The sequence below is a fragment of the Carcharodon carcharias genome, chromosome 21, assembly GCF_017639515.1.
Source record: "Carcharodon carcharias isolate sCarCar2 chromosome 21, sCarCar2.pri, whole genome shotgun sequence".
NCBI classification, from domain to species: domain Eukaryota; kingdom Metazoa; phylum Chordata; class Chondrichthyes; order Lamniformes; family Lamnidae; genus Carcharodon; species Carcharodon carcharias.
The window spans coordinates 47,760,535-47,828,276 of NC_054487.1; the positions used below are offsets into that span (position 1 = coordinate 47,760,535).

The 67,742-nt window shown below is 42.6% G+C and overlaps 1 protein-coding gene across 3 annotated transcripts; it reads left to right on the forward strand.

The window, feature by feature from the left end:
* The first annotated feature begins 8,634 nt into the window (after positions 1-8,634).
* Positions 8,635-37,606, forward strand: LOC121292915 (mucin-2-like). 3 transcript variants are annotated; one of them, XM_041215399.1, is made up of 5 exons: positions 8,635-8,899; positions 9,510-9,689; positions 15,841-16,193; positions 25,259-25,399; positions 35,051-37,606. In XM_041215399.1, the coding sequence occupies exons 3-5, from the start codon at positions 15,971-15,973 to the stop codon at positions 36,748-36,750; spliced, it is 2,064 nt and encodes a 687-aa protein (XP_041071333.1). In that variant the 5' UTR covers positions 8,635-8,899; positions 9,510-9,689; positions 15,841-15,970; the 3' UTR covers positions 36,751-37,606. The 3 variants fall into 3 exon arrangements, with proteins under 3 accessions (XP_041071333.1, XP_041071332.1, XP_041071334.1); XM_041215398.1 differs by lacking the exon at positions 9,510-9,689; XM_041215400.1 differs by lacking the exons at positions 9,510-9,689; positions 25,259-25,399.
* Positions 37,607-67,742: the final 30,136 nt, after the last annotated feature.

The following is a 67,742-nucleotide window of genomic DNA, read 5'->3' on the forward strand; positions in this document are numbered from 1 at the left end:
ATCACTCACAGCATGGCTGTTTGATGGATGTTGCACTGCTGGACCCTCACTTGGTACAGCAGCGCTGACCTTACCATCAGCACAGGACTGGTCGAGATTCTTGCCAGCCAGCTGGTTGGCTGTTTTCAAAGTCCATGAGGACCTTAATTTCAGACATTCAGCCACTGGTCTGAAACCTCTCCCTCTTGTTGGGTGCCAGCTTGTCCTGCATGAATAGAGATGGAGAAAGTGTAAGCAGGACACCTGCCAGGCCAGATGATAAATGTGCCTGGCCTGTGTGGGGGATGAGTGATACCATGGACAGGATGAGGACAATGAAAGTGTGTGTGAGTGTGAATGGTGATGTCCCTTGAACTGCCAGTGAGTGAGGACCCTGTGAATGTGTGCTGGGTTTGTGAGTGTGTAAGTTGAGAGTGACGAAAAGAGTGACTTATCCTGGTGGAACAGAAGAGATCATTCATCCTCTTGCGACACTGACTGGCTGTCCTCTTCTGAAGGGCATTGGCACTGACCACCGCTGCCACTACCTCCAAGCCAGATTGGTCATGTTGCAGTCAGTATGTCAGCATGGTTTTGTTTTGTTAAGGGGAGGTCAATTTGATTGAATTTTTCGAAGAGCTGACCAGGTGTCTAGATGATGGTAATGAATTTGACGTAGTCTACTTGGACTTCAGCAAGGCTTTTGATAAGGTCCTGCATGGGAGACTGATAATGAAGTTAAGAGCCCATGGGATCCAATGCAATTTGGCAAATTGGATTAGAATTGGCTGAGTGGCAGGAAGCAGAGGGTGATAGTCAAGGGGTGTTTTTGTGACTGGATGCCTGTGTCCAGTGGGGTTCCATAGGGATCGATGTTGGGTCCCTTGCTGTTTGTGGTATATCTAAACGATTTAGATTTGAATGTAAGAGGGTTGATTAGTAAGTTCGCGGATGACACGAAAATTGATGGGGTGGTAAATAATGAGGAGGATAGCCTTGGATTACAGGAGGATATAGATGGGCTGGTCAGATGGGCTAATCAGTGGCAAATGGTATTTAATCCGGATAAGTGTGAGGTGATGCACTGGGGCAGGACAAACAAGGCACAGGAATACACAATGAATGGGAGGACCTTGGGAAGTACTGAGGTTCAGAGGGACCTTGGTGTGCATGTCCACCGGTCCCTTGAGGTAGCAGGACAAGTATATAAGGTGGTTAAGAAGGCATATGGGATACTTGCCTTTATTAGCTGAGGCATGGAATATAAGACAGGGAGGTTATGCTGGAACTGTATAAAATGCTGGTTAGGCCACAGCTAGAGTATTGCGTGCAGTTCTGGAATCAGCATTATAGGAAGGATGTGATTGCATTAGAGAGAGTGCAGAGGAGATTTAGCAGGATGTTGCCTGGGCTGGAGAGTTTTAGTAATGAGGAGAGATTGGATAGACTGGAGCAGAGAAGATTGAGGGGGGACATGATTGAGGTGTATAAAGTTATGAGGGGCATAGATGGGGTAGACAGGAAGGAACTCTTCCCCAAGGTGGAGGGATCAATAACCAAGGGGTATAGATTTAATGTAAGGGGCAGGAGGTTTAGAGGGGATGTGAGGAAGAGTTTTTTCATCCAGAGGGTGGTGGGAATCTGGAACTCTCTGCCTGAAAGGGCGGTAGAGGGTAGAAACCCTCTTAACATTTAAGAAGTATTTGGATGTGCACTTGCGATGCCATGGCATACAAGGCTATGGGCCTAGTGCTGGAAATTGGGATTAGAGTAGTTCGGTACTTGTTTGACCGGCGCAGACTCGATGGGCCGAAGGGCCTTTTTCTGAGCTGTAGACCTCTATGACTATGACTCTATGCTGCCCACCCTGTGGCCAGAGCGGGGATACAGGACATCCCAATGGGCCTCCCTGGCATCCAGCAGTCGCTCGAGGGACCCATCATTAAACAGGGGAGCTGTGGTCTTTTTTTCTTTGCTGGCTATGTCTCCTGGACAGCATTGGTAAGCTGGTAGCAATGAGCGGTGTGCTGGTGGCTGGCTTTTAAACATGGCAGCTGTCGTGATGCGCCGACGGGGTGATGGCGGGAGGGCGAATGAGAGCCCGCCCGCCATGTAAATGGTGTGTCTCTCGGGAATGCATAAATAATGAGGCGGGTTTGGGATGATACAGCATGAAAACCCGTCATCGCAGCTGGTGGGTAAAACGTTTTACCTGCCAGCTACTGCACTTAGTGCAAATCTGGGAAAATTCCACCCACTGTATTTAAAGTGATGGATGAGTCTGCCCACCTTCTGTCAGCTTTTGTAATGAAGCAGATTTGGTCACGGTAAGTTGGACAGTAGGTATTAGGAAAGTGTAGCAGAAAACATAAGTTGGAACAGTGAAGCATTCTTCGATCATGTCAAGAGTAAACAAAGAAGAGTTGACCCACTAAAAATAACAATGGAGAATTGGGACTCAAATTTAAGTCTATGGAAGTGGATGGGATTTGAATGGGTTAAAATCTCATTCTCAGCACTCGAAGATAAATAGTTGAAGAACTTTAACTCTTTCAACAGCAATTGATTAAGAAATGGATAAAGGAATGCCAGAATTGGGAGCAAGTGTTAAAGGTGAATGTAGACTGAAAAGTTTAAAATTCATAAGGCAGCACATATGGAGGAGGTTGATGCACAAGGTTGATAAGGTTCCTGGTTTTGAACATCTCACCCCAGAGTTTTGAAGGAATTGGTTCAAATGATTACAAGTCCTCTTTTTTTTTCAGAATTCACTGGGCTCAGGTCCAATTCCAAAGAGTCAAAAAATAGCAAATGTGACTCCCATCTTCAAAAAGAAGGACAAGGGATGCACCGTCAAATTATATATCTGTGTATAACTCATTTCTACTAGGAAAGTATTGAAAATACTGAGGGATAAGATAAGAAATACTGCATGAGCTAATTCAAACTACTCAATGTGGTTTTAAGAGTGGGAGGTCATGCATGATTTGTTTATTTGATTGACAGGCCTAGATGAATTCAAAAGGACCTTGACAAGCTGAATTAATGGGCGGAGAAAAGGCAGATATAATTTAATACAGCAAAATATAAGGTTATAAAATCTGGTAGAAAGGTTAATGTTAGTTATGTGCTAAATGGGGAATATATTTGAAGTATTGAAGCAGGAGATGAATTTTGAAATTCTAATGAACAGGTCACTAAATCTAGCAGACTAATGTTCCCAGTCTGTTAAAAAAGCAAACAGAATGTTGGAATGCATAGTGAGGGGTATAGCATATAAATCCAGTGATGTCAATTTAATGTAATCAAACATGGATTTGTGAAAAGGAAATCATGTTTGACAAATTTGTTGGAGTTCTTTAATGATACAGCAAGCAGAGTTGATAAAGGGGAACTGGTAGATATAGTATTTTTGGATTTCCAGAAGGCATTCAATAAGGTGCCACATAAAAGGTTATTGCACAAGTTAGAAGCTCCTGGTATTGGTGGTAATGTACTAGCATGGATTGAGGATTAGTTAACACACAGAAGACAGAGAGTCAGGATTAAAGGGTCTTTTTCGGGTTGGATAGACGTAACTAGTGGAGTCACAAGGATCAGTCCTAGGGCCTCAATTATTTACTATCTATTTAATGACTTGGAGGAGGGGGCAGAGTGTAATATATCCAAATTTGCTGACGATACATAAATAGGTGGGAGGGTATGTTGTGATGAGGACATAAGGAATCTTCAAAGGGATATAAATAGGTTGAGTGAGTAGGCAAAATCTTGGCAGATGGGGCTGAATCTTCAGCTTAGCAAGTGGGGGCAGGACCCACTCGCTGAGGCATAAAATTACATGGGGTGACATTGGGCATGCGTCCCAACGTCACCGCACGTCGTTTAGATTCTCAGTTTGGCGGGCACATAGCCGAGTCGGCTACGCACCCGCCAAACTGTCAAAGGCCCATTAAGGCCATTTAACCAACAATTAAAATAATTAACGGAGCTGCCCGTCTAACCTTAAGGTTGGCAGGATGGCGAGCAGCCCAGGCGGCCTTCGCATTTTTCATGGAACCTCATCCACAGGCGGGATAAGGTTTCATGAATGATTTTAAATTTTCTCAAAAATGTTTATTGAAATTAATTCACATGTCCCAGCTCATGTGACGGTTTCACATAAGGGGACATGACATAAACATTTTTTCAACACTATATTGAACTGTTAAAACTTCAAACTAATCTCCCTGAGGCGCAGCGGGTTCACACCCGCCTGCACCTGCCCCGGCACAACCCCACCAATGGGGGGAGGGGGGATACTTCCCCCCATGGAGTTTAATGTCAAAAAGTGTGAGGTCATGCACTTTGGTAGGAAGAATCAAAAGGCAGACTATTATATAAATGGAGAGATACTCCAAAAAAGTGCAGCACAGAGGGATCTGGGTATTCTTGTGCATAAAACACAAAAAGCTAGCAAGCAGGTGCAGCAAGTAATTAAGAAGACAAATGGAACTTTGGCCTGTATTGCTAGGGGATTGGAGTTTAAAAATAGGGAAATCTTGTTATAACTGTACAGTGTGTTGTTGAGGCCACACCTGGAGTACGGTGTACAGTTTTGGTCCCCCTATTTAAGAAAGGATATACTGGCGTTGGAGGCTGTTCGAAAGAGATTCACTAGTCTGATTCCTGGGATGAAGAGGTTGACTTATCAATAACGGCTAAACAGATTAGGCCTTTATTCATTAGAGTTTAGAAGAATGAGGGGCAATCTTATTGAAATGTATAAGATTCTGAGGGGGCTTGACAGGGTAGACATTGAGAAGATGTAGGTACAGGATAAGGGGACACTCATTTAAAACTGAGATGTGAAGGAATTTCTTCTCTCAGAAGGTAGTGAATGTCTGGAATTCTGTACCCCAGAAAGTTGTGGAGGCTAGATCACTGAAAGTATTTAAAGAGGAGATAGATAGATTTTTGAAATATCGGGGAGTTGAGGGCTTTGAGGAGCTGGCACGAAAGAGGAGTTGAGGCCTGGGGCAGATCAGCCATGGACTCATTGAATGGGGGGGGGGAGGGCAGGCTTGAGGGTCTGAATGGCCTACTCCTGCTTCTATTTATTATGTTCCTATGTTCTTGTTTTGAAACTGTATTTGGCCCTGGCAAGACCACATGTGGAATTCTGCACACAGTTTTGATCTTGCTATTTCAAAAAGAGTATTCGGTTATTGGAGGCATGGCTGATCCTGGAACATAAGGAAATGATGTGAGAAAGGAGTGACACAGGGACCTGGTCTTTACCTTTTGAAAAGTGAAGACTGAGAGGCAATTTGATACAAGTGAACTTTAGGTATATTACAAATTATGAAAGGGTTAAAAAATTGGATCCACTTAAGTTTTTCTGTCATATACAGAACTTAGGCAAGGGGCTCAAAATTACAAATTAAGGACAACAATAGAACATAAAACATACAGGAGGAATTTTGTTTGTAAAAGTATGGCACATAGATGGTACAGATTGCTGGCATGGGTAGTGAAACAAGAAACCTTAATGGATTTAAAGAAGGAAGCAAATAAGCTGTTGTCAATAAATGGGTTTCAAGTTTATTAGAAATGCACCAAGGGACAGGTGGACTGGGTGGACTCCTGTACCTTATGATTTAATGATTCTAATAACAATGTTTGATATGTATTCTATCCAGAGTATAAACACAAATTTCACTGACATTTTATACTATATTTGCAGACCACTAAAATCTTTAATATGTCTAAATTTCTTTCCCCCTATCAGTCTAGAAATAAAGGCAAAACAATCAAAAATGACAGGACAAACCTTTGTATAACAGCATTAACTGAAGGTACAGAACTAAGCAAAAATAGTACGCAGAAATATTTCTGTAGGGTGGAACTAAATGCTTTCTTCATACAAACAAAAAGTTCTCACAAATGAAGTAAAGGATGTTAAAATAAACAGGTGTCCATGTACAATTTTTTTTGGTTGATGCATGAGTAAACAGTATAGAAAATTAGAATTTTATGTTGCCACAAACAAAAAACAGCCAGGAACAACAACCCGCATTTCTGTAGTGCTCCTGACCTATTGAAAGATGTCCCAACGTGTTTACAGAACAATGCACTAAAAGTAGATACCATCTGAGAGGAGGAAAGGGAAAAAAGAGGAGAGAAAAGGGGAAGAGTTGGGAGGTGAAGGAATGGTTGAAGAGAAAGGTCTGAGGGAGGATTTTAAAGACAGTGTTGAGGAGAGTGTCAGCAAGTGAAGGCATAATGACTGAAGAAGTGGCTAGTGACAATGGCGTAGTGGTAACAGAGAACATGGAATAAGCTGGTGTTGAAGGTGTGTAGTGTGCATGCAAGATATACGGCTGGAGGAAGTCATTTAAGGTTGACTGAATGGAGACCCTAAAGAGATTTGAAGGTGCCAACAAAAATCTTTAAAGTCCATTAATTTGGCTCATTGAACCAATGAAGCTGGGTGAGGATGGAGTAATTGGGATGCAGCATTGAGCTGAGGACATGAGCTTTGGTATTATGCATAAACTGAGTTGTTTGTGGGTAAAGTTTCAGATCATGCAGATTATAGTGTTTGACAAGTTGTTGGAGAGAGTAGTAACAGCCTTGGAGTCAATTAAGGAAGGAGAGAGGTAGAATTGAATGTCATCAGCGTAATGTACAACTGGAAGTTGATCATGTTTCCAAAGGATATAGCCGTAAGGTAACACATTTATGATGAAGAGGAAGGGAACAATTGATCTCTGAGATATAAGAGGTGATCATGTAGACAAGGGAGAAGAAGAATTGAAGACAATATAATGTCTACAGGATCGGAACCATGAGAGAACAATGTCACTTGTCACCGTGGAAGTCTGTTGAAGAAGCACATTTGAAGAGACAAGTATGTTTTATCATGTTGATGGCATTGGAGAGCTTTAGGAGGATGAATGGGATAGTGAATGATTGTTACAATCATAAGCGATTTCTGATTTCGGCTAGCATAATCTCAGTGATGTGGGAAGAGTGGAAGCTTAATTGAAATTTGTTGAACATGGACTGGTGGAGATTTTGTTTTTTTCAATAGTGCCACAACACACAATTTGCATTGCTTTTTAGATGATAGAATTGCATACTTGTGGCTAACTTTAATATCAATGGGGAAGAGTGTATCATCAGTAGCACACACTTATAATAAATCTGGTTTTTAATGGGTGTAACTTTCAGAATTCCATTTGAAACAATCTCAAGAGAAAGACCTGACCTTCAACAACACAATCCAAACTCTTGGTTTATCAGTTCCACCTCTGTGCTCTCATCAAAGGTAGGTGATTCATTATGTCAAAGAGAACAAAGTGTTTGGATGATTAAGGATTTTTTTGTTTGACCATACCATTTTGTTATATTTTATTCTAAAAAAAGTTCCATATTTTAAATAACATAGAATCATAACATCATATAATGTTTGCAGCATTGGAGGAGACCACTTGGCCTGTCTAGTTCATGCTGTCTCTGTCAATTCACCTACTGCCACACCACCCACCTTTTCCCCATAGTCCAGTAAATATTTCCACTTTGGATAATGATCCAAGTCCCTTTAGAAGGCATCCATTTGAATCTGCCTCCACCACAATCTCAGGTAGTGCACTTCAGATACTGACCACTCGCTGTGTAAAAAAAAATGCGTTTCCTCAAGCCATGATTGCTTCTTTTGCCAATCACCCTAAATTGGCATCCTCTGATTTTTGATCCTTCCACCAATGAGAACAGTTTCTCCCTATATAATCTGTCCAGGCCTTTCATGATTTTTAATACATCTATTACATCCCCTCTCGACCTTCTGTTTTACAAAGAGAACAGCCCCAGCTTCTACAATCTACTTATGTAACTGAAGTTCCTCATCTCTAGAACCGTTCTCATGAATCTTTTCTGCAACCTCTATAATGCCTTAACATCCTTCCTAAAGTGTGGTGCCCAGAATTGGATGCAGTACTCCAGTTGAGGCTGAACTCATGTTTTGCACAGGTTTATCACACTTCCTTGCTTTTGTACTCTATTCCCCTATTTATAAAGCCCAAGATCATTAATTTTTTTTTCAACTCCTCTCTCAACCTTCAATGATTTGTGTACATATAACCCCAGGTCCCTCTGCCCTCTTTAGAACGGCAAATATGGCATTTATTTCATTTCCTGAGCATAAACTTAATTCCAAATATTTTCTAGTTTTGAAAGCCTTATATGCGTTATCCACATTATCCACCATCCTAGCATAGATACAATACGAAAATGGGAACTGTTTTCTCTCTACCATTGGTACTGAATGTGCAGCCCATGGGGCACATGCAGTCTCAATTTCTAGCGATCCTGCTTTTGTGAGCATGGATTATTGGAAAGGATGTAAAGATATGTTAGTAACAACAACTTGACATAGAAATGGAGCAGTGACGTTTGTGGCCTCCCAAGGCTTCATGACACAAAGCAAAAAAAAATCATTACTGTGTTTGCAAATGCTTTCAGTTCATTGCAGTGATCTTAAACTGTTAGTTTGGGTTTGCGGAAATATCCAAAAAAAATCACAATAATTTGCTCAGAATCAGGCTGAATGACAAGCATAAAATTCACTGCGACACACCCAAATCCTTCAGCAACAAGTACGTTCCACCCATATTTGCAGACACAGGATTGTTAGGCAAGTCACTCAGCCCGTGCCTGTCCGCACTCATTTGGGTTTGTGTGCTTTAGTGTTTGCTTTCTCTGTAAAGGGACTGCTTCACAAAATGGCATAACGTAACGCAAAACACGTTAATTGATAACCCTCGTATTTCATTTTAATGGCCTGAAATCTGTAAGTTTGCAGGGCGCCGACATCGGCTCGGTAACTTTCTTCCGAGTTGGATACTTTCGCTTATCGGCTCGGGGACTCCTGGATTGAAAGGTATGTTCCTTGAAATTATTTTACCTTAGAACGTGCTACTGTAGAATGAGTAGTTTACGCAGTAGTTTTGTTTATAAAAAGAAAGGATTTGAGTAGATTTTTGAGGCGATGCCCCCCCCCCCCCCAGAGGCGGAGACTAGGGTGGGATTGAGAGATTGAATGCAGAGTGGTGCTCAGTCTCTGTTATTTTCAGCAGCCCACACTGCACTGTCCGGCACTGCCACTACACTATGGTATTTTTTTGTGAAAAGCCATTATATTTTTGTTCCTAACTTCTTGTGGTAATCTTCTGACCATATTTCTGATTCCGGCTCAGGCTGGCCAAGCAGATTATGGGGACGTTCTTGTTTGAGCGAAGCTTCACACCACAAAATTGACCGACAGTCTTAAATCTAATGTTGCTTTGGCCCAGATTCTGCAGTTCGCAGTTTTGTTTCTTTGTAACCACAGAGATGTAAGAATTCCAAAGATGCCATGTCCAGTGAAGCACTGAATGTGGGTTTTTTCTTGACATTTTTCTCGAGTGAAGTTACAATCACGTCCTTTTTAGAATTGGCTACGTTAAGCGACCAGAGTAATTTTCATCCCAAACTTTCTTTGTATTGTGCAGGAATTACAAAATAGTTCCTCAGCCCGTTTTCTACTAGAGTGCCAAGTTGACTTTTCTGTAGCAGTTTGGGACAACTGAAGGGCTTGCCGACTATTTCATTGAATAACATTGCTATGGGCCTGGAGTCACATACAATCTTGGAGCAACTTATTGACGGGATGGATTTCTTGTGACAATCTGGTAGTTTCTTGATCATCATTACTGAAAGAAACTTTTTATTCTAGATTTATTAATGAGTTGAATTTAAATTCCCCCAATTATTGGGATCTGAATTGATATCTCCAGACCATTAGCCCAGGCTTCCGGATTACAGATGTCTGCGTGACATCAGTTATCTCAATTTCTCTGCTCCTCTCACCTACTCTAACCTGTCTCTCTCTGAACTTGCTGCACTTCGTTCTCTCAGGTCCAACCCTGACCTTGTCGTCAAACCCACTGACAAGGGTGGTGCTGTTGTTGTCTGGCGCACTGACCTCTACCTCGTAGAGGCTGGGCGTCAACTCGCAGACACTTCCTCCTACCTCTCCCTGGACCATGACCCCACCACTGAACATCAAGCCATTGTTTCCAGGACTGTCACTGACCTCATCTCCTCTGGAATCTTGCTTCCAACCTCAGTCTCCCAACCTTGGGCAGCCCGTTTCTACCTTCTCCCCAAAATCCACAAACAGGACTGTCCCGGCAGACCGATCATGTCAGCCTGTTCCTGCCCCACGGAACTCATTTCTTGCTATCTTGATGCCATTCTCTCTCCCCTTGTCCAGTCTCTTCCCACCTACATCCGTGGTTCCTCTCACGCCCCACATATCAGCAATTCCCAGTTCCCTGGCCCCAACTGCCTCCTCTTCACCATGAACGTCCAATCCCTCTACACCTCCATCCCCCACTGGGATGGTCTGAGGGCTCTCCACTTCTTTCTTGAACAGAGGCCCAAACAATCCCCATCCACCATTACTCTCCTCCGTCTGGCTGAACTTGTTCTCTCACTGAACAATTTCTCCTTAAACTCGTCTCTCTTCCTCCAAGTAAAAGGTGTGGCTATGGGTACCCACATGGGCCCGGGTTATGCCTCTCTCTTTATGGGGTATGTGGAACATTCCTTGTTCCAGTCCAACTCAGGCCCCCTTCCACAACTCTTGCTCCGGTACATCAATGACTGCTTCGGTGCCGCTTCATGCTCTCGTCTGGATCTGGAAAAAGTTTTTAATTTTGCTTCCAATTTCCACCCCTCCATCATTTTCACATGGTCTATCACTTCCCTTCCCTGACCTCCCTGTCTCAATTTCTGGTGATAGACTGTCCACCAATATTCATTACAAGCCTATAAAAACAAAAAACTGCAGATGCTGGAAATCCAAAACAAAAACAGAAATACCTGGAAAAACTCAGCATGTCTGGCAGCATTGGTGGAGAAGAACAAAGTTGACGTTTCGAGTCCTCATGACCCTTCAACATAACTAAGTAAAAATAGGAGAGGGGTGAAATATAAGCTGGTTTAAGGGGTTTAATATAAGCTTTGTTCTTCTCTGCCAAAGCTGCCAGACCTGCTGAGTTTTTCCATGTATTTCTGTTTTTGTTTTTCATTACAAGCCTACCGACTCCCACAGCTACCTCGAGTACAGCTCCTCACTCCGCTTCCTGTAAGGACTCCATCCGTACTCTCTCAGTTCCTTCGCCTCCGTCACATCTATTCTGACGATGCCACTTTCCAAAACAGTTCCTCTGACGTGTCTTCCTTCTTCCTTAACCGAGGTTTTCTACCCACGGTCGTTGACAGGGCCTTCAACCATGTCCAGCCCATCTCCCGCGCATCTGTCCCCACACCTTCCCCTCCCTCCCAGAACCATGGTAGGGTACCCCTTGTCCTCACTTATCATCCTACCAGCCTCCACATTCAAAGGATCATCCTCTGCCTTTTCTGCCAACTCCAGCATGATGCCACCACCAAACACATCTTCCCTTCGCCCCCCCCCGGTGGCATTCCGCAGCGATCATTCCCTCCGGGACACCCCTGGTCCACTCCTCCATCACCCCCTACACCTCAACCCCCTCCCATGGCACCTTCCCATGCAACCACAGAAGGTGCAACACCTGCCCCTTTACTTCCCCTCTCCTCACCGTCCAAGGACCCAAACACTCCTTTCAAGTGAAGCAGCATTTCACTTGCACTTCCCTCAGTTGAGTCTACTGCATTCGCCGCTCCCAATGTGGTTTCCTCTACATTGGAGAGACCAAACGCAGACTGGGTGACCGCTTTGTGGAACACCTTCGGTCTGTCTGCCAACGTGACCCAGAACTCTGTGTCGCTTGCCATTTCAACACTCCACCCTGCTCTCATGCCCACATGTCCGCCCTTGGTCTGTTACAGTATTCCAGTGAAGCTCATCGCAAACTGGAGGAACAGCACCTCATCTTCCGACTAGGCACTTTACAGCCTGCCGGACTTAACATTGAGTTCAACAACTTCAGATCATGAACTCCCTCCTCCATCCCCACCCCCTTTCTTCTAATTATTTATATTTTTAAAATATATTTTTCTTCTCCCACCTATTTCCATTATTTTCATCTCCACCTTTTAGCTTATTTCGATCCCCACCCCCGCTAGGGCTATCTGTCAGTTGCTCGACCTGCCTTCTACCCTTAATGTCACCATTAGCACATTTCTTAGCTAATATCACCACCGTCCTTTGTCCTTTCTTCTTTGTCTCCACCTATCACTGGCCCTCTATCCAGCTCTACCTGTCCCAACCCCTCAACCAGTTTATATTTCAACACACTTCTAATTTTTTTCAGTTCTGATGAGTCATATGGACTCGAAACATTAACTATATTCCTTTCTGTAGACGCTGTCAGACCTGCTGAGTTTTTCCAGCTATTTTTATTTTTGTTCCGGATTACTAGTCCAATGACATTATCACCAGGCTACCATCATCTAATAGGAACAGGAGTAGGCCATTCAGCCCTTCCAGCCTGTTGTACTATCCTATTAGGTCATGGCTGATCAGTATCTCAGCCCCATTTGTCCGCTCTACTTCATATCCATTGATTTCTTTGCTTAACAAATACCTATTACTCTTGGAATTATCCCAGTGTCCATGACGTTTTGGGGAGATGGTTCCATATTTCTAGCAACCATGAGGAAGTGATTCTTGATTTCACTCTAATGCTTGGCTCCAGTTTACCCCTATTCTGAATTCCTCATTGGAGAAAATAGTTTTTCTACCCTATCAAATCCTTTCATCTTTTTACACACCCTTCAATCTTTTATACTCAATGAGATAGAAGCCACTTCTTTGCAATTTGACCTCATAATTAAACCCTTTATGCCACCCCACTTCATTATCATCCTGCTGCATTGCCTCCAGGCAACTGTATCATTCAAAGATGTAGGAACATAGGAGCAGGAGTAGGCCATTCAGCCCATCAAGCCTGCTCTGCCATTCAATATGACCATGGCTAATCATCCACTTCACTGTCTTTTTCTCACATTATTCCCATATCCTTTTATATAATTGGCATTTTGAAATCTGTCACTCTCTGCTTTAAACATACTCAGTGACTGAGCTCGCACAGCCCTCTGGGGTAGAGAATTCCAAAGAATCACAACCTTCTGAGCAAAAAAATAATTCTGTTCATCTTGATCCTAAGTGGCTTCCCCCATAATTAGAAATTGTGTCCCCGGGTTCTAGACTCCCCAGCCAGGGGAAACATCTTACCTGCATCTACCCTGTCTATTCCTTTAAGTATTTTGTAGGTTTCAATGAGATCACCTCTGATTCTTCAAAACTCTTAAGAATACAGGCCCACTTTCCCCAATCTCTCTCCACAAGAAAGTCCCGCCATCCCATGTGCTGCCCACTACTGAATGGAGTATGTATATTTGCTCTTATAATGAATGGAATGGGGTCTAACCGAAGCTTTAAATAGCAGTATAACCTGTTTTCTCCACCCCCCCCCCAACTTTTATGATAGCTGTCTATGAAAAATGGCAACATTCCATTAGCCTACTGGAACACAAAAGCAAAAATACTGCAAATTTTGCTTTTTAAAAATTTGTTCTGGGATTTGAGTGTTGCTGGCAAAGTCAGCGTTTATTAGGGAGGGAGTCCCAGGACCCAGTGACAGTGAAGGAATGGCGTTATAGTTATAAGTCAGAAAAATATGGATGTGGAGGAGAAATTGCAGGTGGTGGTGTTCCCATGTATCTGCTTGCCTTGTTCATATAGCTGGCAAGGTTGTGGTTTTGGAAGGTGCTTCCAAGGAGCTTTGATGAGTTGCTACAGTGCATCATGAAGATGTTACACACTGCTGCCGTTGTGTGGTGCTTGTAGGGGGAGTGAATATTTAAGGTGGTGGATGGGGTATTGATCGAATGGCCTTGGATGGCTTTGTTTTGAATGGTATCAAGCTTCTTGAGTGTTGTTGGAGCTGCACCTATCCGGGCAAGTGCAGAGTATTGCATCACACTCCTGACTGGTGCCTTGTAGATGGTGGCAGGCTTGGGGAGTCAGGTGCCTTGTAGATGGTGGACAGGCTTTGGGGAGTCAAGAGGTGAGTTACTTAGCACAGAATTCACAGTCTCTGATCTGCTCTTGTAGCCCCAGTATTTATATGGCTGGTCCAGTTCAGTTTCTGGTCAGTGGTCACCCTTGTGACGTTAATAATGGATATTCAGTAATAGTAATGTCTTTGAAGGTCAAAGGGAGTGGTTGGGTTTTCTCTTGTTGGAATGGTCACTGCCTGGCACTGGTGTAGAATCAATGTATCTTGCTACTTATCAGCCCAAACCTGAATGTTGTTCAAGTTTAGCTGCATGCGGGCACTGACAGCTTCAGTACCTGAGAAATTGTGAATTATATCGAACGCTGTGCACACATCGGTGAACATCCCCACTTTTGACCTTCTGTTGAAGGGAACGTCATTGATAAAGTGGCTGTAGATGGATGGGTATAGCCTATCAACCAATATTCATTAAATGCTCACTGACTCCCACAACTACCTTGACTAAACTTCCTTCCACTCCACTTCTTCCAGATTTTCCATCTCCATCACATCAGTTCTGGCAATGCCACCTACCAAATGATTTACTAACATTAAGGACCATTAGATTCTTTCAAAAAATGCATGTGCTGAAGCAGTTCTCTTAATTCTGTTATTTTTTGTGTCTTGCTGTTTTATCATTGTTATGTCTGCAAGAAACATGTGATGGATAAAAAATGCTGGGGCAGGAAGAAATGTTATGAACTGCAGAAGTCTGATTAAGATGCATTTGTGTGTGGTCATTTTGCAGCCTTCATTTCAAGTGCTGCTCAGTTGTGTATATGCCATTTTAACACTCCACCCTGCTCTCTTGCCCACATGTCTGTCTTTGGCTTGCTGCATTGTTCCAGTGAAGCCCAACGCAAACTGGAGGAACAACATCTCATCTTCCGACTAGGCACTTTACAGCCTTCCGGACTGAATATTGAATTCAGCAACTTTAGGTCTTGAGCTCCCTCCTCCATCCCCACCCCCTTTCTGTTTCCCCCCTTCCTTTTGTTTTTTTCCAATAAATTATATAGATTTTTCTTTTCCCACCTATTTCCATTATTTTTAAATATTTTTAAATCTTTTATGCTCTCCCCACCCCCACTAGAGCTATACCTTGAGTGCCCTACCATCCATTCTTAATTAGCACATTCGTTTAGATAATATCACCAACTTTAACACCTATGTGTTCTTTTGTTCTGTTGTTTGTGACATCTTTTGATGATCTGCTTCTTTCACTGCTTGTTTGTCCCTACAACCACAGCAACCCCCTCCACTTGTCTCTCTCTCTCTCTCTCTCTCTCTCTCTCTCCCCCCCCCACACACCTTAAACCAGCTTATATTTCAAAACAAAAACAGAATTACCTGGAAAAACTCAGCAGGTCTGGCAGCAATATATATTTATATATATATATTAATGTGTATTTAACCATCCCACTTTTCTCCTTGCTGCTACTTGGTCAATGCACCACAAGGCATTACCAAGGGAAGGTTACCCAGTTCCCACTTGGTGAGGGGCATCCCTCAATGCAAATATCAGTCAAGAATAAGATTTAATCATTATTTTGGGCTCTGCAGGGGGTGGCCCAATGAAGTGGGTCACTTTTTTTTTAGGTGTCAGCTGTTTATCTTTTGTTTACAAATGTTTCAGTATTTCAGTCATTAAAGTGTATTGAAGAGTTTGAAATAAACTTTTCTAGATGATCTAGATTATACTGCAGCTTTTAGGTTATTTGAAATATGTATAATTGAACGTGGATTAATTGATAGCACTTTTAAATCTCTTTTATTTGCACTTTGACAGGACCTGGTTCCCACTGCTTGTATATTGAAGACACCACATTCTCAGAACTAACTTAAGACTTTTGTGTTACTCTGCTTCTAATGTGTGCATAGTCATTGTCAATTAAGTGCGTAAGAATTTGTAAGTCAAGATGGTTTGGCATCACAGTGAATCATTTCTGTTGCTGTTCTTGACAATACTTACAAACCACAAGAGTCTATTGCAAGAGTCCAAGTGCACTTTCTCAAATACCATGGATACCATAATTGACATAAAAGTTGCCCTAGCAAGAGGGCTGACGAGTTTGGCTCCTTTCCACACAGACAGTGTGGAGGAGTGCCAGAATAAGTGCTGTACTGATCCACCTTTAACAGGTAAGCAATCATTTGAAAAAGTAATTACCATCATTGTGTAATATATCAATTTCTACATGTGAAGCAAACTTTAAAAATTTACAAACATTTTGTGTTTGAAGAGTAGTAAGGTGACAAATAGTTCATTGACCCAAACAACTTCTGGATTGGATAAAAGTATTGCTAAAAAAAAGTTGAAAACTATCATTGGCGGCAGCTGTACTTCGATTCAAGAATGACATCTATTCAGGTTTGGTCAGAGTGATAGGCTTTACAGAGGAAAGAGAGGGATGGAGAGGTTTATGGAAGGAATTCCAGAGCTTAAGACCTGGATAGCTGAAGGCTATGACCACCAGTGGTGTAGCAAAGGAAATTGGAGATGGACAGGAGGTGAGTTTCATTGTACTGTTAGACGGAAGTTCATAACTTTAAGTTGGTCATTTGACAGTTTGTTTTTCCTCGTTATTTTTGAGTTTCTAGTTTCATTTGGAAATCTCTCTAGAGACAATTTCACGTTTGCATGTTCCTTTAAAATGAAGTAAAGGCTACACGTTTTTCTCCTTCACTGTAGGAGATCTTGATCAATCTTGTTATGTGTCATACAAACATATGAATTAGGAGCAGGAGTAGGCCATTCGGCCCCTCAAGTTTGCTCCGCCATTCAATAAGGTCATGGCTGATCTGATTGTAGTCTTTTGCCTACCCCCGATAACCTTTCACTCCCTTGTTTATCAAAAATCTATCGACCTCTACCTTAAAAATATTCAAAGACTCTGGGCAGAATCTTGCCCTTGGATGGCGGACAGGCCCCACCGGCTTGGCAGCAGGTGGGCAGCCGACCCCTGCCACTGAAACAGGGCTCGCCACCATTTTGAGTGGGTGGGCCAATTAAGGCCTGCCTAGAGGCATCCCCTACGGAAAACGCTATGCGCTTCCTGTACAAGGGGGGAGAGGGAATCCCCAGCTGTCAAAGTGCGCACTATCGCGCATGCGCGCAAAAGAGCGCACTTCTCTCTGAGGCAAAGTCCGGTCTCAGGGAGAATACTGATAGTGTCAAAAACATTAAAAATAGAAACATTAAAAAATTATTAACATGACCCCCTCATGTGAGCTGGGGCTCCTGGCCTGCCCGCCAGCCTTAAGGTTGGACGGGCAGGTCTTTAATTACTTTAAATAGCCTGTCAATGGTCTCAATTGGCCATTGACAGGTCGGCGGGTGGACAGCTGATTTCACTGTCTACCCGCCTTCCTAAAAATTTAAATGGACCAGGATGATGTCAGGGGATCCTCCCGCGTCAGTTTCCCCTCGGTGACCGGGCCCCGCCCCCAAATCGCCAAGGGGAAAATCCTGGCCTCTGCTTCCACTGACTTTTGAGGAAGAGAGCTCCAAAGACTCACTACCCTCTGAGAGAAAAAAATTCTCCTCATTTCTGTCTTAAATGGGTGACCCCTAGTTCTAGATTCTCCTGCAAGAGGAAATATCCTCTTCGCTTCCACCTTGTCAAGACCCTTCTGTCTGAATAGCCTCAGCAGATCATTTCTCAAATTAGTTGAGTTTATATAGTGCCTTTCACAACCACCAGACATCCCAAAGCATTTTATTGTCAATGGAGTATTTTTGAAGTGTAATCATTGTTGTAATGTAGGAAGTGCAGTAGCCAATTTGTGCACAACAAGCTCCCTCACATAGAAATGATAATGGCTGAATAATCTGTTTTTGCTGCGTTAATTGAGGGATACATGTTGGCCAGAACATCAGGGTTAACGCACTTGCTCTTCTTTGAAATAGCGACATAAAAGCTTTTACACCCACCTGAGAAGGTAGTCTCTTCCAAAGGCACATCCAGCAGTGCAGCGCCTCCCCAGTACTGCACAGGAGTGTCAGCATTGTCCTGGGGGAATTTTGTTTTATAGGACATCTACAGAATGCCCAGGAGCTTCCACTTATCGCAGGATGTTCAGAATTGTAGAGAAACCTTCTCTGATAGTGCTGCAAAAGTTAGCATTGGACTCTGCTACCATCCTTGCTATTTGCTGCATAGCTCTGGAGAGTCTTTGCAGTGTCTACAGGTTATTCCTGTTGGAACACTTGGCTTTTCAGGCAGAACCTGAAATTATTGTCTAAGTACTCAACAGTTAGTATCAACCATTTCCTGAGCTGCGGTTCAGGCACATGGTATAGGGGGTAACATATTAGCATGAATAAAGAATTGGTTTGCTAACAGGACATAGGGATTGGCAAGCTGTGACTGGTGGAGTGCCAGAGGAATCAGTGCCAGGGCCTTAACTATTTCCAATCTATATCAATGACTTGGATGTAGGGAGTGAATATATGGTAGCTAAACTCATTGATGATGCCAAGATAGGTAGGAAAGAAAGTTTTCAAGAGGAGGTAGAGAGCCTGGAAAGGATATAGACAGATTAAGTGAGTGGGCAAAAATTTGGCAGATGGAGTATAATGTCAAAAATTGTGAACTTTTTCACTTTGGCAGGAAGAATAGAAAACCAATATGTTATTTAAATGTAGAGAGATTGTAGAACTCTGGTACAGAGGGAACTGTGTGTCCTGTTATATGAATTACAAAAAGTTAGTACGCAAGTGATTAAGAAGACAAATGGAATGTTGGTCTTTATTGCAAGGGCAATGGAATATAAAAGTAGGGAAGTTTTATGACAGGGCCTTGGAGAGATCACATCTCAAATACTGTGTACAGTTTTGGTTTCCTTATTTGAAAATGGATTTAATTGTGTTAGAAGCAGTTCAGAGAAGGTTCACTTGGCTCATTCCTGGGATGAAGGGCTTATTTTATGAAGAAAAGTTAAACAGGTTGGGCCCATAACCCAATGGAGTTAAGAATGAACGGTGATCTTATTGAAATATATAAGATCCCAAGGTCACTTGGTAGGGTGGATGCTGAGAGGATGTTTCCTCATATGGGAGAGGCTAGAACTAGGGGGGACAGTTTCAGAATAAGAGGTCTCCCTTTTAAGATGGAGATGAGGAACTTTTTCTCCTGAGGGTCACTAGTCTGTGGAATTCTCTTCCCCAGAAAGCTGTGGAAGCTAGATAGTTAAATTTATTCAAGGCAGTTAGATTTTTGATAGACAAAGGAGTCAAGGGTTATGGGGAACAGTCAGGAAAGTAGAGTTCAGACCATAGCCAGGTCAGACATGATCTTATCATATGGTGGAGCAGGCTTGAAGGGCCAAATGTCCTACTCCTGTGCCTAGGTCATATGTTTCAATGTAACAGCACTTGTCCACACCCTCCCTCCTCTCCAGAAATATCAAAGCCAGACAGTATTCCATAGAAGCCTCAGGTGTTCCTGTAGGATGCTCTAATTTACAAAGACAAATTTAAGCTAACACAGGATTTGGACAGATTTAGTGAGTGGGCAAGAACATGGCAGATGGAATATAATGTGGAAAAATGTGAAGTTATCCACTTGGTAGACAGAATAGATGTGCAGATTATTTCCTAAACATTAAGAGATTACGAAGTGTAGATGTACAAAGGGACCGGGATGTCCTTGTCCATAAGTCACTGAAGGCTAAAATGCAGATGCAGCAAGCTGTTAGGTAGGCTAATGGAATGTTAGCCTTTATTGCAAGAGAATTTGAGTACAGGATAGTGAAGTCTTGCTTCAATTGTATAGAAGCTTGGTTAAACCGGACCTGGAGTACTGTGTGCAGTTTTGGTCCCGTTACCTCAGAAAGAATATTATTACCATAGAGGGAGTGCAGTGTAGGCTCACCAGACTTGTTCCAGGGATGGCAGGACTGTCTTATGAAGAGAGGTTGGACAAACTGGGCCTATATTCTCTAAAGTTTCAAAGAATAAGAGGTGATCTCATTAAAACATACAAAATACTTAAAGGAATAGACAGGATAGATGCAGGTAAAATGTTTCCCCTGGTTGGGGAGTCTAGAACCAGGGGACACAATTTCAAAATAAGAGGGAAGGCACTTAGGACCGAGATGAGGAGAAATGTCTTTACTCAGAGGGTTGTGAATCTTTGGAATTCTCTACTACAGAGGGCCATGGAAGCTCAGTCATTGAGTATGTTTAAGGTAGAGGTTGATCAATTTCTGATTAATAATAACATAAAGGGTTATGGGGATAGTGTGGGCAAAAGGAATTGAAGTGTTCAATCAGCCGTGATCGTATTGAATGGCAGAGCAGGCTCGTTGGGCTGAAGGCCTCCTCCTGTTCCCGTGATTCAATTTGCACTGATGTTTACAGAGCACATTGGAGACCTAGAATGAGTCATTTCAGGTGATTGAGATTCATTAACCAGCTGCTGAAAATTTGCCCAACCTGTTGGCAGTCTTTTCTGGTTTCTTGTGGTTGCTATGTTTTTAATTTGGAATTGCTAGCAGAAAAGAAGAACAACATGGAGCTGCTTCAGTGGACAGAAAGGCTTGGCCAGGATGGGATAAAAGAGAGAAAGTCCAGTTATATTTCTTTCAAAGGTTAAGTGGAGAAGGTGGAAATGTATTTATTTAGCAATAGGCACCAAGTGCCACTGAAGGTAGCTATGTTTGTAAGTGATTTTTGCTATAGTGTGACACATGGGATTGTGCTTTATTATGCTTTTGAGTTGTTTTACTGAAATATCAGCTGAGGTTCTGGTCACTGATCCTGCTATCTAACTTCTCTTGGATTGTAAATATTTTCTGCTGGGAGATTTGGAGCATACGCAGGAGCAGTGAATTTTTGTCCAGGCTTCAGTTTCCATCCTGAGTTGTAGAGCTGATTTGGGGGAGGTGAATATCGCCTTCTGGGTCACAGTCTCCCTTCTGTAGGCAGCAACATCTGCTTTTTGTGTGTGTTTTCTAGAGTGGGGTTTCTCAATCTTTTCTGCTACTGCCCGTCTCATGTTACAAAACTTCCACAGACCATCTATAACACAATACAAGTATTTTTTTCTGTAAAAAAATTAGTTACACAATTAAAAATACATTTTTCTTTAATTTTACTTACAATTTGACTGGTTTCCTCCAGTCTTTCTCTTCCTGGGCTCAGTTTCTCTCCTTTTTCCATACTCCCACTGACCAGACACATCTCAGGAAATTACCCTTCCAATGTGCATGTTATTTGTACTTTAAGCAAGCATTGTATTGGGAAAAAAAGCATATATTGTATAAATCTGTTATGGGGCACTTTTAAATCCCAATGGTACACTAGGCAGTAACTCAAATGCAGCTTTCCCACTTTTGTAAGTTAACTCATGGAATTACCTTGTTAATATCTGCATTAATGATTTAATTTAATATTCAGTGGCACAGCAATTGTAACAAACCTTGTCTTGATGTATTTTTCTGTTCAAATTGCATATGCACTGACTCCAAAAGGCATATAAATACTTTTCCAAAGTTTGGACTTTTGTGTAATGGCTGTAACCATCCACTACAGGCCTAGCCCTTGCCAGCTTCTGCTTTACCAACAACAATTTAAAAAACATTTTATAATCAAGGATAAGATTTGTTGAATGCCCTACTCCCCTCCATTGTGGGACCTTCCTTTCTGCACTGCATCCATAAACCTGTTGCTACTTCTGCTATGCACATGGACCTTGCTTTTAGTCTCTCTGTCTCTGTACACTTCAACCTAAAGTTGTGCAAACACAGAAAGACTCCAACCCTGACAAGACATCTTGACTACTGCATGTTCCAATTCCGATTCTGATTGGCCTGCTATCACATTTTGTTTAATTTTTGGTGGGTACCTTGAAAAGCTGCTTATGGACCCTCATTGAGAACCCCTGCTTTAGAGCATTGTATCTGGTTAGTTTGGCATTGATGCTCTTTTTACAATCATATAGTCACCTTTTCTAAGTTAAAGGCACCGTATTGACAAGAGCTGTTGGTGGCAGGAACCATGGTTGAAATTTCAGTAGCTTTGCAGATTGCACTTCATGAATCACTGGAAGACAAAACTATGCTGATAGATTCACAGATTTATTCACTATATAATCTCCAGATCTTTTTCCTGAGCAATACACTATACCGCTCTTCCATTTAATACATATTTCCTAGTTTGCTACTTTGATATTTGACTTTGAAGGTTTCCTTCGTAAATACAGACATGGAAATAACCTCTTAATAATTCTGCTTTTTCTTTTGTCCTTGGATTCTACCTTCCCACTATGGCTTTAATCAGAATAACTCGCTGAATCTTTATTAATTGTAGATATACAGGTTATTTAATAAAAACTCAAAAATGATACATTTTGAATTATATCCAGCTCAGATATTTAATGTTCAATTGTGCTGATGTGATGAGAAATTCCAAAAAGGTCAGATATACGTTAACTTAGCACAGACCAGGGATCAAAACTGGGTTATGACCTCCACCTATTTGGTTCAGTTTCAATGTATCTGCCATTTAGCAGTACTGAAGGAGTACTGCATCATTTGATGAGACATTAATCAGAGGCAGCCTCCTGTGAAATACAGTTTCTTGGACAACATTACTCCCTGACCAAAAACCACAAAGAATAAATTGAGTGTTATAATTTACTATTTGCATAACCTTGCTGGCTGCAAATTTGCCTACTTATTAATTACCTTTGACGTGTATTGTTTAGCTTTTGAAGGACTTTGGAATGTCCTGGAAGTGTGACAAGGCAAGTTTATTTCCTACATATTTACTTTTTGAGTTTGAAGGGATTTGATACTTGAATTATTAATCTTTGGCTGCATCATTATCGTAATCAAGGTTTCAGGAACAAAAGGCCAGTGAGTTGGACAACTCAGCCAACGAGTCAAAAGATAAAAACATGTGACAATGTGCTTGAGGACCACATCATCGATTGCATCCCTTTGTGGACTATGAATAATCACCTACTCCCTGTACCTAGCATTGTGGCCAGTGAAAATGTTCTGGATTGGCCTTGAATTTCCTTGATGGTGACAGTGTTGTTTCACCTTTTAAAATGAATGTTTTATCCACTGTTGGCCTTTAGAGGGAGATGCATAAGAGTTTCCTGACTGATCATTTGCACATCAATTGACAGAGGCACTGATATAAAACACCAAACTACCAAGTAGTTTTCATACAGACTACAAAGATAGAGCAAGAGAATGGAACTGACAGAATTGCTCTGTAGAGAGCCAGCATGGACTTGATGGGTCAAATGGCCTCCTTATATGCCGTAATGATTCTATGGATAGCTCTTAAAAAGATAAATCAGGCTGGAGGACAAGCAGGATGAAAAAGAACAGTGTTTCGCTCTTTCACTTCACTCTCAAGTAGCTGCATAGCTAAACAATATTTCTATTATACCAGTACAAAAATCAAAAACACTCAAACACCATCTGGATCCAGAGGGCAGCAGCACGTGGCACCAGGCCAGAGGAGAAGAACACACAACTTCACTCATTCAAACATTCCTGAGGGACATGGAAGGCAGGACAACCAGATTCATGGGTGTGGGTGCCACCAAGTTACTCAGAATTATCCTTTTTTGTAAGCTGACACATTTATCCGTCTGTCCTGTGAAAAGTAGTGCAGTTCTAAAAATGTAAATATACTGTCCTGGAATTTTTGCTTGGTTGCACTTTTTTGGTGTAATTTGGTCGAAATTGGTGTAATTGCTGCAAAGGCTTGTGGAATTTTAAGCACAAATTACATTCAGTGCAACTAGAGTCTGCATAATTTTTTTGCTTTATTTTTTAAAAAAACATTGTGTTAGAAGGCAGGTTACAGCACCAGAATAAATTAATCACCATTGGGAGTTTCTGCTAATTGTGCTGATTTGTGGGCCTTTGAGAAGGCCCTAAAAATTAAATTAATGTGCTAAGAAACTGACTACTGTACTCCAATGATTCTGTATATTTTTTTTAAAAGTGATTTTCAGTCATTTAAAATCAGATTACGCAGATGGTGGAATGACATTGATTAAAAATGCTTTTTTTTATGATTAAACCCATTTTCAGCTGGTTACCACCCTTAAATATATCAAGGAATATTCTCAAAGTATTTTTTTTAAAATAAAAGTTTTAAAATGCTGCCTGATCAAGCTGGTTCATGGTGATATGCAAATGAGTTCCTCAAAAACATCAGGGAAAAGACTTTTCAAAGCAGACACAGTTTGCACACAAAGTGGAGACTCCACCCCACTGTACATGTTCTCTAAATATACCTCCAAATAAACCACTGTCTGGCGTAACTCATTGATACAGTAAGTTGCTTTTAAGTTTCTTAAATTCATATATAAAATAAATTTCTATCGCTAAATTCATGAAAATATGTAAACAAGAAGGAAAGATTTTCACTAATTACATCCAAACCGATCTGTTAGTGGAGTTACTTTATGCAGTGAGTTAAACAGCAAATGCAGCAATAATTTCCAATTAACATGCACCCTAGGCATAACCTTGTGTGCCATTCTAATGGAGGAGGAGAAGCACCACAGAATGGAGCAAAGGATGCGCTCATTGAACAACTGAGATCTTGGAAGAGTACTGGCTGGAATGTGTGTCCTGCCTGCTCTGCTCAGGATCAGCTGGCATCCAACCAAAGAAGATCCCACAAATAAATCAATGTTTCTTTTTGGAGGACTGAGAGTGGCAGGAGTGCTCCCACAAATGATCCCATAAATGATGGGTTGCTGCCAGCTCAGACATGCCATCCCCCATCCCACCATAGGACCTACCTGAAGCTAATGCCGGTGTTCCAGCTGGTCACCACATTATGCCCAACAGTGTCAAACTACACTGGGATTCACCTAGCTCGTTGATCTGATTCAAATGATACCTAGGATTCAAAAGCTACCCAGACTCTTTGCTGATGCCCTCTGCTGGTTGCTTGCCGAACAGTCAAAATCTGTCCTTATAATTCCAATGCCTCCTGCCTAATTTTCATATCTGCTGCTTAGAATGACAGATAATGCTTTGATATAATCTCTGTTAGAAAAGTTAACCTCAGAAAATATAAGTTCTTCACAACCTCAGTTGGTTTGATATTCTACCACAGGTCTTATTTGTTCCACTTGCCTTTATCAAGCAGATCTACAGTAATCTGTTTTATTATGTGGATGTCTGGTGAACTAAATATTGCTCTTTCTGTTTTTGTTTGGAAGGAGAAAACCTGTGCAACTTTATGACATTTAATCCTAGAAAGAAGTCTTCATTTCTGAATTGCTACCTTTTCTACTGTCCAAACAAAGATGCTTGTCCATTTATGCCTTCAAAAGATTATATAAGCCACTTTATACAAAGAGGTAATGTTGACATTTTTATAGGCTACGATTTGATTTTAAGTTTTTATCTAAATTTGAAGATAAATTTGTTTATTGGATCTGAATGTTATATGTCTGAATGCAAGCCAGAATAAAAATAATTAATTGGGGAAGGGCCAACTACAATGGAGTGAGAGCAGATCTTGTTCAGATGAGGCAACAAATCCAGACCTCCCTGAATAAAGAAAGTGATAGTACAATAAAGTAGAAGAAAGGTGCATATGAACTAGGGTTAATATGAAAGGTTCAGAAGGGAAGTTTTAAAAAAAGGAGTATGAGAAGACACTGGCAGCTAACATAAAAGGGCATCCAAAATTCTTCTTTGGTAATACCTATAGTAAAAAGGTAATAAAAGAAAGAGTCAGGCTGATTAGGGACCTAAAAGTTGATTTACACATGGAAGCAGGTGGCATGGCTGAGGTTCCAAATGTGTACTTCGCATCTGTCTTTACCTAAGAAGAGGAAGCTGTCCAAGTTATTGTGAAAAAGGTGATAGTTGAGAAACTGGACGGGCTAAAAGTTGATAAAGTGGAGTTATTTGGATAGCCTGGTTGTACTTAAAAGTTGATAAGTCACCAGGACCGGATGAGATGCATCCAAGATTACAGAGGGAAGTAAGGGTGCGGACACTGGCCATAATTTTTCAATCCTCTTTAGATACAGGGGTGGTGCCAGAGGACTGGAGAATTCCAAATGTTACACTGTTGTTCAAAAAAGAGTCTAAAAAGCCTAGCAACAACAAGCCTGTCGGTTTAACTTCAGTGGTAGGGAAGCTTTAAATGATAACTCTGGAAAAAATTAACACTCACTTGGGCAAATGTGGATTAATTAAGGAGAGCCAGCACTTTTTTTTTACAGAGCAAATTGTGTTTAACAAACTTGCTTGAGTTTTTTGTTGAAGGAGCAGAGTGTTAATGTGGATGTTGTGATGTGTATGGACTACCAAAGGACATTTGATAAAGTGCTACATAGCATGCTTGCCAACACATTTAGAGCTCATGGATAAAAGGAACAGTGGCAGCATGGACATGAAGTTGGCTGAGTGATAGGACACAGAGTAGCGGTGAACAGTTGTTTTTCAGACTGGTGAAAGCCATATATTAAAGTTCCCCAGGGGTTGGTGTTAGGGCCACTGTGTTTCTTGATATGAATTAATGACCTAGACTTGGGTGTGCCAGGCACAATTTCAAAATTTGCAGATGACATACAACCTGGAAGTATTTTGAACTGAGACGGATAATGTTGAACTTCAAAAGGACATAGAAAGCTGATGGAATAGGCGGACAAGTGGCAGAATTTATTGCAGAGAAGTGTGATGTGATCCATTTTGAAAAACAAGGAGAGGCAATATAAAAAGAGTACAATTCTAAAGGGGTGTGCAAGAGCTGAGGGACCAAATCATTGATTGGAGTTGGTAAGACAGGTTGAGAAAGCAGTTAATAAAGCATACGGGAACCTGGGTTTTATAAATTGGGACATAAAGTACAAAAACAAGGAAGTTATGATAAACCTGTGCAAAACACTGGTTTGACCTCAACTGGAGTATTATGTCCACTTCTAGGCACCACACTTTAGGAAGGATGTCAAGGCATTAGAGGGGGTCCAGATTCACGAGAATGGTTTCAGGGATGAGGAACTTCTGTTATGTGGATAGATTGGAGAAGTTGGGGCTGTTGTCCTTGGAGAAGAGAAGATTAAAAGGAGATTTGATAGAGATGCTCAAAATTATGAGGGGTCTGGACAGAGTAAATAGGGAGAAAATGTTCTTGTTGGCTGAAGTAAAGGACACAAATTTAAGGTGATTGGCAAATGAAGCAATAGCGATATGAGAAAAGACTTTTTAGACGCCTAGTGGTTAGGATCTGGAAAGCACCGCTTGAGAGCGTGGTGAAGGCAGATTCAATTGAGGCCTTCAAAAGAGAATTAGATAAGCGTGCAGAGGGATAGGGAAAAGGAGTGGGAATGGGACTAGGTGAGTTGCTCTTGCTGAGAACCAGCACAGACATGATGGTTCTATGATATCTGCAGCATAAAATATTAAGTGGTGCAAATAGGCTTTCCCCTGTAATACTAAATTTGATACTAATTTACAGGAACTCAAATGTCATTACGATGAACATGAAAGTTTATTATGCGTGTTCCCTCATATCTTTTAATTAGTTCTCGCACTCATGACTTCAATTAGATTTTTCAAATAATAAGGAATGTCTTTGGTTTTCTGGTTAGCAACATTGTAAAGTTATTTGTGCATCTTTTGCTTACATCTAGCAAAATAATAAGGTTGTTCTTTCTCCCAGTAATCTTTGCTCCTGCAATAGACAGCTTCCATCTGTAGGTTCATTACCATTATGAATTGAAATGTAACCTTTTTATAGGTAGTGAATGGGATGTGTGTTTCAACTGCAACAACAATGACTTCTATTTATATAAAACCTTTAACATAGCAAAATGTCCCAAGGCACTTACCAAGAGTGTTATTAATTTTTAAAAAAAGGACTATTGAATTACCCTTTTTGGGCAAAGAAGTGGCAGATGGAATACAACGTGGGGAAGTGTGAGGTCATGCACTTTGGTAGGAAGAATAGAGGCATAGACCATTTTATAAATGGGGAGAGAATTCAGAAATCTGGATTGCAAAGGGACTTGGGAGTCCTAGTCCAGGATTCTCTTAAGGTTAACTTGCAGGTTGAGTCGATAGTTAGGAAGGCAAGTGCAATGTTGGCATTTATCTCGAGAGGCCTAGAATATAAAAGCAGGGATGTGCAGCTGAGGCTTTATAAGGCTCTGTTCAGACCACATTTAGAATATTGTGAGCAATTTTGGGCCCCGTATCTCAGGAAGGATGTGCTGGCCCTGGAGAGGGTCCAGAGGAGGTTCACGAGAATGATCCCAGGAATGAAAGGCTTAACATATGAGGAACGTTTGAGGACTCTGGGTCTATACTCGATGGAGTTTAGAAGGATGAGGGGGGATCTGATTGAAACTTACAGAATACTGAAAGGCCTGTATAGAGTGGACGTGGGGAAGATGTTTCCATTAGTAGGAGAGACTAGGACTCGAGGGCACAGCTTCAGAGTAAAGGAAAGACCTTTTAAAACAGAGATGAGAAGAAACTTCTTTAGCCAGAGGGTGGTGAATCTATGGAATTCATTGCCACAGAAGGCTGTGGAGGCCAGGACATTGAGTGTATTTAAAACTGAGATAGGTAGGTTCTTAATTGGTAAGGGGATCAAAGGTTATGGGGAGAAGGCGGGAGAATGGGGTTGAGAAACTTATCAGCCATGATTGAATTGCGGAGCAGACTCGATGGGCTGAATGGCCTAATTTCTGCTCCTATGTCTTATGGTCTTTTATCACTGGGATTTCCATGAACAACATTGATGCCCACCATATACTCCTGAGAATAAATTTTGTGCTTGGCTCTGCAGATGTAGTGTATGTGCAGGGAATCCGAAGATTGAGTGAGCAGGCCCTGCGCATGTTTTGGATCAAGTTTCTTCTGCCCAAAGTTTTCTGGCTGGCTACATTTCATGTACTACAGTGCTTGCAAACATTTTGTGCTATGGCCTCATTAAGATCCGGTATTTAAACTAAAATCTGAACACAATTTCTTAGGATTTGTGCCAGGCTTGTGTTCCTTGGCCTTCAAAACCCATTTTGAATGGCTGTAAAAGATAATATAAGGGCAATGAAGTCCTTAAAATGAGAAGAGTTTTGGCTGTTTCAATGTTTACAATACCCTTTTAGTACTTTTTTCAGTATTTATGAAATTTTTATTGCAGAGGTACTGTCAATAATCTTCCTTAGATACATGGGTGGCGCCAGAGGACTAAATAAACCCAGCAATTACAGGCCAATCCATTTAACCTTAATGGTGGGAAAGCTTTCATAAATGATAATCTGAGGCAAAATTAACAATTTTTTGGACTAGTGTGGAAATCCAGCATGGGTTTGTTAAGCGGAAATCATGTCTAACTAATTTGATTGAGTTTTTTGATACGGTAACAGAATGTGCTAATGGCATTAATACGGGTTCATATGGTGTCGTGGATTTCCAAAAGGCATTTGATTTCAGACCATTGCTTTTCTTGATCCATATTAATGACCTAGACTTGGATGTTCAAGGTACAATTTCAAAATTTGCAGATGACAGTGATGGTCTTTTAGAGGATTTGGACAGCTTGGTGGAATGGGAGGACAGGAGGCAAATGGAATTTAATACAGAGAAGTGTAAAGTGATTCATTTTTGGTAGGAAGAACAAGGAGAGACAATATAAAATAAAGGATACAATTCTAAAGTGGGTGGAGGAGCACAGGGACTTGGGAGTATATGTGTGCAAATTGTTGAAGGTGACAGGGCAGGTTGAAAAAGTGATTAAGAAAGCATATGGGATCCTGGGTTTCATAAACAGTAGCATTGAGTGCAAAAGCAAGGAAGTTATGGTGAACTTTTATAAAACACTGGTTCAGCCTAAACCGGAGTTTTGTGTCCAATTCTAAGCACCGCACTTCAGGAAGAATGTGAAGGCATTAAAAGGATGCAGGAAAGATTCAAGGGTTCCAGGGATGAGGAACTGGGGCTGTTCTCCTTGGAGCAAGTTGAGAGGAGATTTGATAGAGGTGTTCAATATTATGAGGGTTCTGGATTGTGTGGATCAGGATAAATTGTTCCCCTTGGTAGAAGGGGCAAGAACCAGAGGACACAGATTTAAGGTGATTGGCAAAAAAAGCCAAAGGTGGCATGATTAAAAACTTTTTTATGCAGCATGTGGTTAGAGTCTGGAATGCGCTGCCTGAGAGTGTGGTGGAGGCAGATTCAATTAAAGCTTTCTAAAGAGAATTGAATAATTATCTGAAGGAAAAAAAAATGTTTGCTGGGCTGCAGGGAAATGGGCAGGGAAGTGAGACTAACTGAGTTGCACTTGTAGAGAACATGTATGGACTTGACGGGCTGAGTGGCACCCTTTTTAATGCTGCAACCATTTTCTGATTCTGGACCTGTTTGTATCCTTTGAAATTGTTGACTTTGCAATCCTTCTCTCGTCCTCTGTACAAATAATTCAACTGCCCTCACTTTGTTCTACTTTTACCTATCCAATCATAGTCAGAGAATCTCCTGTAATGCCTTCTTTGCTTTCCTGGTCCTTGTGCATCTGTTCTTTTCTCTTTCCTGTTTCTCATCTACATACTTGGCTTTGCAAAATCATCCAAGGCCATGATGTCAGATTCCATAGGTAAACTGATGGCACCTACCCAGCTCTACCTCATCTCTTGGACCCTGCATTTCCTCAATGTTTTCAACCTGTTTAAGCTGCAATTTCCTCCCAGTAATCTTCAGGGAGCTATTGTCTTCAGTCCCCACTACAAACTCCATGCCATTATCACTGATTGCACACCCTCTCCATAGCCACTGTCTCAGGCTCCCCTCCTCTCCTGCTGACGCTGACTCTGGCCGAGGCAGTGCTGTGTGCACTGCCCAGCCTCCAATTCAGATAAGTCTAATCTATGAGTGTTGTTAGGTTATACAAACCAAATCTACATCGTGTTCAAGAGCAGGAGCCTTAGTTGACTGCATTGCTGCCCAAAGTCCTCGACTATGAATTAAACTCAGCGCCTTTTGATAGCATAAATCAATACTGTATTGGGCAGTGTCCTTCTGACTTTGGATCAGATATCGTTCTTGGATTAGGCACATTGTCTGAGCCCTTGCAATGTGTGGTGTAGAAAGCTGGGCACAGAATGGGAGCTTCTATTCCTGAGGGAGAAGTAATCAGGTCTTAGATCTACACCACACCTCCTTACCAAATCTGTAACCAATTTCTCAGGTATTTCTGAGACTAAATAACTAGGCCTTCTCAGCCAATATCAGGCTTCCCACATGGTGCTCACCAAAGATGGGGGATTGGAAATTGCACAATTCAGCAGTTGAGTGGCTAAACAATGGGGAAAAATATTGTGTCAGTCAGTCTTAATGATTACAGAGAAGCCTTGAAGCTTTATTGCACGTGGCACTCTTAAGCACGTCAGAAAAAATACATTATATCCCCTCAGTCTTGCATGGATTTGAACCCAGACCCCAGAGCAACACGTGAACCTATTGCATCAGACCCTCAAACGTGTCTCAGCAAAATGCATCTCTGCCGATGCTGCCAGACCTGCTGAGTTTTTCCAGGTAATTCTGTTTTTGTTTTGGATTTCCAGCATCCGCAGTTTTTTTGTTTTTATCTCTGTGTTTAATTGACTGCCACTGCTCTTCAAGAAATGCCTACCTCCTTGAAAAAGTTCTGTTCTTTTTTGCGACAAGACTTCCGTTCCTCTCTTTTGCCTTGCTCACCTTCATTGCTTTCCATTTCCCTCCTGGTGTTTGACAAGGTGTTTACTAAAACCCGCTTTCACAGCCATATCTCCTTTCTCAGTGACTGTCTCCGTCTCCGACTTACCCCACGTGGATTTCAACTGAAATTCCACCCCTCATGTTTCGAACCCACCCAGGATTACAGGTATCTCCGGGACATAAAACGTTTCTCGGACTGCTGTTCCCGTCACATTCTGAAATCCACACTCAGTGCCATGCGCCGCCATATGAACACACTCGACCTCTCCCTCCAGCAGCACTGCCGTACCCTTTTTCAAAGCTGCACGTGCCCCCAGTTTCATTTTATTCTTCGGCTCATCCGACGACTCAACAAGAAACTTTTTTTCTCTTTCTCTCAAGTGCTAAGGAACGCAAGCTCCAACAACTCATCGACACCAACACCCATCTAGGACCCTCCACCCCTGCCCGTCCCTCCGTCCCCACCCCATCTTCCAATCCCAACCCCAGCCGTGTATTCACTTTACCCCCTGACCTTCCCCTCTCTGATGCTGAACGTTCAGTGCTCAGCAAAGGACTTAGTTTCATACTCTTACGCCCTCACCTCAATGAATTTCGGGCTCGGCATGATGCTGAACTCTTCTTCCGCCGTCTTCGTCTCCGGGCTCACTTCTTTGGGCAGGAGTCCTCTCCCAGTTCAACGGATCCTTTTACCCATCTCCAATATTCTCCCTCCACCTGGACCCCTCCCTCTGGATTCTTACCTTCTCTTGATCTTTTCATTGAGAACTGTCGGCGCGACATTAGTCGTCTCAATTTCTCTGCTCCTCTCACCCATTCTAACCTGTCTCTCTCTGAACTTACTGCACTCCATTCTCTCAGGTCCAACCCTGACATTGTCATCAAACCCGCTGACAAGGGTTGTTGTCTGGCGCACTGACCTCTACCTCGCGGAGGCTGAGCATCAACTCGCAGACACTTCCTCCTACCTCTCCCTGGACCATGACCCCACCACTGAACATCAAGCCATTGTTTCCCGAACTGTCACTGACCTCATCTCCTCTGGGGATCCTCCTCCCACAGCTTCCAACCTGATAGTCGCCCAACCTCGGACGGCCCGCTTCTATCTCCTACCCAAAATCCACAAACAGAACTCCCCGGTAGACCGATCGTCTCAGCTTGCTCCTGCCCCACAGAACTCATTTCTCGTTATCTTGACTCCCTTCTCTCTCCCCTTGTCCAGTCCCTTCCCACCTACATCCGTGATTCCTCTGACACCTTACGTCACATCAACAATTTCCAGTTCCCTGGCCCCAACCGCTTCCTCTTCACCATGGACGTCCAATCCCTTTACACCTCCGTCCCCCACCAGGATGGTCTGAAGGCCCTTAGCTTCTTCCTCAAACAGAGGCCCGAACAATCCCCATCCACCACTACTCTCCTCCATCTGGCTGAACTTGTTCTCATGCTGAACAATTTCTCCTTCAACTCCTCTCACTTCCTCCAAACAAAAGGTGTGGCTATGGGTACCCGCATGGGCCCCAGCTATGCCTGTCTCTTTATGGGGTATGTGGAACATTCCTTGTTGCAGTCCTACTCCGGCCCCCTTCCACAACTCTTTCTCCGGCACATCGATGATTACTTTGGTGCCGCTTCATGCTCTCGTCGGGACTTGGAAAAATTTATTATTTTGCTTCCAATCTCCACCCCTCCATCATTTTCACGTGGTCTATCTCTGACACTTCCCTTCCCTTCCTTGACCTCTCTGTCTCAATCTCTGGTGATAGACTGTCCACCAATATCCATTACAAACCCACCGACTCCCACAGCTACCTCGACTACAGCTCCTCACACCCCGCTTCCTGTAAGGACTCCATCCCATTCTCTCATTTCCTTTGCCTCCGTCGCATCTGTTCCAATGATGCCACCTTCAAAAACAGTTCCTCTGACACGTCCCCCTTCTTCCTTAACCGAGGTTTTCCACCCACGGTCGTTGACAGGGCTCTCAACCGTGTCCGGCCCATTTCCCGCGCATCCGCCCTCACGCCTTCTCCTCCCTCCCAGAAACATGATAGGGTCCCCCTTGTCCTCACTTATCACCCCACCAGCCTCCGCATTCAAAGGATCATCCTCCGCCATTTCCACCAACTCCAGCATGATGCCACCACCAAACACATCTTCCCTTCACCCCCCCCATCGGCATTCCGTAGGGATCGCTCCCTCCGGGACACCCTGGTCCACTCCTCCATCACCCCCTACTCCTCAACCCCTTCCTATGGCATCACCCCATGCCCACGCAAAAGATGCAACACCTGCCCCTTCACTTCCTCTCTCCTCACCGTCCAAGGGCCCAAACACTCCTTTCAAGTAAAGCGGCATTTCACTTGCATTTCCCCCAACTTAGTCTACTGCATTCGTTGCTCCCAATGTGGTCTCCTCTACATTGGAGAGACCAAACGTAAACTGGGCGACCGCTTTGCAGAACACCTGCGGTCTGTCCGCAAGAGTGACCCTAACCTCCCTGTCGCTTGCCATTTTAACACTCCACCCTGCTCTCTTGCCCACATGTCTGTCCTTGGCTTGCTGCATTGTTCAGTGAAGCCCAACGCAAACTGGAGGAACAACATCTCATCTTCCGACTAGGCACTTTACAGCCTTCCGGACTGAATATTGAATTCAACAACTTTAGGTCGTGAGCTCCCTCCCCCATCCCCACCCCCTTTCTGTTTCGCCCTTCCTTTTTTTTCCAATAAATTATATAGATTTTTCTTTTCCCACCTATTTCCATTATTTTTAAATATCTTAAAATCTTTTATGCTCTCCCCACCCCCACTAGAGCTATACCTTGAGTGCCCTACCATCCATTCTTAATTAGCACATTCGTTTAGATAATATCACCAACTTTAACACCTATGTGTTCTTTTGTTCTATTGTTGTTGACATCTTTTGATGATCTGCTTCTATCACTGCTTGTTTGTCCCTAAAACCACCCCCCCCCCCCCACTTCTCTCTCTCTCTCTCTCTCTCCCTCCGCGCCCCCCCCCCCCCCCACACACAACTTAAACCAGCTTATATTTCAACTCTTTCTTGGACTCAAACTCAAGTTCTGTCGAAGGGTCATGAGGACTCGAAACGTCAACTCTTTTCTTCTCTGCCGATGCTGCCAGACCTGCTGAGTTTTTCCAGGTAATTCTGTTTTTGTTTCAGCAAAATGCAATGTGGGGGTAATTCTATCTGAAAATCTCCAATTCGCAGAGTTACCATATTTCACTATCTTGTATTTCAGAAACACACAGACGTTTTATTCTTTTTTCACACAGATCTAACAAGTATGAAGGAGTTGGATGAGTCCATGAAAGAAACACATTCTCACAGAGGGAAAGAATCATCAGATAATGGAATTTCTCCAGAACTGCTCAAAAATCTTACATCTAATCTTGTTCCTACCCAAATAACCACCCGTCAGTCAACAGCAGTCATCGCTCTTCAAACAACCACAGTTCAGCCAACAACTTCTTTCACCCATACAAAATTTTCCACTTTCCCAGTGATCACCAAACAGTTAATGATGACTGGGACACTCCCAATGTCAATGACAGCCACTCCACTGCTAACCACTCTCTCATTGGCTACTGACAAGTCAAAGACAACTACCATTCTCCCAACTACCCAGTCAACAACAACTTCTGGCTTCCTAACCAATCTGCCATTGACTGCTACCCAGCTAACAAGAACCAATCGCCAGACTACTCTTTCAATGATCACTATGCAGCCAACGACAAACACCAACTTCCCAACTACTCTTCCAGTCACCATCTCTCCGACAACAGCCACCACTCTCCCAGTGACCACCACTCCGACAACAACCACCGCTCTCCCAATCACCACCACTCAGATGATTACAACCACCACTCTCCCATTGACCACCACTCGGATGACTACAACCACCACTCTCCCAGTGACCACCACTCCAACAACAACCACTGCTCTCCCATTGACCACCACTCAGATGACTACAACCACCGCTCTCCCAGTGACCACCACTTCAACAACAACCACTGCTTTCTCAGTGACCACCACTTCAACAACAACCACCGCTCTCCCAGTGACCACCACTTCGACAACAACCACCGCTCTCCCAGTGACCACCACTTCGATAACAACCACCGCTCTCCCAGTGACCACCACTTCGACAACAACCACCACTCTCCCAGTGACCACCACTCTGACAACAACCACCGCTCTCCCAGTGACCACCACTCCGACAACAACCACCGCTCTCCCAGTGACCACCACTCCGACAACAACCACCGCTCTCCCAATGACCACCACTCCGACAACAACCACCGCTCTCCCAGTGACCACCACTCCGACAACAACCACCGCTCTCCCAGTGACCACCACTCCGACAACAACCACCGCTCTCCCAGTGACCACCATTTCAACAACAACCACCGCTCTCCCAGTGACCACCACTTCAACAACAACCACCACTCTCCCAGTGACCACCTCGTCAACAACAACCACCGCTCTCCCAGTGACCACCACTCAGAGAGCAGCTGCCACTCTCCCAGTGACCACCACTCAGACAACAACCACCGGTCTCCCTGTGACCACCACTCTCCCAGTCAAAAACATTCAGACAACGACAACCACCCTCCCGACTACTACTAATGTCTCATCAACAAAGTTGATACCAAAGATGATTCAACAATCCACTGTATCAAGGATTCCAGTTTCTAAAACACCATTCATTGGGATTATAACTGTAGTATCAAGTAATGGAAGAAACAAAGCACTGGACCAAAAACAAAATTTGGGAGGTCAGGTAAAATCTGCAGAGAAAAGGGAAGAGTCAGAAGTGGCAGTTCAGAGTGGACTAATTGCTGCTTTATTATTTGGGTTATTATTTCTAATAATAGTTATGATTGTGATAAGTAAACGAATATCAGAGTCATATAATAGAAGGCACTATACCAGAATTGATTACCTAATAAATGGAATGTATATAGATGCATGAAGTAAAGTTTTCCAGAAGAATCAATTTTGTTCCGTTTTGAACAAACTTGGACTTAAAGGAAAAGCCTAGTATAACAAAAGCATTTATTACATTTTTTTTTAGAAGTGATGTGTACATATGGCTTATTTTCTCTTCTAGCTCTGCTCATTGGATGTAGGGAATGGAATAAAGCAGAAGCTACATATACAAGTCATTTAAGACTTAAATAGTTCATGAACTGGATTTAATGCTCCACAGCCAGCGGGGTCGGGGGGGCAAGTTAAACCCAGCAGGCAGCCAGCTCACATTCTGCACACCCTCCCTGACCCCCAGTGCAGTTATATCAGTGGCGGAGACAGGTGTTGGGCAGCCTGTCCACCAATGGGCCAGTTGAGGCCCTTAAGTGGTATTAATTACCACTTGCTTTAACCGATGCAGGAGCGGCCTGCACTAAATGGCCAGCCTGGCAGTTTTCTCTGTGTAGACTGGTGGCAGGCAAGGGGTCTCCTCCTCAATGAGCCCCTTGTGAACATTGGAGGCCCCCTCCAATGTTTAAATCCTCTCCACCAATCTTTCAGCTCCTTGCCCCCCAGTTGACCTGCTTCTGGCACACCCTCCCTGCTACCCCATCACACTTGCTTCTCTCCAGGGATCCAGCAATGGTCCCCGGTGAAGGCCCCAGCGTAATATTGGCAGTGGCCACCACTCTCCGTGCTGCTGCCTGTACTGTACAGTTGCCAGCCTCTGGTTCATCGGTCCTGGAGAGATGACAGCCTCTGGTTGGCCAGCAGCACTCTAGGCAGGACATCCTGCCTGCACTCTATTAAAGGTCAAATGGCTGCGGTTTCGCCATTCTTCCCCCTCAATGACTTTTAAACTGGTGTTGGGGGAAGGGGTGGGGGGGGTGGGGGGGTGGATTGGTGGGGGTGAACTCTGGCCCCATATTTTTGTTTTGTTGCTTCCAACCAGAAGTTCAACTATTTTTGTTGACTTGTGTCTGTGATGTAAAACAATGATCTTTATTAGGAATTTGGTGAAGTCTGGATAAATTTAAAATCCCATAAATTATAAAATATTGATGGATCATTTATTGAAAAATCCAAAAACTTTTAATTAAAAAAATTGATACTGAGCAAGTAGGTATAGCACCAGTCTTTTCATTGACAAGTCATGTGGTATTTGCTTCTGTCCCAGAGTACGGAGCATGAACTTGAAAGGAGTGAATACCCATGCATTTTACTGAAAGATTCATGATGCTCAATACTAATATTAATTAGTCAAGGGGGAAATTAGGTTATAACCCATCTCACATCCTTCTTTCACCTCTCAATCACCCTACCTCATATTTACATTCATTTTATTGCAGTAGAAGCGGGGGGAGAGGGAAAGGGTCAATGGATAGTGATCAGGAGTGAGAAACATAGCATATTTTTCTTCAGGAACACAAGGGCATTGAGGCTAACTATATTAACCTACTAACATTCACACTGCAATTCAATTACTATTTTACTGTAAAAACAATAGTTCTTGGACACCGCCAAGGTTGTGGAGTAACAGGAAAGAATTGAATATGAACTAGTGACAGATGCCAAGCTTGAGTTTTAATATTTTAAAGTGCAAGAGGAAGGAAAGACTATAGTGCAGGGGAAGTTCCATGGCATGAGACTGTAGAAGGGAATGAGTCAAAGGAAGGAAGATTAGTTTTGACTCCAACACATTAAAGATGTATTACAGTTGAATCAGGCGAGGTATGTAACAGGTGCCTGATCTGTTTCCATCCATTTAAATTCACTCTCTTGGTATTCTGCAGCATAAAATAAAGATTTGTAAATGTGAAAAATATTTCAGATCCTATTCTTTAAATTCTTAATTCATTATAAGTGTGCCATGGAACAGTGGAACGTATGTTCTATTTCCTACCACTGCATTTGAGATAATCTAAGTTATTTAATTGTGGGTGGGGAGGCACTGAGTGTTCACTGGACATCTCCCCACTGTAATGGTATAAAGGAGATTTCTGCCTCAGCTACTTTACTAAGAGAGAGTATTTTTTGTTTCAAATATTAAGAGCTTAGTTAATGCACACGGGAAAATTAATGGCATGGTATATTACACCTTTTTGAGAATATTTTGCTGCTGCCTGTAATCAATGATCAAACTAAATATTCAGTACTTACTGTAGAAATAGAGGACCAGCTAGCTCAATTGGCTGGATGACTAGCTTCTGATTCAGAATAATGCTAACAGCATGGGTTTGATTCCTGCTCTAGCTGAGGCACATTTGGAACTTGCCTCCGCGCCCTGCCTCTGATAGTGGAAGGCAATAGCAAATCACACTGAAGAAAACAGTTCAGGATGAAGCATCGGCAAACAATGAGCCAAGTACCTACTCTGGATGGAGCACACGTGAATGAATGAAATGTAGAAATGCGAGTGAATGTATAAACTGATCACAGGAAAAATGTTGTACAGGTTCTTAAAGTTTAAGAGTGTTTGTGTCCTTATGCTTTAATCTTAACATTAATGCTGTCATAATTCAAAAGTTTTATTACTGAAGCAAAGATGGAAATATTAAAATAAAAATCATAGATAAGGTAACTTAGAAGTTGTAATTATTGTTAAGGCCTAAAGTACAGCATTATGGAATGACAATTGGCCATTTGGTCCATCAGCCTATCATTCCAACAGGCCATGTGCATCTGTGTCTGTTGAACTTGCCCTAGCTTATTTCTCTTCTGATAGCAATGTCCATATCACCAAAAAAGAGAAAATCTTGGGGTATGTACTTACTATGCAATTGGCTATGAACCAGGGGTCACAGTCTGAGGATATGGGGTAGACCATTTAGGACTAAGATGAGGAGAAATTTCTTCACCCAGGGAGTGCTGAGCCTGTGGAATTCACTACCACAGAAAGTAGTTGAGACCAAACACTGTATGTTTTCAGGAAGGAGCTCTTGGGGCAAAAGGGATCAAAGGAGATGGGGAGAAAGTGGGAGCAGGCTATTGAGTTGGATGATCAGCCATGATCATAATGAATAGTGGAGCAGGCTCGAAGGGCTGAATGGCCTACTCCTCCTATTTTCTATGTTTCTAATAACATTTCACAAATGACATTTCTGTGGTGCCAGGAGGATCACAAACACTTTTGTGAGGTAATCCCTTTTATCCTCCAAACTATCTTCCTGTTGCCCTTGCTTTTCTAAAGTTTTAGATGTTGCTGTTAACTCTTACATTATCCATTACCTTGCAAGTTCTGGTCTAATCTGTGGTCACCAGAATGCAATTTGCTTTACTATTTCATGCTAATGGTGGTGGTGTCCATGCTACTTGATCTGAAACAACACACTTGAGCACTTTCGAGAATCATCTGTCATTGCCTTGGATATCTCGAAAGAAAAGTCTGGTACAATGTATATTTCTTAACAAATAACCATCCTCCAGTCAGTTTCCTTTAAAATTACTTGGTCAAGCTGCAAGTTAGGCTGGATCCTATCCTTCTCTGATATTTTCTACAGGACCTTAGGGCGATGTTTCTACTGGCCCTACAGAAGATCATGGGATGAGGTGACCCAGACCAAGAGTCTCCTCATCCCCATCTGGGCAAAGCATTGGCAAATTAATGCACAAAATAGGACTAGATGTACAGCTCCACTGAACAAGAAATGTAGGCCTACTTGGAGGTGCAGGCTTGGGGATGGGCTAAGCCATCAAAGATTTTAAAATGTAATTTATGTCCCTTTATAGAGATGGATACATTTCTGTAATCTTTCCGTGGAAGGAATGAATAACAGGCACACACTACTGCCTACCCCAAAGTGCCCCCAATGCCCAGCCACTTTGGGGAGACAAACACTTGAGTTGTTCCCTACTGTAAATCAAAGAACTGCAAACTTGACCCTACCGGGAATCACATTTTTTCCCTAAAAGCTCCTAAATCCATTATTGTACTGTCCCTTTTCTCATCAAAAAACATTACTATAAGTGAAGAGCAATGATAACCAGAAAGATGAGGATTTTTTTGGTGGCTAATATTATGTATGGGGCAGTGGGGAGCAAGTCTTTGAACATGAGAGAGTTTCAGAGAGAAGAGGTTTTTGAGTGTAGTTTCTACCAACCAAGGGATTTCTGCTGCTTGCAACATGAATTCCATTTTCACTTGGGAGTGTGAAGTTGGAGGCATTTCCTACAATTCAAAGATCCATTGAAACTCATCACACAGACCCACCCAAAACCCCTTGGAAACAGATAATGGGTGAAGTGTAACAGGCCAGGTTGCAGTCACTGTGGAGAGATTCCAGGTGACACAGGTAGTGTCAAGAAAGCATTCAGCAGAGGAAACACTCTGAAAGCTGCATTCTTTTCCCCCTCTCTTGGAACAAGTGTGTGTCACTCGGTTTGAGAAGTCAACTATCAGAAGCCTACCAGCAAACCGAGATCTCATAATAATTACATCTTCGACATCTGATGTCATCCACAAAACCACCTAATCCAAATCGGCTGCAACATTGAAAATCTACACCTCATGGAAACTCAAAGGACATTTAACAGTATAGTCTTTTACCTTTTTTTAATAGGACTCCCCTTATTTCTGATACCTGTGTATGTGTGTGATGTCACATTTTTATTTTTTTTCTCTCAGGTTTAATGGTTAAGAAATTTGCGCTTTAACTCAAGCAAAGCTTGTTTGATTAGCTCCTTATTGCCCAGAGCTTAAATAGTTAAATACATTCTGATTTGGAAAAGGTACATCCTCAAGAAAAAGGAATTTAAACCTTTGTTGTGACCAACCGAGGAGGTCGAATAGAAGGGAGCCAGTTCATTCCTCCTCACCTGGTCATAACAATTTCTGAAAGGGAAAAATTTGAATGGCTGTGGTCAAAGAGCAGGAGATTGGGTCTAATTAGATAACTCTTCCAAACAGTTGACACAAGCACAATGGACCGAATGGTTTCCTTCTGTGTTGTAAGATTTTGAGATTCACATCAGGATTAAAGGCATCTGAATTGTCAGCTCCCTTCGCATTTAAGCTTTAAAGTTCAAAATGGTCTTACTATCCCATTATTTTCTGATTTACCTTGCCTTCTTTCACACTTTTAACCCTTAGTGACATCCTGAGTTGTCAGCCTTGATCCTGCATCTTAGTTTCTCAATAAAATAAAGTTATTGTAAGACATCTTCCCAAATATCCGCTCCAATTGCTGCTTCTGCAATAATGATGACAATATACCATCAGGTACTTTTCACTCTTTTCCATGTAGTTCTCTTCAAGGTAAAGATGCCTGACCCTTTGAACACAAGTATCAAATCTCTCCGTTGACCAGAGGATTTTCATTTCTTAAAGCTGGTTCAACTTCAAAAACTAAAGCTGTGGGTGGAGCAGACCTACTTCAGCTAGACTTTAGCACTGGATTAGGATCGCCAACTCTGCTTGGATATATTCCAGATGTTTCATCACATGACCTCCTACCACAAACTGGTCCACAACCATACTCCTATCATTGGTCACCAAACATCCATGCTCACAGTACACTGCCTACCCACCCACTTGGAAAGTGAATAGACTCTCTGGTGCCCAATTAGATGATTCTTTACAGTCAGTCAAATATCCATTTCTCTCATCTCTGATATTTTTACAACTAGTAAACAAAATGTTCAAAGAAAATGAAAAAAATATTGACTAATGTCGGAATCATCTTCTCCCAGATTCCCTGCTGCAGTGTCGTGCAGAGTAATCTTCAATTCCTGGAGACTCCAGGGCAATCCTGGAGGGTTGACAACTCTATTACTGGATAATATTAACAGCACATCATTTAGTAGAGAACAAAACATTTTAGATATTCTTCCCTCAATGAAAGCAAAAGGTCTTTTAGAATTCACCAAGCATAAAAGTTTTATTGAAAATGGGTTTGTTTTAATCTAATGCTACATTTTATTAAAAAAACAAAAATATTTGGAAAAAATGCAATGTTGTTGTCTCTTCAATTATGGAGGTTTGAGAAAGAACATTATAGGAAGCCAGGTCACAAATGTCGAAGCATTGCTGAAAAAAGAGACGTCAAAGTTTTTCATCTTGCATGCAGAGACACTTCACAAGAATACCAATGTAAGGGGAAAACAACAATTTATACTGTATGTGAAGAGAGTGCTGATTGGTTGGCAAGTGTACTCAGATTGGTGGAGGCCTTGCCTTGGGATAAGCACCAATTGATAGTGACTGACAATTAACTGCCAATCACTTGAAATTTAAACCAGGCAGCTTAACCCTGATTGGTCAAGGCATTGCCCTGAGGAATGAGTCAGCGAATGGCTGTTGCTTATTTTGTTTCGTTGAAACAGGTGCAATGTGTGTACATGTTCTTTCTTTCTGCAAATAACCTGACCCTGTGCATTAATATATGTAGCTTCCAGTACACACATTGCGAGCCCGACTGACAATCTTAAATCAGTTTTCAGTGTAATTTTTAGTACAATGAGGATTATTTCACAAATGTTTTCCAATCATGGAATCACATCTAATGTTGGACACTGTGTTTTGAATTTTGCAAGCACATGCTGGTTGGGTACAGTCTGTACCCTGCCCATTGCGAACAGCAGCTGGGTCATGCTGTTTGATACGATCCGCTTACCTTTGGGATATACAGCCTACATACCTAGCATCACACTGGCACTGAAATTCATGTACCACAATACACATTTGTGTGATAAGCAGAATATCTTCTTGACTTGACGGCAGCACGCTGTTAGTGACTTGTGTTGCTGCTGCATAGGAGCAGCGTGAAACAGCTAGCTTCACTTGTAGCTCAAATTTTTGAGATACCTTATCCTTCCAGAGTAATCTGAGGTAGACTGGGCATTCTTCAGGGCCGAAAGTGACGGCTTTAGGCCTGTTCATGAATTTGCATGATATACAGTGCAAAATGATCTGACCAGGGCAGCTATTATCCTGCAGGATGCCTTTGATGCAACCTATTTTAGGATCAAGCTTCCATGGTGAGCAAATGGCTCAGGCCCTATTTACAAGGTTGTCGATAAGAACAATCTTATAACGTGTGGAACTGTAAGAATCCCAACGCGTATATTGACCAGTGAAGGTAGGCTTGCGATAGACCGTGGTAGAGAATCCCCTGGCAGATTTCTCAACTAGTATGTCAAGAAAGGGGAGTTCATTTGACTGCTCCATTTCAAAGGTGGATTTGAGCGCAGGATGGAGACCATTAAGATATGGAAGGAAATTATTACATGCAGCTGTGGATTTAAATATAGTGAATATATCATCCACATATCTAAAATATGTGTGGGGTAGGAGGTTAGGTGTCATTCCATCGAGGTCATGTTTCCCATGGAACCCAACAAAGGTGTTTGCGAGAGGGGATCTCATGACAACATCATTTAGGCATACATGGTGTCACTAAAATTGAACTCAACTACACAAGTTCATAAGTGCAATGAATACTGATTCCCACAATGTTGGCAGGTCTAGAACGCCATGATATAGTGCTGCAGTGCAAATATCTATGGCTTCCTTAAGTGGACAGAAAGAACATGTACACACATTGCGCCTGTTTCAGCTAAACAAAATATATGACAACCATTTACTGACTCATTCCTCAGGGCAATACCTTGACTAATGAAGGCAAGCTGCCTGGTTTATATTTCAATCAATGCCTGGAACTTAACTGTCAGTCACCATCAATTGGTGCATTTTCCATGGCAACATCCCTAGCAATCAGAGTTCACTTGCCAACCAATAAACACTCTCCTCATATAGTATAAATTGTTGTTTTCTCCTTATATTGGTATTCTTGTGAAGTGTCCTGATGAGTGCAAGGTTAAAAGCTTTGACATGCCACTTTTTTCAGCAATACTGAAGTTGTGTACTAGCAAATGACTAAATGTTGAAGCATTACTTCCCACCACAAGGTGGCATGCAGACCCAATACAAGCATGATTATTTAGATAAAAGCAAAAAAATGCGGATGCTGGAAATCCAAAACAAAAACAAAAATATCTGGAAGAACTCAACAGGTTTGACAGCATCTGTGGAGAGGAAACAATTAACATTTCGAGTCCGTATGACTCTTTAGCAGAATGAAGGAAAAATAGAAAAGAGGTGAAATATAAGCTGGTTTAACGTTGGGGTGTGGGGTGGGGTGGGGGGGGGTGGTGCGGGGGTGTGGTGGGTGGTGGTAGTGGGACAGGTAGAGCTGGATAGAGGGCCAGTGATAGGTGGAGATGGCCAAAAGATGTCATAGACAAAACACCTCCAGCTCTACCTATCCCACCCCCCCCCCCCCTTAAATGAGCTTATATTTCACCTCTTTTCTATTTTTCCTTAGTTCTGTTGAAGAGTCATACAGACTCGAAACGTTAACTGTGTTCCTCTCCGCAGATGCTGTCAGACCTGTTGAGTTTTTCCATGATTATTTAGATGTATTTTGAAACTCAAGATAATTTCTAGCAAAAACTTCAGAATTAAGCCAGGTACATTGTGTAATGTGTATTTAGCTGTGGTAATTATGATAGTAGGGTAATACTATAATGTAGCATAATTAATTTTTGTATGTATTTTGTTACAGAACAGTTGAAAACACCTTAATACAATCCCAAAAACACTAAGTTTCTCACCACAAAAATATTGTCATGTAAAGAAGCCAAACACAGATCAGTCATTCCTCTGTAGAGAGCAAAATGAAGGAATTGCACACAATTCTGCCAAACAGATATAGAGCGGCGCTGGTGGTGACCTGGTACCAATTCCCTGGTCCAATTTCACAGCTGGAGAATGAGGTGATATGGAAAAACACAAAGATAAAGACATAGGAAATGTAATTTTCAAAACAAACAAAACATCATCATGATGGTGCATTATCTATTTTCACAGAAGGCAGGAGGTTGCAGGGCTTCTGGTTCCCTTTTATAGATGACTTGAACTAAAGTTAAATTCACAGCGGTGCTGAGCAAAAACCTCCCTACAAACCAGGAACATGAGGGTGAGTTCCAAACTGACTATTGTTTCATCCTCCTACTTGTTTTTTAAAAGCTGGGCTACTAAAAGGGAAAACTGTGCAATTTGAGGGCTGGGAGGAACTGACATTGCTAATTTTGCTGTGAGCGCACTTACAACCAGCAATCATAAAGTAGAACTGAACGTCTGTGAGTCGCCTATGGAATGACCCATCCTCCTGGCTGCATGCTGGCAACATCCTCTTTGGGGATGGAGAAAATCTTGGGAATTAGGAAATATATTTCTCCGTGGAATAAAACTTGGTTATTTAATACAATGAAATCCACTTACTATATATAATCTTACTTCATATCCTTATCCACTTCCAATGCTTGGTATAGGCAGAAATATTATAAAGAGAGGCCTGAATGGCTAAATTTAAGGTACTATATAATGAGACAGAAGTTAGTACCGTCTGGTTCACTGAATTATGTTTTTTCCCTGTAATTACTTATATAATAGAATTCCAAAACAGAAAATATTTTCCAGGTTAAAGCACCAAAGTATGCTCCAACACAGCTGTATTTAACAGGCTCCATTATACTGCATAAACAGCACCACTCAGATATCACAGAGAATTTTACTGATTTTCACATCTGATTCTAATATTCACATTGTCGCATTAACTGTTTTATTTTTAAATCTTCAGATGTCGTCTGTACTTAATTTTGTGTTCTGCTTTTCCGGGTTTCTGTAATTTGGTGTGGTTCTTTGAATGAATGGAGATACTGTAGTAGAAAATTTAACCACATATCTGCTGGATATATGTATACTGAATTTAAAATCTTTGGCCTTGTTCATAAATTCCCATGTGGGCAACCTCTAAAACTTCAACCATCCCCATTTAACAACTCATGTCCCTCCTGTCCATCCTCCCACTGCTCCTCCATTGGCTGCAGATTTCCATCTGCCTCTCCAAATCCCTTTGTTTTGCTATCTTTCTCCCCCTTTTCAAACAAGCATTTTGTCACCTCTTCTAACTCCTTGGGATCCATGGGACTTCCTCTTTGCCCAACTCTTGTAAACATGTTTGTTGGGTTCCATGAGAAACATGTCTGCAATGGAATAGCACCCAACCTCCTACACCTCACATATTTCCAATATGTGGATGATACGTTTGCGATATTTAAATCCGCAGCTGCATGTAACAATTTCCTTACAGGTCTTAATGGGCTCCATCCTGCACTCATTCACCTATGAACTGGAGCAGCCAAATGAATCCCCTTCCTTGACGTACTAGTTGAGAAATCTGCCAGTGGTTCTCTACCACGGTCTACTGCAAGCCTACCTTACTGGTCAATATACATGTTGGAATTCTTACAGTTCCACATGCTATAAGATTGGTCTTATTGGCAACCTTGTAAATAGGGCCTGAACCATTTGCTCACCATGAAAGCTTGATGCTGAAATAGGGCGCATCAAAGGCATCCTGCAAGATAATGGCTACCCTGATCAGATCATTTTGTATTATATATCACGCAGACTCATGAATGGCCTTAGGCCATCACTTTCAGCCCTGAAAAATGCCAGTCTACCTCAGCTTATACTAGAAGGCTAAGGTATCTCAAAAATTTAGCAACAGGTGAAGCTAGCTGTTTCACTCTGCAGTAGCAACATGAGTGGTGTATGTCGTAGAGCCAAAAAGACATTCTGCTTATCATACAAATGAGCAATGTGATATATGAATTTCAGTGCCAGTGTGATGCTAAGTATGTAGACCATACGTCCCAAGGACTGGCAGATTGAATCAAACAGCATGTCCCAGCCGCTGTTCACAATGGGCAGGATACAGGCTGTATCCAACCAACCCATCCTTGCAAACTCAAAACACAGTGTCCAACATTAAATGTGATTCCGCAATTGGACATTTGCTAAATAGCCCTCAATGTGCTAAGAATTACGCTGACAACCAATTTAAGATTGTCATTTGAGTTCGCAATGTGGTGCATTTGCACGTACTGGAAGTTACATATATTAATACACAGGACCCTGTTATTTGCAGACAGAAAGAATGTGTACACACGTTGCACCTTTTTCAGCTAAACAAAATAAGTGACAGCCATTCGCTGACTTATTCCTCAGGGCAATACCTTGACCAATCAAGGTCAAGCTGCCTGGTTTAAATTTCAAACGATGATTGGCAGTTAACCATCAGTCACCATCACTGGTGCATTCTCCATAGTAACACTGCTTGCCAACCAGTTAGCACTCTCTTCACATACAGAGTAAGTTGTTGTTTTGATATTGGTATTGTTGTGAAGTGGTTTGATGAATGCAAGACAAAAAACTTAGATATGTCTCTTTTTTCAGCAAAAACTCCTCTATCATTTGGTCTCTATCCTCCTGTATGAAAAGCTTTGTGGGAACTAATTAGATTTTAAAGAAACTAATATCATAAGACTAAACTCATTATCTTTGCCTAGTCCCTCCTTAGGTTGAATCAGATCATTTTCACAAACATGGGGTGGAATTCAATCTAGGTGATGGGGTTCCTGTCTGCCAGCTGGAGAGCTGACGAGAGCCCCAAGTTGCCGCTGTTGGGGAAGGTATGCTGTATGAAGTGTCTATCAGGTGACCACCTCAGACCTTCCCTAGTATTAAGGATCCTGGGGAGTGAAAATTTCACCCCCATTGAAAGCTGTCGGCCAATAGGAGACTGACAGCTCTCCATTGCGGGCAGCGCCACCAGGGTGACAACAGCTGCTGACAATGCACCTGCCAGATGCCCAGGATCAACGAGGGACCCAAGGCCAAAGGTGAGTGAAGGCAGGGTGGGAATCATTTGGTAGGGGTTGCAGGCGAGGGAGGGAAGAGGGGATCGAAGGTAAGGGCAGGAGGGTGGCTTTCAGTGGCCTCCCCTCAACCTGATGCCATGTCCCTTGATCAGGCACCATGTGCCTTTGAACAAGAGATCCGGGCTTCCTGGGTGTGACTCCCCTGCCCAATGCTCATTAAATTCAATAGCGGCAGTTTGAGGCCCTCAGGTGAGCATTAATTGCCCACTTAAGGGCTTCAATTAGCATCTGGGTGGGAAGGCCATTCATAAGCCTTGGATTTAATGAGGCAGAAAGGTGGAGTCCCCACCTTCTTGACTGACTAAATGCCCATACCTCCAAACTCCCTGATGGAGGGGCATTAAATTTCACCCATTGTTTCCTATTCAACTTCCAGTAAAATTACAAACCTCCCTCCCTATCCATTATCAAGACTTGCCTCTACTTCCACAAAGTTGCCTGCCTCCACTCAGCACCTGGGAAACAATCTGGGTGGTCAGTGTCCAAAGCAGTCAATCTGGTGCGTAGATCATCCCAATTGACAGGCTAATTCGGCAATGACTGATGTTGTTCTGAACAGCAACAATCGTTGGCCGAGTGCTAGGATGCACCAGATTCTCTACTTACTTCATGGACCTGTGTTTGGGCCTGATCGTCGTGAAATGCTGTTTGCTAAATCTTCAGACCTGACTGGAGCACAAGCAGGTTGGGGAGAGTTGTTCCTAAGCAGATTCCCCCACCTCCACACACCCTCCAACACCCACCTATTTCCCCTGTAAAGTGCGGGCAAGTAGGTTCCTCCTTGAGTTCAACTTCTCTATTTCAAACCCTCAATTCACTGGAACCAACTCCTGGGCCATTTTGAGATTTAAACCTGGCTCCCTCTGCCTCTCCTCCTGGCTCCGTGTGCCTGGCTGGTTTCAATGGCAACAGATGGCAGGTTGGGCAGCACCCAGAAAGAGAGTGGTGGCGACGTAAAGCGGCCAGCCGGGGCAGCTCAAGGCTGCCCAGTTTGGCCTTAAATGGAATTCAAGTTTGCCTTCAAGGTCCTTCCAGTTAGGTAGAGTAAAAGGTGGTAAATTGAGATCTGGAAGTCTGATCACCATTGAGAGCTTTCCTACTTGGATGTATTATCCTTGCTATGTTCAGGCTGTGTCAGCAAGTACTTCTACCAAGTGTCTAATGACAATTTAATTTGGCACAGAATCTACTGCAGGAATTTTGCATGCAAGAGAAAGGCCTGGAAGCCCAAGGCTGTCGACATAACTACTGAGAAGCTGAGTAGAATTTCAATAAAGGACAGTCCAGCAGGAATTTGGATAAAAGATTACATTGCAAATTTGCAGACTTGGGCACAAGAGCAATTATTGAAAGCTATTAACTGTTAACACAGGATTGCCATCAAAGTTCCAAAAAGCTGTGAAAGCTCTTGGAATTACTTGGATGGTTGTTCTTTTGAATAGGAATGGGAAAGAACATGTCAAGGAACAGAGTAAGGCCTGTGATTCTGTAAGAGGTGAAGTGCCTAGTGTCTCCTCTCTGGCTCTTCCCAACCCTCCTCCTTTGATGATGTGTGGACCCTGGTCCCTGGGCCAGGCCTTTCCCAGCCACTACTGTTGGTGTAAGTACGGAGTTCCACCACATTGCAGTATTCTGTAAAAAATTCTTTCTACGCAATGTCACCAATATCATGAGGCAGGTTTTCAGTATTGGATTGTGTGCCATGTTCTGTATCTCCCGGTTTATTTCCACTGTGACCTTGCCTGGGGCCCTGTGGTGGCACACCCTGCCATTCCCTAATTCGCTGATCACGAGGCCTTGGGGATGGAATCTGTATTTCTGGTTTTGTTTCCAATTGGGGCTGTGGTGTTGGGGCTTTGACAACATGAGGTGGAATTCCAGTGGTGGAGACAATGCTACTAGCGAGTAGATTCTTACTTGTTACTGAAGCCCAGGAGAACATTCTGGAATCCTCAACCACAACAGGTGCTGGATCAGCAGTTGGAGGGGATGGACATTTTACCATAGAGTCCTCAGCAATTTTAATTTCCAATACAGGCTTGGGCTTTACATCCTCCTCAGGTGGCTCTGGTTCTAAATGTGTTCTTCTAAGGGTTCTATGTTCCCTACCGACCTCAGTCCTCCTTCAAAAGTGAGTGAGGGAATGAGAGAGTGAGACGCTGAGACTGGGGGTGAATCAGACACACACACAAACACCACAAAAAGGCTGCTCAGAGTATTCCTCCTCCTCCATCCCCAAAAACCTATCTACACCAGGAGGGGGGAAAAAAGAAAACTGAGGCTGAAAGCCAACCTGCTTCCGATCCCCGCTTTCATATGAATTACTCTGAGGCTAGCTTGGAGTCTGCACCATCAGAGGTGAACACAAGGTTGATGTTAGTCAAACTCAAATCCTTAGCTCGGCCCAAATTCCCTCCCTCTTCCCTGATGACCAAGTCTTGGGGCATAGTTTGTCTTTCTCCCTGGCTCTGCTTTTTAAGTGAAAAGGCAAAAAGGGGTTTATTAGTTGGCTCTGCTGCTTGGCACTTTTTACTGATCATCTTTATTAATCACCCATTTTTAAACTTATCAATTTATTGCCTTGACATTTTTTTGGGGGGTCAGCAAGATTTGCATTTTTTCTTCAGACCTTTGTTTTTTTGAAAGTCATGGTTTAATTTTGTGCCAAACCAGGACCAGAATTTTACATTGATCGGGCGGGTGCATGAAATTACACAAAATGACATCAGGCGTGTGTCCCAATGTCATTGCACACGTGAGCAATATTGAGGTCAGTGGGCCACACACGTGAGTTGGAGGGGTGCGCCTGCCAACAATTAAACAGCCAATTAAGGCCATTAAAACCCCTATTGTCAATGATTTTACCTTGCTCATGCGATTTTGTGCTTGTTGCACGGGCAGGCAGGCAGCCCGTTTATAAAGAAGCCTCATCCAAGGGCAGGGCGGGATAAAAAGGGTCTGGAGCATTACCATTGTGAGTAGTGAGGAGTTTAAGAGCTAGTTTTCTGTTGGTTGCTTAATGAAACTTGACAGCTTTATCTCTATTTTAAGCTTCAGTCTTTGCATTGCTAGCCTTCATTTCAGGACTCATTGGTGTATCCAAGTTCCCTGGAGGATTTATACCATGTGGACCTTTAAGTCATCAGTCAGCCTTCTGTTTCTCTGGTAATGGGGATTGTCTACTCCACTGGTGGAACCTCCATCTCTGAGGAGGACAGGGGCAGAAGGGAGAGGAGGCCAGGTGTCCGTAGGCAATGTCCAAGGGAGCAACCTGTGGGAGGAGAGGCGCAGGCAGAGGGTGCAGGGCCACCAGGGAGTCCAACGCGGAAGGGGCCATGGAAGATGCCACTATCCTGCTGCCAAGTGTATAGGCAGTGATGCAGCTACCTCAACATGTGCCAAAGGAGTCTGCACCTCTCCAGGGAAACTGTGACCTCCATATGTCAGATAATTGGGCCAGAGATCACCTCCAACTGTATGACTGGCCACCCCATGCCAGTAGCCCTGAAGGTCACAACGGCCCTCAACTTTATGCCTCCAGCTCTTTCCAGGGATCAGTGGGGGATCTTTGTGGAGTGTCCCAATCAGCTGTCCACAGTTGCATGAAGCTGGTGACTGACACCCTGCTCAAGCGGGTCATGACATTTATTCATTTCTGGATGGACAAGGTCAGTCAGGCTGAGCAAGCCAAAGGCTTCGCTGGTATTGCTGGGTTCCCCCATGTCCAGGGTGCCATCCACTGCACACATGTGGCCATCAAGGTGCCAGCGGGTCAGTCGGGTGCCTTTGTCAACAGGAGGGGATTCCACTCCATGAACGTGCAGATAGTTTGTGACCACAACACACAGATTCTGCAAGTCTGTGCAAGGTACCCTGGCAGCTCCCATGACACATACATCCTCCAACACTCACAGGTGCCAAGGCTGCTCATGGCTCCAGCTCAACTGGATTGATGGCTGTTGCGTGACAAGGGCTATCTATTGGAAAGGTGGCTTATGTCACTTCTCTGCCACCCAAGAACAGAAGCAGAGCAGAGGTATAATAGGAGTCAAGCCTCCACAAGGGCAGTGATAGAGAGGACCATAAATCTGCTGAAGATGAGATTCAGATGTCTGGACCGTTCGGAGGGTCACTTCAATACCCTCCAGAGTGTGTGTCTCCAATAGTCATTGCATGAGGCGCTCTCCACAATTTGGATCCGGCAACGGGGGACCCAGTGGAGGAAGAGGATCTTGAGGCAGCTCCACAGGCCACAGATGATGATTCCAGCGGAGCCCGGGGAAGAACACAATGAAGACATGGAGGCAGATCTCTGAACCTCCAGGGAGGCAAGGACACCAGGGAGGCTTTGATCCAAAGCTCCTTCAGCTCGTTTTCCAAGGCATTGCTTCCACCTCATGCCAGGGGTGCCACCTCCTTACCAAATATTTGAAATGACCCATTCCAAAGTCCATTCAGTGCCTGTGCAATAAAGTTTAGAGCCACTCACATCCAGCATGAGATACTGGCATGCCCTGCACCAACAAAATAAGTGAAGCACACTCAGGCCATTAACACAAAAACAAAATTTACATAATGTTGGCACTCACATCAAAAGACCATAAGATATGGTGTCAATGGTCACACCAGTAAACAAATTAACTAAACATGGCAGAACAGAAGATCACCTGTGAAAAGTCCCTCATGCTCAAGGTGCCCTAAACCCACGTTTGCCAGTGCTGTGTCTTGATGACCACCCATCCCTCCTTGCTGGCAGTGGCATTGAAGACAGCCTGCTGGCTCTGCTGTTCCGTTGGCTTTGATGGCCTTGGCAGTTGTCCTCTGGCCAGTGGAGCCTGTGCTGGCCCTGCCTGGGAGGGAACGTCCAGTGCCACAACTGAGCACTCCTCAGTCATCGCGACCTCATCAGGTGCCACAGTCACTGACAGAGGAGTGGAGGAGCTGCTGCCGTCATCCAGAGTGCCCTGAGAGGAGCCTGCAGAGACCACAAGAAGATTGTGCGCCAATGTGAGGTTGGTCTGGACCTCCATGCTCGCCATTGATGGACGGACAACCAGCAGAGATACTAGGTGCCTCATCCATCTCTCACACTGGCAGTGACCTCCTGAGGTCATTACCTTTGCAAGGGCTTGCAGGTCCGAGCACCACCCCAGGAAGAACTGATTCTGTCCCTGGATTTGCCACTCTCTAAATGGAGGAGGCTGTGCACTCAATGCTGAAGGTCAACACAGTACCCATGCTCTGCATGCTCTCCTCCATGACAGAGACCATAGCATGCAAACCCTCAGGAATCTCTGTCAGATCCTCCAGAGCATCTCGCTGGACATCCAGCATTTGCTACCTAATGGACGACTCCAGAGGCTCATAATCTGTCTCAGATTCAGCATGGCCCTCGTCTCCAGCAGTCCTCCGACTTCTGGCACCCTGGACACTTTCTGCCTCTGCATGCTCCTCAAGTGAGTGGGCCATGCCCTCACCACTGTGCACTGACATTGTAGCCAATGATGTAATGTCCACTGAGGTGCCTGGTGCAGAAAGGGGGTGTGACACAGGTGTACCTGATGGGCATTGGTCCTCTAGCATCAAGGGTGGCTCATTGGGGTCCTGCAATCATTTGATGGCGATTCTGGGGGGAAAAGCAACATGTCATTCATATTAGTCATCACACTGTCACTGTGCATGCTAGGCAGGTTGGTGAAATCTGCATCATGGAGCCATCGCCTTTCAATGAACAATGGGGACTCCAAGTTTGAGTTTTCCATGACAGATGAGACAATGTTTACACATTCTGACACTCTCACATCTTAGCTCTGCAACCTTACCTTCATCAGAGACTTCTACCTCTCCACGATTGCTGGAATGAGCTGGGCATGGGCATTCCATCTCTAAAGCATCCATCTCCTTCCTCGTCAATATGAGTAGGTTTGGGGGGGCCTCTGCCTGTCCTTGACCTCTCAATGTTGTTATGGCTTCTCTTCTCCTGAAAGGACAGAGGAGCATTGATTAGTCCACTCTCTACCTGCAGCAGCTTTGCAGCCTGGCCAACCCCACATGAAGAACACTTTGCAGGGCACATCGGAGTCATGGCCGTCAACCCGCAAACCAATCAGGCCAAGCAGCCAGAGCTCACCACCTTGGTTGGCGCCGATGTCATTGACAGTTGGCACTCAGACTCTTACACCTCTGAGCACCACGGGGGGACGGCCACCCATTAACACCTCTCCACACAGATCCATGCCAACTCTGTACTCAGCCATTAATTGGCCACCCAGTATGAAATTGTGTTGGAAACACAATCTCGCCTGGGAATGGATCAGACGTCCAATTCTAGGCCCACCGACTTGGCGCACATGCCAAGCGTGAAATTCAGACCCAGGTCTCAGGCAGATGCTGCTGGTTTTCTTGCTGAACAGGAATGAGAGGTTCACAAGAAGTTTGATTGCTTTTTGGAGGGCTGCCAAAAGGAGTTCTTTTTGCTCCATTAGGAAGGGGAAGTGTTGGAAATGCTCAGCACATCTTGCAGCATCAGTGCAGAGAGAAACGTAAGTCATTCACTCTTTATCAGAACTAGCGCAGATCTCTCCACAGATGCTTCCTGACCTGCTGACTATTTGCAGCATTTTCTATTTATGTTTCAAATTTCCACCAGTGCTTTGGTCTCCTATTATATGCTGCATGCTGAGCGAAGTGTATTTAGTTTCAATTTAAAATGAGAAAATATTTACCACTCAATGCAAAATGTAATTTTTCTGTTAACATTGGTTGGTGCTAATTTACCTGAAGGTTTTGCCATTTTTAAACTTGGAAGTGGAACCAGGAGTTATGCACCAATAGAATATGTCATTGCTATAGTTCAAGATATTCTAATTTTTACATAGGATTCTTGTTTACGGTGCTTGTGAGGTTCAAGTCTTTTGGTTGATGCTGTCTGGATATTGCATAGGGCCAGGTTCAACAAAGCAGAGCTGGTTGCATAATATGAATGACTAAGTTGTGTGTAATTGTCTGACAAAGTCGTGGTTGTAAAGTGTATCATATTGAAACCTAAGCTTCTGATGGGCTTTATAAATGGAGGATTAGAGCATAAAAGCCAAGAAGTTTTGCTAAACCTATATGAAACAATTTGACCCCATTGTGACTATGGTTCCAAATTCCAGGCACCCATAGGATGTGAGGAGGAGGATTAAAGGTGTGGGGTACGCTGGGGTGGTGGTCGGGCAGTGGCGGTGTGGGGGGAATTAAGAGCCCAGAAACTGGAGAAGCACCAGGGCCCATGATTTCTCTCCCAGGCCCTGCCTCCACTCCACTTCAGCTCTTCTGCTGCTGAAATCCTTAAACCTTGTTAACTTTAGATTCCATGCTCTCATCTTTGGCTTCCTATTCTCCACTTCTCCAAATCTCTGCTGCAAGAATCCTGCCCTGCATTAAGACCCACTTGTCCATCGTTCCCCATCCTCACTGAGATACGTTAACAATCCATCCCTGGAAAATTCAGCTCAAAATATTTTCCTCATATATAACTTGCTCCATGGTCTTTCCCCTCATTCCCTGCAACCTCCTATACCCCTGTACACAGTCCTAAGTACTCTGTTCATCTGGTGCCAGTTCTCACTTTAATAGTAGTAAACCCTCAAATATTTTGGCCGTGTTCTTTTCCCTCTCCAATTTTAAAAATATATTGAAATGCCAACTCTTCAACCTAGCTTTCTTTCATCCTTGATCAGCATCCATTTTCTTTATGTGAAGAATTATGGGACTTTTCTTTAAAAGAAAGAAAGAACATTCTCAAAATGCTACAAAGCCAATGAAGTACTTTTGAAGTGTAGTCACTGTTAGAATGTTGTTACGATCCCCCTAGGGACCAATAACTTTAAGAGGCGTTTCAATTCCCAGTGATGGACTTAAAGCATTCACACAAACAAGATGTCAAATTTGAAAACTTTCACTGTAACAGACAAAATAAAATCAACATCAACTAAACATTACTTAGTAAGCAATGAATACACTAAAGTACAGAACAGGCATTCCTTATTAGTTTTTTAACCAATAATTCCATGCCATCTTTATACATTATGTTGCACTCTCAGCAGAGCTTTAATCTTGTCTTCAATTTCCAAATCGTTCCTGGCATTTCAAAAGGCTCTCTTCTCCTTGTTACACCAGGGAAAGTTTTCCAGAGTCCTTTTAAAAGACCCTACATTCAATCCTCCTGAGCATATGTGAATGGACTTTCAGCAGCAAGGCAGCATCTGGTGACTTCTCCGTCTTTAAATGTCTACAAGGTCCACCTCTTCACACGGAGAATCTGTTCTCACCAGCATTCTGCTCTCACAGTAACAGCGTCCCTACATCTTTACCCAGCAGCATCTCCCACTCTGTCTTCAGGGTCTCTGAGTCTGACTGGCAGAAAGTCTGTAAGTCTGCACAAAGCAAGGCCAGCTGCTTCTGTCTTTGTGTTCAGGTTTTAAAACTTGCACTTGATCTGCGTCCCCAACCAGGTCACATTGGCTTATCACCAGACAGAACTAGTAGGAAGTCACAGCCATCCCATTTTACCTTGAGTTAAAAGAGACAGTTTAAAACATAACCATTTTATAAAACCTCACACTTGTGACAACGTAGATACACAAAGTAGCCAATTAGCGCACAGCAGGATCCCAATCAGAAGAGATAAATGAACAGTTAATGGGGTCAATTTTCATCTTGCTGCTTCTTCGGTGAATAGAGCATAGTGGGACATCATTTTATAGAAAAGCTGGTGCTAATTGTATGCCTAAGGCCTGCCTGATGCGTTTTTACTGTAGACCCTGTATTAACTGGCTAGTGCTCCCACCTGAAGTGAATGAAAATTTAGTATCCAAAGGCAAGTCAGTGTCCTATCAAAAAGCTATAAGTGATAGTGGTCTTTGGATACTTTGAGGAGAATTTTCTCCATGTCGAGCGGGCTGGTCAGGAGCGGGCGTGGGCGGATGCGGAGCCGATCCCCACCCATGATTGGCTGCGCGCCACCATTTTACATGGGCAGGCCAATTAAGGTCCACCCAGTGTGGGCCTCAGGGAGATTGAGTTCAGTTCAAAAAATTTTAAAAATAAAAATATAAAATTGTTCGGACATTTCCCCTCATGTGACAGTGTCACATGAGCTGGGACATGTTTATGAATATTAATTAAAAAATTCATTTAATTTATAAACCCTTCGTGAAACCTCATCCCGCCCGTCTGGGCTCTTTGCATGCCCGCCAACCTTAAGATTGGACAGGCAGTCCTGGCAATCACTTCAATTAGGTAATTAATGGCCTTAACAGGCCTTTGACAGTTTGGCGGGTGTGCAGCCGACTCCAGTGCACACCCACTGAACAGAAGATCAGAAAGACGTGCAATGACATCGGGATGCATGCCCGATGTCGCTGCGCGTCATTTTATGCGTCGGTGTGCGGGGCCAGCCCCACACGTCGAACGGAAGATTCTAGCCTTAGAATATTTACATGTATGCGGTTATCCACTTTGCACCGAAGAAAGATAAATTAAAGTATTTTCTAAATGGTGGAAAATAAGGAGCAAAGCGGTTTGGGATTCCAAATATATAAATAAATTAAAGCTAGAAGACAGGTAAAGCAATCAAAAAGATTAATGTAATATTAACCTTTATCTCAAAGGGGCTGGAATACAAAGAGGAGGAAATTATGCTACAGTTGTCTATACAGCCTTTGTCAGATCCCAATTGGAATATTGTCCTCAGTTTTTGGCACCACACTTCAAGAAAGATATTGACCTTGAACATTAATCTAGGTTGCAAATTCAGAGTTAGCGGGTTAAATGATAAGAACTGGTTGCATTCCCTTGAGTATAGAAGTTTAAGGGTCAATCTGATTGTGATATTTAGAACGTTAAAAGGATTCAATGAAGTAGGGACAGAGAAATATTTCCTCTAGTCAGGGAATAAAGTACGGGGGCTACATGAAGAAGTGTTTAATTAGGATCAAATGGGGTATAAATGTCACCATAGACCTGTTGGGACAAATGGCCTGTTTCTGTGCTGTGGAATGGATGTAACTCACAGGGTTGCCAACCCTCCAGGATTGGCCTGGAGTCTCCAGCAACTGAAGGTCAATCACCAGTCTTCAGTCAATTCAATTCACTCCACGCGATATCAAGAAATGGCTGAAGGCACTGGATGCTGCAAAGGCCCTGACAATATTCCGGCAATAGTAATGAAGACTTGTGTTCCAGAACTTGCTGCACCCATAGCCAAGCTGTTCCGGTACAGCTACAACACTGCCATCTACCCAACAATCTGGAAAAATTGTCCAGGTATGTCCTGTACACAAAAAGCAGGACAAGTCCAACCTGGCCAATTACTGCACCATCAGTCTACTTTTGATCATCAGTAAAGTGATGGAAGGATCATCAACAGTGCTACCAAGTGACACTTGCTTAGCAATAAACTGCTCACTGACACTCAGTTTGGGTTCCACCAGGGCCACTCAGCTCCTGACCTCATCACAGCCTTGGTTCAAACATGGTTAAAAGAGCTGGAGGTGAGGTCAGCCTTACTACCCTTGACATCATGGCAGAATCTGAGTGAATGTGGCATCAAGGAGTCCTGGCAAAATTGGAGTCAATGGGAATCAGGGGGAGGAGGGAAACTATCCACTGGTTAAAGTCATACTTAGCATAAAGGAAGATGGCTATGGTTGTTGGTGTTCAATCATCTCAGTTCCAGGACATCACTGCAGGAGGCCCTCAGGGTAGTGTCCTAGGCCCAACCATCTTCAGCTACTTCAACAATGATCTTCCTTCCATCATAAGGTCAGAAGTGGAGATATTCGCTAATGACTGAACAACGTTCAGCACCATTCGCGACTCCTCAGATACTGAAGCAGTCCATGTCCAATTGTAGCCAGACCCAGACAATATCCAGGCTTGGGCTGACAAATGGCAAGTAACATTCATACCACACAAGTGTCAGGCAATGGCCATCTCCAACAAGAGAGAATCTAATCACCACCCCTTGACATTCAATGGCGTTACCATCGTTGAAGCCCCCACTATCAACATGAACAGAAACTGAACTTGGCTAGCCACATAAATACTGTGGCTACAAGAGCAGGTCAGAGGCTAGGAATTTTGGGCAGGTAACTCATCTCCTGCCTCCCCAAAGCTTGTCCACATCTACAAGGCACAAGTCAGGAGCGTGATGGAATACTCTTTACTTTCCTGGATGAGTGCAGCTCTAACAACTCTCAAGAAGCCTGCTTGATTGGCACCCCATCCACAAAAATTCACTCCCTCCACCACCGAGGCACAGTGGCAGCAGTGTGTATCATCTACAAGATGCACTGCAGAAACTCACCAAGCTTCCTTAGACAGCGCCTTCCACACCCATGACCACTACCATCTATAAAGACAAGGGCAGCAGACACATGGGAAAACCACTGCCTGGAAGTTCCCCTCCAAGTCACTCAACATCCAGACTCAGAAATATATCGCCATTCCTTCACTGTCACTGGAACTCCCTCCCTAACAGCACTGTGGGTGTACCTACATTGCATGGGCTGCAGCGGTTCAAGAAGGCATTTCACCACCCCATTCTCAAGGACAATTAAGGATGGGCAATAAATGCTGGCCTTGCCAGCGATGTCCATATCTCACGAATGAATTTTTTAAAAAATATATGGCATCTTTATTCTTCTCACTAAAATGCACCAAATCAGACTTACTTACATTGAAATTTATTTGCCACTTAAGTACTGATTTTGTCAGTTGGTCTTGTTTTTTTTATTCTTTCACAGGATGTGGAGGTAATTGGCTAGGCCAGCATTTATTGATCATCCTTCATTGTCCTTGAGAAAATGGTGGTGAACTGCCTTCTCGAACCTGCAGTCCATGTGGTATTAGTACACCCACAGTGCTGTTAGAAAGGGAGTTCCAGAATTTTGACCTAGTGACAGTGAAGGAATGGTGATATAGTTCCAAGTCAGGATGGTGTGCGGCTTGGAGGGGAACTTGCCGATGGTGTTGCTCCCATGCATCTGCTGCCCTTGACATTCGAGGTGGTAGAGTTTGTGGTTGGAAAGTGCTGTGTGTATTTTGTCACAATCATCTTTGTATTAGCTACACCCTGATTTGGGGTTGTTCATAAATTTAGAAATTGTACTTGATTCCCAAGTTCAAATCATTAATATAAATAGTGAACAACAGTAGTCCCAGCATCAATCCCTGTGGAACATGAATTCCCACTTTTTGCCAGTCTGAATAGCTGCCCTTAACCCCTCCTGTTTTCTGCTTTGTAGCCAGTTTGCTACCCATTCTGCCTGAGTCCATATGCTCTGACCTTAGTCATGAGTTTACTGTGCAGTACCTTATCAAAGATATCAGAGCATAGGGGTGATGGGTGAATGAAACATAGTGCACTTCAAGAAAGAGCAGCAGTTTTGAAGGAACTGAGGTTTATAAACCAGTAATTTATAAAGATTTAGTGTAACTTCTTATCCTCTTACTTTGATATTTTATGCCCCTGCTATGAAACTAAAGATCCCGTACGCTGGGTACGTGGTTCAAGGCTCTAAAACAATCAAGTTGTTAAAATAATTCAATAAATGATAAGAGTTAATCATCTCAACTCTTGGCATTGTGTGTTAGCTTGAATAATGCAAATCAACTATCATTAGTTATAATCTATACAAGTTCTGTATTTGAAGATTTTAAATTAAATAACTTGCAGTATTATTACTCTTTGGAGTCAGTGCCAATTTAAGATGTAATGTAGCAAAAGTAACAATATTTCAGACTTCTATTTTCATTTTTTCTCCCTTTTGCTACAGAAGGCACCAATTCTTAAGTACAATTCCAAAACAACCAGCAGCCCTCCTGCACCTTGTCCAAGTGATCATTCCTCATCTGTAAGCTTACACAGGGAATGTTGGTGGATTATTCCAACACGGATGGCACAAAAGTCGAACTCAATTCTGTTTTTTTGCCTGAAGGAATGAAGAGCAATTATTAAACTCAATTGCTACTTTGTCTAAAATCAGCTAATGCAACACAGACCAGGAATTAAACCTAGGATCCCCTCATCTAAAATGCTTATTTTTGGCCCATTTGCATTTGTCCACATGCCACTGGAGCAAAACAACAGATCGTATAAAAACCATCTGGGTGGATAAGAAAGTTTGGCTAAAACTAATATTTTATCAGGATTAAGTTGATAATCCCAATAAGGGATAATTTTAGTAATGCGCTCTACTGTTAATTATGATAGATTTGCCTTTACAATTTATATAAATGACTTGAATGAAGGAACCAAAAGACTAGTTGCTAAACTTGCTAATGACACAAAGATAGGTAGGAAAATAAACTGTGAAGAGGACATAAGGAGGCTACAAAAGGGACTTAGATAGGTTAAGTGAGTGGACAAAGATCTGGCAAATGGATTATAATGTGTGCAAATGTGAAATAGTCCATTTTGGCAGGATGAATAAAAAAGAAGTTTATTATCTAAAGGTGAGAGATTGCAGAGCTCTGAGATTTAGAGGGATCTGTGCATGAACCACAAGAGGCTATTATGTACGTACAGCAAGTAATTAGGAAAGTTAATAGAATGTTATCATTTATTGTGAGAGGAATTGATTACAAAAGTAGGGAGGTTATGCTTCAATTGTACAGGGTACTGGTGAGACCACACCTGGAGCATTATGTACAGTACTGGTCTCCTTATTTAAGAAAAGATGTAAATGCTTTAGAAGCAGTTCAGAGAAGGTTTACTAGACTAATAACAGGAATGGGTGGGTTGTCTTATAAGGAAAGGTTGGACAGGCTAGGCCTGTATCCACTGAAGTTTAGAAGAGTAAGAGATGACTTGATTGAAACCTTTAAGGTCCTGAGGGTTCTTGACAGGGTGGATGTGGAGAGGATCTTCCCTCTGCTGGGAGAAAGATCCTCCCACCAGAGGAAACTAGGGGTCACTGCTTAAAAATAAGGGGTTGTCATTTAAGACAGAGATGAGGAGAATTTTTTTCTCTCAAGAAGCTTGTGAGTCTTTGTAACTCTTTTCCTCAAAAGGCAGTAGAAGCAGAGTCTTTGAATATTTTTAAGGCAGAGCTAGATAGATTATTGATTATTGAAAGGTTATCAGCAGTATGCAGGAATGTGGGGTTGAGGTTACAATCAGATCAGCCATAACCTTGTTGAATGGCAGAGCAGGCTTGAGGGGCCGGGTGGCCTACTCCTCTTAATTTGTATGTTTGTATGTTTATTTTATTGAGACCATAATATATTGGCTAGCTTTTTGACCCATTCACATGCAATGGCATATAATAGAGTTCTAGAGGGCAAGAGTGTAGGGTAGTGAACTGTAATTGTTTCATTTGTATGAAACATGAAACTATTCTAACAAGTTATGGAAGAGGTCTTCAGGAGGGAGGAGAGAATGTGCCTGTCTAAAGAGGAGAAGTAACAACAACTGTATAAAGATCTTCAATTGGGGTGAGGGGGGTAAGTTATTTACAAATAGAGAAAACATGAGAACCATGCTCACATATGAATACTCGGCCATAGCCAGGATCACCGGAAAATTAAAATTTAACAACTGAAGCTATCGATATATGTCCAGCAATTATTCTACAAGAAATGAATGGAAATCACTACAATATTCTAAATTTTCCAGTGGTACTTAACCTCTGGGTCTTTCTTATATGTCTTACGGTTAATTTGTACATAGGGAATAATCAGCTGGATGTTAACACACAATCTTTCTACTGAAGGTATTGCCAAAAGATTGATTTTACCCAGCTTCATTACTGTACACTTGTCGTTAAGTTTACAGTGACGAAATGAGGACTCTGATTGATGAGCCCACAAAGACTTTGTGACCCTACAGCATGAAAAGGACATAGCCACAAGTGTACCCATTCCCTAGACAGATTCTTTGTGATTAGAAAAGCAACTGTCAGATGTCAAGGCCAACCCTGGAGTGTTGTACTAGAAGCAGAAGGAAGGAGACTGGCATCAGCAACTGGCTGTGTACTATAATTGACTAAAGCTGTGCTTCTTCCTCTCTACACAGAAGATGGTTCAAAAGCACAAAGGCTGCTCAGATATTTGAGGTCCACTACATGAGAAATAGTAAAAATAGGGCTAACATTCCAAACAGTGAGAAAAACTGTTCAAAAATACTAATCTATATTTCCCAATACAAAAATCCCCCTTAAGCCTTCAAGGCTGTTAGTAATTGAGTAACAGATTACTCAAGAATGAGGAACATAGTATAACATTATTGATGAAAAAATTGAACAGTATTAGCAATTCTTCAATTGCATAATATTGAGACTGACAACATACAGTATGTAATTAAAAGGGTCATAAAATCAGAAACCTAATGGCAATCAATCTCACACAATAAGCATGAGTACAAATATTCATACATACAAAAAGAGTTACAAAAGACCACAAGCATCAAGTCCACTCGATCACCAAAGCAAATTATCTAGTTATTATCATTATCATAATCATCATCATTATCACATTGCTGTTTGTTGAAGTTTCCTTTGCACAAATTGGCTGCCATGTTTCCTACATTACAATAGCGACTACACGTCAAAAGTATTTAATTGACTGTAAAGAACATTGAGACCTCCAATGATCGTGAAAAGCGCTATATAAATGCAAGTCTTCTTTTCTCCTCCTTTAGGACCCTTTCATCATCCAGTAGATGGTGTAGTTTTATATACTGTCCTTTCACTCCATAGTATTGTTAGATAAGAAAAAAAATATTTATCTGGAATTGTGCTTCTCATGCCAAGGAATGTCAGAAAGAGTACAAAACATCAACGTAATGAAGCACAATTACTTTTATATTTTGATAAGAATCCCCTTCCACACACAAGATGATGCCTTCAGCGAACCTGATCTTCACTAGTTAGGTCAGGAGGTCAAATTGTGGTAAAACATGCAAATAAATTGAAAGAAATCAACCTGAAAGTCAAAAGGGAAGTGGTTCATATAACCAAGTACAATCAATTAAATTTATCACCTTTACGTAAGAATTTATTTTAAAATTTTATTTTATTTTAATTTTAATTTTATTAAAATTTTATAAATTTTAAATTTATTTTTAAAACAAAATCATGCCTCATGACTTATGCAAATAATACATCTCTAAGATTCATGCAATTGCATGGGAGCAACTATACAAAGAGGAGGATAGAGATAACAATTGGTGAGTAGATAATGTATAGCAGAGGAATTTTGCAAGCACCTCAGTACAGCAGATGTACTTTGGTCTAGATATTTTCACAGCTCAGTTTAATGTTTAAGAAAATGCAACATGCATAACTACAAAAATATCAGTGTCATAAAAATCACGTAAAGTACAGTGGGATTTTGAAATCGGCGAACAAATTAATAAATAAAAGCAAAACACCCAGCAGTCTACAATATTTTATGCATAATTCTTGTAATTCTAAACCATGTAACACTTGTATTTTTAAGCACAAACCTCAAGGCTGATACTCCTGTGCAGTATTGAGGGAGTGCTGCACTGTCAGAGGTGTCATCTTTTGGATGAGATGTGAGGCCCCAACTGCCTGCTTGGGTTGGTGTAAATGATCCCATGGCACTGTTTCGAAGAACAACAGGGGAGTTATCCCCAGTGTCCTGGCCAATGTTTATCCCTCAGTCAACATAATCAAAGCTGATTATCTGGTCATTATTACATTGCTATTTGTGGGGGTTTGATTTGCACAGATTGGTGCCATGTTCCCTACATTACAACAGTGACTACACTTTGTAATTATTTCATTAGTTGTAAGGCACTTTGAGAACTCCGGTGGTTGTGAAAAGTGCAATATAAAATGAAAGTCTTTCTTTTTTCTCCTCTTTTAAAGACCCTCCTCAAAACCTACCTCCTTTACCAAACCTTTTGGTCATTAGTCCTAATATCTTCTGACTGAATCACTGAATCACGCATTTGTAAGAATTAAGGATATTTGGATTCAGATTTTATAATTGAGATAAAGGTAAGCAAAATCTCTGACAGAACAATTTAAATGATCAATTAAAAATAGCAAGAAAAGGTAACTTACTGTTCTTCAAAATTGTTCTGGTGATCTCAAAATATATTATCTAATGGAAGTAACACTTTTGAGCTAGAATTTTGATTTGCTATGTTTCTGCAACCAACAATCTGCCAAATGTAAATTTGAAATTAAGAAAGAAATTAATTCAGAGCCTCTAGTACCATCTTCTCAGGCTGCCATTCTGTGGATGGACGCAACAGACCACAGCTGATTGCTGCTTTCCAGGCAGCATATGGCAGAATGACAAACGGGATTGACTCATTGTTGCATTTGTCATACTAGTTGACCTGAGGGAAGTGGGAATGGCTGAATTAGGAAACAAATTTGACTAGTGAAAATACTATCCAAAATATTGTATATATTAATTTGAGAACCATTACATTTAATCAATAATGTGCACAGTTCAATCAATACAATTATGAACAAACAGACTGACATATAACAACATAGCAATTGTTAGACAACAAATGATCAAGGTCTGTCTAGCTCACCATCTAGCATTTTGGTAGTCAAATATTACAATAATAATGGAGTTGTTGACCAATCGTACAGTTTCCATCAATTGGTCCACAACAGACCCAGACATGAGGTGAGGAAAACTTCAGTGGTGGGAAGCTTTGAAAACCATAGGTCCAAGTCATTTGATCCTCCCAAGCATGCCATATGTCATATCTCAAATTGCTTATATATGGTAACCCAAAATATTTTCTGAAACAAATTTATATAACTTACATTTGAATTAATCAATGCTATTTGCTTCCACCATCTCCCTAGATAGCCTGTTCTACAGGTTGACAGCCAGCATGTAAAAATAATCTTTCCACGGATTTGTTTTTAATTTACCCAATTCAAGCACAGATCATTTTTTAAAGTTCATTCACGGGATGTGGGCATCACTGGTTATGCCAGCATTTATTGCCCATCCCTAATTGCCCTTAAGAAGATAGGGGTGAGCTGCCTTCTTGAACTGCTTCAGTCCATGTGGTTTAGGTACACCCACAGTGCTGTTAGGAAGGGAGTTCCACAATTTTGACCCAGTGACAGTGAAGGAACAGCAATATATTTCCAAGTCAGGATGGTAAGTGGCTTGGAGGGGAACTTCCAGGTGATGGTGTTCCCATGTTTCTGCTGCCCTTGTCTTTCTGGATGGTATTGGTTAAGGGTTTGGAAAGTGCTGTCTAAGGGGGCTTGGTGAGCTCCTGCAGTGTATCTTGTAGATAGTACACACTGCTACCACTGTATGCCGATGGTGGAGGGAGTGAATATTTGTGGATGGGGTGCCAATAAAGTGGGCTGCTTTGCCCTTGATGGTGTCAAGCTTCTTGATGTTGTTGGAGCTGCACGCATCCAGGCAAGTGGAGACTATTCCATCACACTCCTGACTTGTGCCTTGTAGATGGCAGACAGGCTTTAAGGAGTCAGGAAATGAGTTACTTGCCGCAGGATTCCTAGTCTCTGACTTGCTCATGTAGCCAGTTTTATATGGCTAGTCAAGTTCAGTTTCTGGTCAATGATAACCGCCAGGATGTTGATACTGGGGAATTCAATGATAGTAATGCCATTGAATGTCAAGGGGCAATGGTTCGAATCTCTCTTGCTGGAGATGGTCATTGCCTGGCACTTGTGTGGCATGAATGTTACATGGCATTTGTCAGTCATATTGCTGCATTTAGACATGGGCTGCTTCAGTATCTGAGTCATCGCAAATGGTGCTGAGCATTGTGCAATCATCAGCAAACATCCCCACTTCAAACCTTATGAAGGAAGGAAGGTCATAGTTGAAGCAGCTGAAGATGGTTGGGCCGAGGACACTACCCTGATGAACTCTTGCAGCAATGCCCTGGGACTGAGATGACTGTCCTTCAACAACCACAACCATCTTTCTTTGCGCTAGGTATGATTCCAACCAGCAGAGAGTTTTCCCCCATTGACTCCAGTTTTACCAGGGCTCCTTGATGCCACATTCAGTCAAATGCTGCCTTGATGTCAAGGGCAGTCATTCTCATCTCACCTCCAGCTCTTTTGTCCATGTTTGAACCAAGGCTATAATGAGATCAGGAGCTGAGTGACCCTGGCAGAACCCAAACTAGGCATCATGAAGCAGGTTATTTCTAAGTAAGTTCAGTTTTATAGTGCT

Bases quoted from the DNA above. Each gene is read 5' to 3' on its own strand.
- LOC121292915 (XM_041215399.1), top strand. From the start codon at position 15,971: ATGGTTTGGCATCACAGTGAATCATTTCTGTTGCTGTTCTTGACAATA. The intron at 16,194-25,258 runs GTAAGCAATCAT...TTTGTTTGGAAG, and splicing joins TACTGATCCACCTTTAACAG to GAGAAAACCTGTGCAACTTT. The intron at 25,400-35,050 runs GTAATGTTGACA...TTTTTCACACAG, and splicing joins AAGCCACTTTATACAAAGAG to ATCTAACAAGTATGAAGGAG.